Source organism: Lytechinus variegatus, chromosome 6 (assembly GCF_018143015.1).
Source record: "Lytechinus variegatus isolate NC3 chromosome 6, Lvar_3.0, whole genome shotgun sequence".
NCBI lineage: Eukaryota > Metazoa > Echinodermata > Echinoidea > Temnopleuroida > Toxopneustidae > Lytechinus > Lytechinus variegatus.
This window is the reverse complement of record NC_054745.1, coordinates 8,678,075-8,750,163: the sequence shown is the minus strand read 5'-3', so window position 1 is coordinate 8,750,163 and position 72,089 is coordinate 8,678,075. Positions and strand designations below refer to the sequence as shown.

Here is a 72,089-nt window from a genome sequence, read left to right as displayed (position 1 = left end):
ATTTATATGCAGTGTTTTTCTTTGATCATGTTGGATTATTATGGGGTATATTTTCGACAGTCGTGCAGCTGCAGCCTGCCTGCGCGCTAGGCCTGATCTGACTGAGTCTGAGGTTGAGAGAGGTAAAATAAAAAATAAAAAACGGTTCGGCGTCCCTGTTTTGAAAAAAAGAGAGATAAAATCGTGAAAAGGGAGACCACACGCGTGTGGCTGGATGGTAAAGACACACGCGTGTGGCTGTATACACTGCCGTGTGTCTTTACCATCCAGCCACACGCGTGTGGTCATGGTGGTTATATGGCAGAACACCTATCTGTGGATACCGCCACACGCCGCCAGTAATAACAGTAAAACGCGTATGTAGGTCTGACCGTCTATATCACGATCAAAATAACCTCATTTCTTCATTAAATTCTTACATTCTAAACCACTCTGATTTCTTTAAATCGTTTCAATTTCATTCTCACCGTCTTCTTTCCTTGCTTTTCTTGTCTTGTTACAAAAGGCCGCCTGTTAAATAGCAAATTTCCACACTTTTTCTACTTGTGTCGATTCTCTACTGACTCTAGGCTATGTGCGCGTACGTGCGTACGTACGAAACTCAGGATTCGTGCATGCACTACCAAGACGTACAACTAAGTTATGAATATTCATAATTCGTACCAAACGTAAACCCAAACTGTGTATGTCTACTACTGCGCTGCGCTAACGCTGTATGGGTCTGCCACCGCGAAGGAAGCCAGAATCGACACAAGTAGAAAAAGAGAATTTGCTGTTAAACAGACAACCGTTTGTAACAAGACAAGAAAAGCAAGGAGAGAAGACGGTGAGAATGAAATTGAAACGATCTAAGGATATCAAAGGGGTTTAGAATGTAAGAATTTAATGAAGAAATGAGGTTATTTTGATCGTGATATAGACGGTCAGACCTACATACGTGTTTTACTGTTATTACTGGCGGCGTGTGGCGGTATCCACAGATAGGTGTTCTGGATATAACCACACGCGTGTGGCTGGATGGTAAAGACACACGCGTGTGGCTGTATACACTGCCTTTTTTTTAATTTCTCCTCGACACCAACACTACAAGACGGCTCGCTATCGTGCAGCCACCATTAGGCCAGGGGTTAACATTATGACAATGCGAAATCCCCCAAAGGGGCTCATCGATATTTGTCTAAAATAAAAAGAACTGGACATGCTGGACCAAAATAAACATTTGTTTTTTCGCCCATGCCTTTCATACTGCGACGTCCGCCTGCTTTTCCCACTGAAGTTTAATTGGAAAGATTATGAAAGGAGTATAGTTTAATATAGCAAATGAGAGCATTGTCAATGTTAGTGATGCAAGTACTTTTCTTTCTTTTTTTCACAGCTCCCATTGCGTCGAGGGGGATGAAGAAGCCAAAAGCAGAGAAAGAGGTAAGTTTGTTAACATTTACACTTTTTAGACCTCAAAATAAGCCATGTCAGCCCTCCCTTTTCCTTTTTACATTCTTTGCTCAACTAGCACTATTTTGTCTATTTTATTGTCAGTATAAAACCTGTTCGTATGGTCATTTAAAGAATTGTTTTTTTTTAAATGCATAGTTCTCATTTTCACTTTTCAGTCCCTCTAAAGTACTTTGCTGTTTTTGTTGGTAATCAATTTGTCTAATTTAAGTAATTACATAGAAGGATTATTGCATACATATCTACCCTACAGTAAATTCTTACAATGTTAATTCTGTAATGAATGGCAATAACATTGAACATGTAGATTTATGATGCAGATCTCCTTAATCTCCTTCAGCAGGCCCGATGGTTAATATCTTAATATCATTGATGTACATTCTCATTCACTTTTCACAAGACTCTAGAATTACCTTCCAAGATATATGCGACTTTCTCCTTCTTTGGAAGTATTAAGAAACACCTCAAGACTCTGCTTTTTAATCAATAATATTTACATTTGTATGTATTACTTAGTTATAATAATTATTTATTCCATCATTGTGTAAAGCGCTGTGAAACGATGATATATTGTAAGAGTGCTATATGATTATCATTTGAATCTATACTCATATTCTATTAGGATTTGGTGGCCAAACAGCCTGTCCTGACTGATTTCAGTACGTTCTGTACGTGGGTTCTTGACTATGAAGCATCCCTACACAACGGAGACATACCCTATGTTCCTAAAACACCGGTAAGCATTATCCTGTTGTACAGTAGACTATTCTCAGCCAAATTTGGAAAGATTTGTACACTGTATGGTCTGAAGTAGATTAACTACAAATTTTTTAGAAGCACTTGCCCTGTCAGGCAGGTAAATTTTTAAATAGTTTGAATACTTTCCTGAAAAAATCCTTGATAAAAAGTTTTACTTCTTCAAAAGAAAATATTATGGTTTTAGAAAACATTGACTTTTTTCTCTCTTTTGACATGAACTGATGTACCTTGTTCTTGCATTTGTGTTTATATAAAGTGATTTTATCTTGCCCGCCATGACCAAATTTAGGGTCGGTATATCATATCGACCCTAATTTTGGTAATTCTACTGTGAGAATTTTGCTTGCATAATTTGGGCAAGTAGTTTTGGTCTTTACTTCAAAACCCTTGCCCGACTATAACTTTTACATGCCCTGGGCAATCTGGCAAGTGCTTATGTAGCATCCTGTTAACATGTCAGGTACTGGTAACTAAGTGGTTCCATCCATGACAATGCTCCGGCGACAATACCTCCCCTATTAATTCTACACCCTTATCAAATCACTAGAACTTAAACCCTGGATTACACCGTACCCTTCCCTACAAGTAAATCTCATGTACATAAAACCCTCTTACAGCCCCATCCATACAGGTACATCTTAGATGAAATAGCGCCTGGAGCAATTGTGGCAGGAGCCAAAGTTTTGTCACCTTTGATTTTGCCCATTATAGTTGAATCTATTGGGACTGCTTATTAAAGTCCACCTTACATTAGTTGTGAAATCCCAAGGTTGAAGAGATTTTTGCAGGTTAGCCATTTAAATCTGCTGATTTGAATGTATTAGTTGTGAAATCCCAAAGTCTAGGCCTTTTTCAGATGAAATAATGCAAACACATCTTAGTTTATTTTTTATTTTTATATTTTTTTGGCCAGAGTTGAAGAGATTTTTGCAGATTAGCCATTTGAATCTGCTATATTTAAATGTATTAAAACTTGGTTAAGGGATTGAATAATGGAAGGAAATATTTCATATTGATTGGCAAATTTTGATCATAAAGCACCTAAGAATCGGTGTCTGCCAAGGCTCAAGTTAACCCTTGTCACCAATGATGATGATAAATGATTGTAAAGTAAACAACAAAAAAATGTCTGAGGGCTTTATTTCTGTGAGAGTTGGAGTATGCTGAAGAGAAGTTTCAAGTGGCTATCTAGAGAATTGATTCATGGATAGATTTTCACTTTTGAAGGGTTTTATTTTTTCTCAACCATACAGTAATGAGTATTCTTTGAATGCCAAAGATATATATTTTAAACATTTTCTCCATTTATATAAAGTATGATTGAACTGTGCATATACATGTATATAGATCATGTTGAAATCTAAGTGCCATACAGCAAGTTCTTTGAAAACTGACACATCTATTTAATCCACTTCCCTCGAAATCATGAATATTCATTTTCAATAGGTCCTTATTTACATATGACTGGTCTTTTCAGTGCACTCACCTCCCTTATCATATTGACTTTGAGAGAAGATAGCAAAGAAGACTGGTAACTTGTCTCGATGTCTATTGTAATTCCATATGCTCATTAGGTATGATGGAGTTGTGTTTATGCACCACTCTGTTTACCAAGAGCTCTCCCACGCACTGGGTCATGCTTTCCATATTTGGGATTGGGGGCATGACATCACAGAAAAGATGGAACAGTTCATTTTCTTGATAGGGGTGTAAGATGAAATGATAGTAGGGGGTGAAATATTGATTATATATTGGTGCAGAGAAAACTATGCATGTTTTATTGGTAATCTTTATTGTTTGTATATTCATTTAAAAATACATGAATTAATTTGTTATTAATGTATTTATTAATTTATTTATTTATCTATTTATTTATTCATTTATTGTTTTTACTGAATTAATTATTTATTTATGTTTGTATTTATATTTATTCATTCATTTTGTTTATTATTTTCATTATTCATTGTAATGTTATATACTTATTTTAATACATATAATGAATTAATGTATATGAATAAATAGATTGATAAAAATGACCAAATCAATTTTAGAGAATGGTCCAATAAATGTATATTTTATATATAAATTTAATTAGAAATATTAATTTTTAGCAAGTGATGACAAATTGTCATCACATTGACAAAGCATCAGTTTAATCCAAATTAATGAGCTAAAAACATTTTTTCTTTTCAGGAACGTGTAAAGAAGAGAAGCATTAGTCCCTTAGACAGTGAGGGTAATAGCATAGGAAGTGGAGCAGATTCAGATATCAGCCCAAGAGAAAGATATTCCAAGAAAGGAAAAATGTCAAATATACGTAAGTTCATCACTTTTTAAAGGGAAGCTCCAGGCTGAACATGTTTATATCTTAATACATAGAGTAGAATTCGTTGAGCGAAATGCCGAAAATTTCATTAAAATTGGATAACAAATAATAAAGTTACTGAACTTTAAATTTTAGCAATATTTTGTGAAAACAGTCATTATGAATATTCATTAGGTGGGCTGATGTTGTCACATCTCCACTTGATCTTTTGTATTTTATATATGAAATTATGTATATGAAATTAGGTTTATTCAAGTTTTCTTCATACTTGTGTGAATAATATGGCTCCCTTGTAATTAAATAAGTTGCAGCAATAAATATCTACATTGTAATGCACTAAATCAGTTGTCAATCCAATTTTTTTAGTTCTTGGAGAGGAAATTTTGAATAAATTTAGTTTCATATAATAAAATACAAAAGAACAAGTGGAGATGTGACATCATCAGCCCACCTAATGAATATTCAAAGCAACTGTTTTCACAAAATATTGCTAAACTTTAAAATTCAATAACTTTGTTATTTGTTATCCGATTTTGATTAAATTTTTGGCATTTTGCACAGTAAATTCCACTCTATGTATTAAGCCATAAATACTTTCAGCCCGGACCATCCCTTTAATAGTTCTCTTACTCTTCCAGGATCCAGAGTAGGCATGAAATGTGAAAATACCTGTCCGTTTACACCAATGAAGAAAAACTGTGAACAGGGGCTATCCCGGGGGGGGGTCTCCACATGGACTGCTACCCACCCGTGTCCGACATCCTCAGAAATGCACCCTAAATGGCGTAACCCATGAGAAAAGCCACCCTAAGTGGCGTGAACAGGGAAATCCCCTAATTTGATACCTGTGGATAATGTGTGCTGCCTAGTATAGAGCCAGGTGTAAGAGACTAGCTACATGTAGGACTGTACGGGGGTAGCTCTCAAAAGTGCTGCTTTCCTTGCGCGCGCCGGCGTGTGCAAGGATTATTTTGTATCCTTTAAAATCGCTTTTCATGGTGTTTGTGGCTTAGGTCTGCTCCCGGGTCTCCTCAAATTTGCACCCCTAAATGTTGTAATTTTCCTAACCTAATTAGCAACCCTAAATGGCGTGAAGAGAGAAAGAAAAGGCTACCCTTATGGGCGATTTACTAGCGAATGGTGCCGAAATGCAGCCCTTTTGACTCCGTCTGAGTGCCTGAAACGGGACCCTTTTCGACACTTTTTCTGGAAGCGGGGGCGTAGCAGGGCATGTGGAGTGTGACCCACCCCTCCCCCGGGGGGGGGGCTATTTGCCTGGTTTATGATAGATTACTGCAATGATGACATCACATTTTTTTTCTTTTCAGCATTTTTGATACCATAGTTTGGTAGAGCATGATGAAAAAACCCACTACCAGAATTTGGTGGGACTCGGTCCACGGTGGCCCTAGATACGACCTCATGAATTCATACATAATCAGCCCCACTGAAGTCAATGTACACAGGTACATTAAATGTATTGACTTCAGTTGGGATGATTATGTATTCATGAGGTCGTATCCTAGGGCCCCATGGACCGATTCCCACCAAATTTGGGTGGGGGGGGGGGTCATCATGCTCTACCAAAATCATCAAACACAGATGACTTCACACTTTGGTATTCTATATCATTTTGTGTACAAGTAGTTGGTCCACTTCTCACATGGTCAAATCATATGACCTATGAAAAACAATAAGGTCTGCTACATCTGTGCATCTTGAAGCCTCTATTTGTTTGACAATCGTTTCTTGGATGTGAATTTCAGTTTTCTGGAGTTCTCTGATCTTACAAAACGTTTCCAAACGAGCAACAAAACGTATGCTTTGAAACATTGGTTGTGGGTTTGAATCCCAGCATAATCGAATCCCGGCATGAACCCCCCCCCCCCAAGAATTTGATCCACATTGTGATTCACTCAATCCAGGTGAGGTGAGCAGAAACCTGGTGGGTGTTTCATAAAGCTGTTTGATTAGGCTACGATTGACTTAACGCACGACTGGTAACCCTTTATTGTAGTACATGATATATCCCTATGTAGCTGATGTTGCACTTAGGAACATGTTCCAGTGGTCATGCGTAACTTTACAAACAGCTTTATGAAACGCCCATCAGGTGGGTGTTTCATAAAGCTGTTTGTAGGCTACGATTGACTTAACGCACGACTGGTAACCCTTTATTGTAGTACATGATATATCCCTATTGGCTATGTAGCTGATGTTGCACTTAGGAACATGTTCCAGTGGTCATGCGTAACTTTACAAACAGCTTTATGAAACGCCCATCAGGTGGATGTTTCATAAAGCTGTTTGATTAGGCTACGATTGACTAAACGCACGACTGGTAACCCTTTCTTGTAGTTCATGATATATCCCTATTGGCTATGTAGCTGATGTTGCACTTAGGAACATGTTCCAGTGGTCATGCGTAACTTTACAAACAGCTTTATGAAACGCCCATCAGGTGGGTGTTTCATAAAGCTGTTTGTAGGCTACGATTGACTAAACGCACGACTGGTAACCCTTTCTTGTAGTACATGATATATCCCTATTGGCTATGTAGCTGATGTTGCACTTAGGAACATGTTCCAGTGGTCATGCGTAACTTTACAAACAGCTTTATGAAACGCCCATCAGGTGGGTGTTTCATAAAGCTGTTCGTAAGATATGAATGACCTTACACAAGACTGGTAACACTTTCTCATGCCAAGTGATATCCCTATGTAATTGAGTTAGGACCTAAGATCATTCATGTTCCAGTCATGCGCAAAGTTGTGCGTAACTTTACGAACAGCTTTATGGAACACCCATCTGGAAGGAATTGAAACACTACAATAGTGCTGAGAGACTTCTGATGAAGAACATGTAAGTGACAAGTGCTGTGTTTTTAGCAAGTATAATTATTTGATTCTGTAAGATTGTATTGTGTATTTTGTTTTGTTCCAGGTGAGAAAGACGAAGACTGGAACCTTATCACCTGCTTCTGCAACAAACCCTTCGCCGGCCGTCCCATGATCGAATGCAGCGAGTGCATGACTTGGGTCCACCTGTCCTGTGCCAAGATCCGTAAAACGAACGTGCCAGACATCTTCATTTGCACTCAGTGTAGAGACACTCGAAGCAGTATCCGCAAGTCAAACAGGCAGCGGGAGCCGAAGAAACAGTTCTCAGAGCTATACGGTCCCGGGGAAAGTTAGCGGGGCGAAAGGTCTGATTTTTATCCTGAACATGGACAGGTTAAAACATTGTAAGATTTTGTTGAGACAGTGTATCTGTGAGGGGGACAAGAGGCCATTAATGGTTGGTCACAAAATGGTCTGCTTACGATCCCTCAGCATGGTTGTACGCAAGAGGATCTTCAACGGTATTATCTATCCAAGAAACAATTTTGCCAAGAGGTGGACATATGACCATTGACACTTGGCTGCAAGCCGTTATTCCGCAGAACAGCTGCTCTCCTTGTGGGATGAACGTTTAGGAACCTTCAACAGTTTGATCTTGTCAAGAAACAATGTTACCAAGAGGTGGACATAGGACCATTGATGTTCAGTTCCAGGTCGATATTCTGCAGAACAGCTGCTTTCCTTGTTGGATGAACATGTAGGAACTTTTGCGTCAATAATCTTACAAAAAACGGTGTTGCCAACTGGTGGAGAAATTACCATTGGTGCTTGGTAACAAAAAACGTTATTATGCAGAACAGCTGCTCTCCTTGTGGGATGAACGTTTAGGAACCTTCAACAGTTTCATCTCTCCAAGAAACACTTATTTTTCATAACAATATTGCGGAGAGGTGACCATTTATGTCCAGTCACAAACAGTATTCTACAGTACGGACCTTGTGGCTCTCGATGAGTGGGCGGGAATCTCCCAAAAGTTTCACCTGTTAATATGCTTTTCACACTACACATATTTCCCTGGGTTCAGCTTTATAGCCCACTGCGTTTTCACACTACGTTTCAGCGAAGTGGGCTAGCACAGTAAATAGTACAGTACTATGTATCTGGCCCTGCTAAAAAGCAGGGTTACATGTAGCTGGCTTATTGCGGTGCTGGCACCACAATTGCGGTGCTAAGAGTTGCAGTGTGAAAAGAAAACGGGCTAAGCATTAGCCAATCGCAGAAGCCGAAATTGCATGTTAATCACGCTCTGTGTGGCAAAATCATCATTCATGAGCTGTGCAAGATTCCGCGGTATTTTAGGAGTTCATATGGCCGGGGGGGGGGGGGATCTCGGCCGTGGACAACGCAATCGCGCCGAAAATTGGCACGCTAAACAAATAGTGTGGGGTTAAGCAAGACAGTGTGAAACCAAAAAATAGATAGTATGGGGTTAAAGACAATCCGGGGTCAAGGATAGTATGGGGTTAAGGAATCTCACGACTGCTGATGGTTTTCTTGCTCAACTCACTAGAAGTGTATCTCTGCCTGCCTAGGCTACCGAATACCCAGTACAACTCCCTCAGCTCCCCCAGGAGAATGACTCACTGGGCTGAACCTGATTCTCTCTGCCGAGGAAAAGCAGTGTGAAAAGCATATTACCAAACTTTTTTTCAAACAATGTTACCAAGAGGTGGAGAAATGGTCAAGTCGCTCAACAACGAGAGACATGCACAACATCCCACGAAAGAGGGTCAGAACGTCAGAAGTAACAATTTTCTTGTAATATCAAACGATAATGTTTTATGCGATAATTAATGCACTATACAAGAACAGTATCATCAGGTTAGATGTCATCATTATTAGAGTCAGATACTGATAGCAAACTGTTTTACCTCTCTATTCTCACATTCATTTAATTCATTTTTTTTCTTGCATTCTTGAGAGAGATACTTGTAGATAAATTTACTAAAAATACTTCACACAGTATATTTTTTTGCCCATTCTCTCCTTTATAGTACAAGCAGAGCTGCCAATTTGTATGGATTTTCAGTATTTAGTACTGAAAAAAAGAAGAATACTGATGGTTTCATGCAAAATACTGATTTCTGAATTTTCGGTTTGATGTTTGTCCGATTGTATTTCTTTGAAAATACTGATTTCCTCACCAAAATACTGATATTTCAGCTTTAAGAATACTGAAATGTTCTCGCTCAGGTTGGCAGCTCTGTACATGTAGAATGGAAGTCTTTCATGGTGCTTCTCTAGTGCTGTTAATGCTCAAACTTTTTGTTTTGTTTTGTATATTGTATAATGTTTTCAAATATCCCTGAAAGAAATAATTTGTATAAATCTTTTACTTCAACTTTTATAGAAATAATGAAAATTCATTGGACATTGTAATGATTGTATTGAAGTATTAAAAAAAAATGAGTGAAATGTTTATGGTGGGTTTTATTTTCAAGGAAGTACATGTACAGAACTTCTAAGTTGATAAATTGATTCAGAAAGTCAATTAACCATGCAATATTTCATTACATCATTTTGACAAAAAGGTGACAATTCATGAAGAATGTTTGTGATTTTCTCCCTATCGCTTCACAATCATGCCTAATACATTTAACTCACATTTTATCAGTAGAATTACATATATCTAGGTAGTCACTCTGACGATACGCAGTATTTATTAAAAGCAGAAGAAATAGAGAACAATATGGGTGAAGGTTTATGAAAATCCTACCAAAAATAATCATTTTTAAAGTTTTTTATTTTGTGACGTCACATCCAAGCAGTTCGTCCATATGGCCATTTTCTTAAAATAGGAGTAATTTTTTCTCTGCAGAGGATATACTGTATCATCAGATACAATGTCCCCTTCCAGAAGAAAAAAAAAAATTTTATCAAAAAAGGATTTTGGGGAACTTACATTGCATGATGAATGGTGGAGCTGGTCGCGTATGATATCGCAAATTAATATCTTTAATTATTCACAACTCTCTTCTTTTTTCTTGATTTTCATTGAATCACTTTGAATATTTTTTTTCTCTAAATTTGATGTTTTTATTAAAATCATTAAGGGAAAGCTTCCCTTTGTGAAGCTACACATGTAGAGTCCCCAGTTTTCAGTTTCCTGAAATTCAAATGTTCTATTGTTAAGAGGTCTGTGGTCCGTTCTCTAAAGGGTGGGGTTGAAACGCAAAATAATAAAGGAAAAACTAGTCCCAAATACGGAAAATCCATTGGTTGGAAGTCTTATTGCGTTTCACTTTTGGAGATGCGTTCCATCGCAGCACTTTCTGTAGTAGACCAAAAGCTTCGGTCTCTGTTATGTTGGTTGTTTTGCTGAACTACGTTGGCTCCACTCACCAAATACAGAGACCGAAGTTCTAGCGCGATCTGTACAGGGGACTCAATGGCCTATGTTTATGTACTTAAGCTCGGATAAAAAGGGGGAGTGAAGTTGCGCGACAACCGAAGTAAGTCACTGTTTTTCCCCATTTAAGTTTATTTTTTTCCCGTTTTAGTGCATTTCAGGCCAAAACAGAATGATAATCTCTATTTTGGTTTTCTTCAATATTTTAATGAAATGAAGACAAAAATCAACGTGCCCCATGGGGGGGGGGGATTTGCATTGTTCACCCCCTGTTGCACCCCCTAATGGTGGCTGCACGATGGCGAGCAGTAAGTGTACAAGGAGAAATTAAAAAAAATGTTGCAAAATTCCTTGAAATAGACAGAGCTCTGTCAGCTGTCTATTTCTGTAGCAGCCTTGAAATCTCTGCAGTTGAACAAATTGCTTCACAGCGTATCCACAGTTATGGAAAATCCTCATTGAGTCGGGGAATTCAGAAAATTTGTGAAAAGTCATGGAATTGCATTTACCTCTTGTCTTGTATGGCAACTCTCATACTCTGTGATTGGTGTTCATGATTTGCCCCAGTTTTGTGATGTTCCAAATTCTACATAACTCCCGGGATGTCCCGGAAGTCATGGAAAGCAGCAATTTAGTCATGAAAAAAAGATATTTGTGGGAACCCTGCCTTAGCATCCATTTGTCTTGTTCATATTTCTTTGAAGAGTTCAAACATTTATATGCCTCATTTGTTTCAGGGGAAGAGTATGGTTTTCTAATGCTTTGGTGCATCATTCTATGAATTGATGTTGCCTGTATTTAAGTTCAATTTCTGTTGTGCTATTAACATTGATAAATAAGCTTCAGCTGTGGACGCAGGATCTTCTGTTCCTCTATGTCCAGCTCCTGGTAATATACAGTGATGTCTGAAGAATTGGCACAGTCTTACGCCACCACAAATCAATCCTGTTCAATTTGTAAAACACCCGTAGACTCCAATACATGCTCAGGAAGATTGTTCCATAAGTTACAGATTCTCAGAGTATAAAACTCTTTTGTGTATTCGGATTAGTGGTAATCTTTGTGTAGATTTGTAATTTGTTATTTTAAAATCTTTTATCATGCTCAAGTTCAAAACGCAGAAGTTATGGGGTAGCGTTTTTGGCAGTTTTAAATTATCACAAAACTTTTATTTTAGTTTTGTAATGCGAGACTAAGCCATTCAGTAACGCACAATATCATGTAGTAGTACAGGGGAGCTTTTTACGAGTGGAAATCACATAAGCTATCAATATCCTTGCATCTGATTGGACCAGAACAAATTCGTCAGTGAAAAGTGTTATCTGTTTCATGAAAAACTCCCCAGTTGTATAAATTGTATAAGTCTATGGCCCGTATTCTGAGCTCGGGTTTAAATTAAATCCTGGTTTAAAATTGTGGTTTAAGTATGGATAGCCAATCGTTGCACAAATCTTTATTAGAACAATTTCAATTTATTAACTCATATGACACTCAAATCATTCATAACTGCTGGGAAGTCATTTGTAACTTACGAACAGCTTTATGAAATGGGGCCCAGGCCTTATTCTGTGTCTGATATTAATGGTTAAAGTGGAATTAGTTCGTTCAAAGAAATTGTCAAATAGCTTGAGTACATAGGCGCGGAAGCGGGGGGATGTGTCCCCCCTAAATTTCAGTAGGGGGGGGGACGATCCTCCCTAAATTTTTAGCTGATGGCCTTTTTCCTTTTTTTTTTTTGCTTGTCAATTTTTTTGCCTGTGTCCCCCCTCAATTTTTTTTGGCTTGTCAAAAAATTGTGGTGGTCCCCCCTAAAATTTTTGGCGTCCGCTGCCAATGCTTGAGTATCTTCATTTTCAAATGTATTTTTACTTCAAAATCCTTTTTTTCTTACAAAAGGATTAGTCAAGGTATTGGACAATTTCTTTATACTACTTTACCTTTAACTGTTCAAATGAAACATGGAATGAATGCTAGCAAATACTTAAAAGGCCACTTTCATTGAAACCGTTACGGTATATAACAATAACATGCATGTATATATGCAATCCACACAAATTTCAGATGATCTTCAACTTTTGCAAATGATGGTATTTTTAAATCATGATTGAGATTCCATCGAAAGAAACATTTTGTTAATTTTTCTGGGGGGGGGGGGCATTTTTTTGTTCAGATCAGTACCCCTTCTTAAAAAATTGTTCATTTTCAACCATGTATACATTTGATCTGAAGTCAATAATTCACTGCATGTACATGTGTTCTAAATCTTAAACATTTTCCTAATAACGGCATGTACTGTGAAAGGAGCATTTGAAATACATTTGTACAAATTTGTTTTTTAAATTGTATGTCATCATGTAAAATGGTATGTAAATTAAGATTTTGAATTTTAAATATTGTACAGAAATTATCTTATCTCAATATTATGGGGGTCTATTTCCAGTGGTCTTGGTATGGAACTGCCGTTTATATTTTGTTGCATTTTCATACTTAAATTACCATGAAAACTGTAAATACAAAAAAATACTTGTATATGACTCTTGTATAAAACAACAGAAGTGAATTTTCTCTTTAAAATGTATGTAGAATTTAATAAATTATATGAATTCAGTTTTTATTTTTGATGTGTTTCTTTCATACGATGTTTTGAAATCGTAGAATTAGGACTTCAGAAGACATAAAATTTTGAAACAATACTGGAGACACATGAAAGAGGGGGGAGGGGCACCCTTTAATTTTTCAAATTACAAAAAAAGAGAAGAAAAGGGAGAAAATAATGAGAAATGAATGATAGAATGAAATATACGAGAGGTCCTACTATTTAATTGAGAATAAAAAATGTCACCTGAGGTCATCTTGCTCCCCCCAACTGGCATACAGGGGGGGGAGGGGCTTGGACCCTAAAAAGAATCATGACCAAGAAAGGAAGAAGTGAAAAAGGAAAGGAAAATGATTATATCAACTTTATAACAAGATTTTTGTATTAAAAATGTCTTCTGTTTTTTGTTCACTCACTTGCAGCTTTGAGGAAATTTGTCTCATACACGCCCTTAAAATTTTGTTTCATTAGGCTACTACCCTCTCTATTAACAGGCATCTCTGCAATGGTATGTATAGGGTCCCTGCTCTTAAAAAAAATAACAAAGGTAAGATCAACGAGAGAGTGAAAATGCCAGGGGCGGATCTAGCTTTCGCCAATAGGGGGGGGGTCGAAAAATATTTTCATCAATATTTTTCTCGATTGGCCGCTATAATGTGATTTTTGATGGTTTTTCAGGGGGTAGTCCTAACAAATTGAAGACTGAAGTTTTAAGTATATATTAGTTTTTATGGTTATAAACAAGAATAAGTATTTCATGTGGTCTTTATATATCATGCCAGCGCGAAGCGCGAGCTAAAATTCTTTGATATTTTATGTTCGTAGAACTGAAGATTATGAGCATTTTTTTTACAATCATGAACATAGATAAATATCCAACTAAACGGTGCGAGCGCGAAGCGCAAGCCGAAATGCTATCATAGTAACGTGAAAAGGGACTCAATTAGAACTGTTTTTAGTGATCAATGAAGATGATACAAATATCACCAATTAAATAATGAGAGAGCGAAGGGCGCTAGCTCAAAATTTTTGATATTCGACCTGAAAACTTGACAGGCTAAGTGCGTTTTCATTCAAATAAAGAACAATTAAAGCTGTGTGTCTAAAACAATTAAATGCGAGCGCGAAGCACGGCTTAATTTTTTTATATACTGACATGATAAAGGAGCATTTGTCAATATTAGGAAAGAATTTCCAAAGAGGTTAGGTATCTCATAAGTCAAACAATGCGAGCTAAACATTTTAATATAACAATTTGTGTAAATCAAACAAAACAATGAAAGCTTGTTGTGCAATAAGATAAAATATTGTGCGCAAATAGATTTCAGAACTGGATATATTAAGTGTCATTTAATCTTCTTGAATGGGATTCCAATTCTTTCCCTCACCTTTTTCTTGTTTCCTTCCGGGGTCGGGCTGGCCGTTACGAGGCTGTAAATAACATATCATGGGTATGACACCTCTTTCTTACTTTTCTTTCTGTTTTTCGTAGTTTCTATCAAGTTAAAGTGCACATGCACTTTTTCTACAGGTTGTCAAAAAAAGGGGGGGGGGACCGGGGCCGTCTCGGCCCTCTCCTGGATCCGCGACTGAATGCCCTTTCCAAACTATTATGCAGATAGACCTTTCTCTTTTTTTCATTCAGAAAGGTCTCGGAAATGGTTTTCACTTAATGTTCGGATATTTATAGTCTTAAAAGTATCTTTCTTTTGCATGTTTTATTCTGTGGTTTAATGTGTCAAAATTTACTAAATTTTTTATCAACGCTGTAATGTAAATGTTATACAAAATACTCTTCTTTTTCCTATAAAGTTTATCAATATAAATATGGTGCTATGTACATGTATGTGCACCTGAATAGGATCAATTGAATTCACCCTAAAAAAATATTACAAAAAACTTTAAGTTCGAAGCTAATACAAATTACAATATATAAAGATATGTTTTTCAGAATCCGGGGCAAAAATATTTGTTGGAAAATAGGACTTAGAAAGAGCAGGCAGGGAGGGAGATTGAGGCTTACTAGTGCTGAAAAAATCTAAAAATCATGAATAAATTGAAACATTTAGTATGAATTTTTTATGGCATTTAACAAAACAAAATATAGTAACAAAATTTAAGCAAATAGATGCAACAAATTAAACAGAACACGGGGCCCGTATCAAAACTTATTTTTTTTTGGAAGAATTAAATCACAATGTCTGATTCCCATAGATATATTGTCATCTCGAAACCCGAGAGGATGAGTCACTGGTTAGAGGGTATACCCGGGGTATTATTTTTGCTTGACTTATTAAACCCGATTAAAAAAAACAACTTAAAGAAAAAAAAAACATCAAGCCGATCCACCTCCCTTAATAAAGTGACCTCACGTTTTCTCTCCTACATAGGATAATATTTGTCTGAACCCCCCCTTAAGTTATCTTGCTGTCCTTTACTCCCTTTCATTGGCGGCGGAAGCCAAAAATTTTAGGAGGGGACAACAAAATTTTTTTGACAAGCCAAAAAAAAAAGGTTCTCAACCCAAAAATTTTAGGGGGGACGTAGGAAAATAAATTGACAAGCAAAAAAAAAAAAAAAAAGTCATCAACAACAAATTTAGGGGGGGGGGGACCGTCCCCCCTCATCAAATTTAGGGGGGGACACGTCCCCCCCCCGCTTCCGCCGCCTATGCTCCCTTTTTCTCTTGTTGATGTACCGGAATCTACGGTAAGCTTTGAAAGTCATGGGATCTCGATCAATCTCGGCGCGCTGTCAATGAAAGTGCGTTGACCGTTCGTATTCTGCATCTGCGGGTACGTGAAGGAGAAGAATCGACTTATCTGTCGCCGTATTGTCTTGATTAAACACGGAATTGCTATCCTATCTGCAGTAACTGGTAACTATGACCAAACTCCCTTATTTGAATAGTATTATTTCGATCATCTAATGTGAATATTTATGTTGAATGAGTTTTAAAATCGTTTGAATATTTGTTAGTGTTTCATACAGGTCCCACGTATTTATTTCTATGTCATGCTGGTTGGAAAATTATAATTCAATTAATATTGAAAGGGTCAAGTTATCTAGACCCCCTGCACATTTATATTTCAACTTAGGATCAGATCTGAATTTCTCTCAATTTACACAAAGTTTCGGGTCGATATTCTTCCATATATTCTATACAAGAGCATGTTTGCCAAAAATCTCTTATTTATCATGTTTATTTTAACAGTAGAGGCGCACAGCCAAATATTGGAGACACTCCAATGAATAAGGGAGACAATCTCCCATATTGGAGACTTGCTTTGCAAAAGAACAAAAGAAACAACACCAACAAAAGTATGATTTTTTCCATCCAAACTTTTGTCCCACCGAGGTCAGAAGCCCATTTGTTTTGTGTGTGGATGACAACAAAAATCCTTATAAAAACAAAAGTAGACGGTGAATTTTTAAAGTAGACAGTGAAAAGGGGTAATATTTCATGAGGAATCTGTTTATCACATTTTTATTTACCGCCAAGGTAATCCTTTTTAAGCAAATGTAAAAAAAGAAAATTGGTCTCCAAAACTGGAGACTGTCTCTGAGATTGGATACCAAAATTCTTTATGAAAGTCTCTGATATTGGAGATTATCTCTCTTATGGGAGACAGTCTCCAATATTTTTTCTGCTATTTTTACAAGAAAGTTTTCTTCAGGGTGAACTTCCCCTTTAATAAATATTTGAACAAAATGATTTTCTTGCAAAAAGAAAGTAAACATGGTAATTAAGTGCCCAAATATCGGACACTTAACTGACATGTAAGTCTTATCTTAAGCATATTTGGACCAAAACAAATATACAATTATTAAATCAAATAAAAATCATGTGTATTTCCGTAGTTCAAATGTTGAATATTATTAATGTAAAAAAATAGAATAGAAGAAAATATGGTAAACGGAAATTATTTACTTACTAGTACTACCCACTCATTCTATGAACAAGGTTATGATATAACTACCAGGCAGAATTAAGCTTGTTTTTTTGCCAAATATTGGACTCAGTTTCCAAATATCGGGCACGTGAAGTTGTGCGCCACGATCAATTTCAGTGATTTAAATTGCCCTCTAAGCCCTCAAATAATTGCCTGGTTTGGTTGTTGAGAAAATAATGTACATCAGCTGCGCAAATGCCGATTTAAATTATTACAATCAATATTTTGATATTTACTTACCAAACGGCCCTCTTTCGGCTCTTATTGTTGGACGTCTTTGCTCTGCTGGGCGCCTTTTATATTTCAGAAAAATGAAAGATAAAATCCAACAGAAGTCAATTCATGATCCGTGAAATCAGATTCAAAGGGGGGGGGGGGTGGTGGATGAAACAATAGATTATCCCTCCCCACTGGAATATTACTATAGGTTCCCCGATTGGATTTATGCCAGTGATTATATTACTGTTGGCTGAATCGACCTGGTAGGTGTTAAATAAAGGAGTTTGTAAGATACGAGTGACTTTACGCACGACTGGTGATCCTTTCTTGTGCTAAGTGATATATCCCTGTGTAATTGATTTAGGACCTAAGGACATGTTATAGTCGTGTGTAAAGTCATGCATGATATAAATATACAATGACACTCGAGGATCTGGCTAAAACTATTCGCATCGAAGGAACATCACAGTACTATTCTCCCTCGGGCCATCGGCCCGAGGGAGAATAGTACTATCTGATGTTCCTGAGTGCGAATAGTTTTAGCCTGTTCCGAGAATGGGTCATTGTATACCCGGTATTTGTTTTTTCATCCCTTCCACTCATACCATTTTACAGCGAAACAATTTTTAATAATCCGATATAGAACAATCGCTGAGAAGTTGAGAAAATAATAAGTCTTGCCATATGGATCGTCTGTTCAGCGAGCGCACCTGGTTAGTGCAGCTCGTCGAAAGTTTACCGTGGCATGCAGTGGAGAGTACCGTTTGGCTGCGCAGGGCTCTGCTCACATCGCGCTGCACAGCTCGCGAATCGCGAGGTAAAAAAACGTATAGTTCACTTTTTCCCTAGGGAAAAAATGGACTATGCGTGACGTCAGCAAGGAAAATGAACTATTTCATGGCAAACGTTGTTCATAGTAAAACTATTCTTGTTCTTGTGTACACTCTCAATACAACTATCTTAAGTAAGGGATATGATATGAAACACCCACCTGGTGGGTGTTTCATAAAGCTGTTTGTATGAGTGACTTTACGAATGACTGGTGACCATTTCTTGAGGTAAATTATGCGCACCATATCGTCATTGCCTTGGATGTAGCAGGTAACAAAGGATCACCAGTAGTAAGTAAAGTTGTTCATAACTTAATGAATAGCTTTATGAAGCACCCATCCGATGGGTGTTTCATATACATGTAGCTGTTCGTAAGAACGACTGGAAAACCTTTCTTATGTGCTTAAAGGACAAGTCCACCCCAACAAAAAGTTGATTTGAATAAAAAGAGAAAAATCCAACAAGCAAAACACTGAAAAATTCATTAAAATCGGATGTAAAATAAGAAAGTTACAGTATGACATTTTAAAGTGATCGCTTAATTTCACAAAACAGTTTTATGCACATCCTGGCTGGTATGCAAATGAGGAGACTCTGACATCATCCACTCACTATTTCTTTTGTATTTTATTACATGAAATATAAATCTAATTTTCTCCTCATTGCCAATTGAAACAACGATTAATTCCTCCCTGAACATGTGGAATTAGCATTGTTTAATGCTATATGGTTCAGTCAAGTTGATCCTTATTGTCAAATCTATGAAAAAGGAAATATTGTATATTTCAAATAATAAAATGGAAAAGAATTAGTGAGTGATGGATATCATCAACTGACTTACCTAGTTGTTCATATCACTGTTTCGTGAAAAATAAGCGAAACTTTAAAATGTCATAACTTTCTTATTTTACATCCGATTTTGATGAAATTTTCAGCACTATGCTAATTTTATTTTTCTCTATTTATTCAAACCAACATTTTACTGGGGTGGACTTGACCTTTAATGATCATTAATGAACATTCAATGGTGAATATCATTTACCACAAGAAAGGATCACCAGTCGTACTTAACTTAACGAATAGCCTAATGAAACACCTGTCCGGTATGATGGCCAATTAGCTTTGCAGTTACACTTTCCAGTTGACCCCATGAGCTGCATTCCCTAGTGTTTCATGTACCAATAGGTCATTACATCACTTTTTCCTTCCAGATACAATCACAGATCTACATCAATTGGCAGAATTAAAGATCTACACTGATTGGCTGAATTAAAGATCTGCATCAATTGGCAGAATTAAAGATCTACACCGATTGGCTGAATTGAAGATCTACGCCAATTGGCAGAATTAAAGAACTACACTGATTGGCTGATCTGTGCCCAAGATGGAGGAACCATCTTCCATATCTGACACTGTAATCGAGCAAGGAGTTGTGGCAGACTCTCCTAAAGAGACCACGGCGACGTGCAGTTCAGACGAAACACCAAGCACGGACAATTCCATCGGAAACGATATAACTGTCATGGCTGATTCCTCACCGATTGAGAAGGTGGAGGATGTTCAGATGGTGGAACAGCAATCAGAAGAAGAGAAAGGGCCAGAGCAGGGGGAGGGTGTAAAATTGAAGGATCAGCCAATGGACATGAGTGAAGTACAGGTTGCAGGAGCAGGTGCAGCCTGCAGTGTGATGGACACTGAAACTGGGGAAGTGAGAGGAGCAGAGGGAGGCATTCCAGAAGCCAGGACAAGTGCTGCTGTAGCTGTAATGTGTAAGATGGTCTCATGTACATTCTCAGAGTGTCAAAGAATTACGTACAGAGTAGAGCGTAGCCTTGGTTTTTCACCTAGTCACAAATCAGTAATGCTTCAATGAAATGACTAATTCATAATTTTTTAAGAGGTGATATGATATACTCTAAAAATATAAGAAGAGGTTTGATAGTTCAAAATAAGAAATTTAACCATATGAGTACATACAGTATAAATGAAAGGAAGAATAAAAGGAAGAATGACACCACCCCAACTATTGATCAAATTCATATTCCTTGTGTGGAATTTATATACCAATTCCTCCCCCAAAGTGCCTGAAATGAAAGAAGTATAAAGCAAAATATTATTTGAACATACACAAGAGTATGTACATGTACTATTAACTATAATGGACTTTGGTCATTCTTACATTCATTCTCTATTTTGTTTTTCAAATGAAGCTGAGGCAGTTGCGTCAGGTTCCGCCACCGCCAGCCCTCGTTCCGCGGCACAACCGGTCCAAGCTTACCACGTCAAGTGGGTCTCGTGGCGCAACCAGAACACGCCGATCATCACGCAGAACGAGAACGGCCCCTGCCCCCTAATCGCGATCGTGAACGTCATGTTGCTGCGAGAAACCATTCAAATACCACAGATGGTGGAGATGGTGTCGGCCAGTCAGCTCTTTGAATATCTTGGAGACCATTTGCTTTCAAGAATGCCTAAGGTACCCTTTATAATAATTTAGTTGATGCTGCGTAAGTAGACCTTCCATGAGGATGAACATTATTTCACAACAGAACATTCAAATATGACTTAATCATATACATCTCCTCAGTTGAATTCTGTATATGGTTTTACAGATTTCCTTGGTCATGGGAAGAGTCACCTGTCTGCACAAGAATTTGTTAGATAAATTTTTGAGTGACAATTTTCAAAAAAGCTACATGTTGTTCTATGGACCTGACAATTCATGCTTCTGAGCACTTTACAGATCATCATTTATTATTTGGGGGTTGGATTTTCGCTTGCAATGTATGCATTTTGTCCGCTACCTGTGGGCAGTGTTCTAGCTAGAGCCTCATTTAGTGGTGGTCACAATTTCAAGGCAATACATATTGTTTTACGCCAAGCTAGTGACGTTAGCAAATCTTTGAAAATAAATCAATATTTATCAAATATCTAGGAATGTTTATTGTAAATTAGGCCAAAAAAAAAAAAATTAAAAAATTAAGTTAATGCAGCGCAATGCTTCTTTGCAAGGAGTTGTGTTTGAAACACTTCATTTGGAAATAGTGGTGGACAGAAATAGTGTTTTCATGATGAGTGGTGGTCAAAAATCTTCTGTGCTGGTTGGCCCGACCACTATAGCTATATCACTGCTTGTGAGTAACCGATCTCAAATTTATAAATCAGTCTTCTTCTATTTCTTTGATAGGATGCATCAGATGACATTCAGAAGAATTACGAGCAGAATATGCATGATGCCATGGAAATCATGTCACGTCTTCAGACAGGGCTAGATGTTAATGTTAAGTTCACAGGGTAAGTTCAACTTTATCCAAAGATAGGGTCAGGGGATGATGATGATGATGATGGTGATGGTGATGATGGTGATGATGATGATGATGATGATGGTGATGATGATGGTGATGATGATGATGATGGTGATGATGGTGATGATGATGATGATGGTGATGATAATGATGATGGTGATGATGGTGATGATGATGATGGTGATGATGGTGATGATGATGGTGATGATGGTGATGATGATGGTGATGATGGTGATGATGATGATGATGGTGATGATGGTGATGATGATGATGGTGATGATGGTGATGATGATGATGGCGATGATGGTGATGATGATGGTGATGATGATGGTGATGATGATGATGGTGATGATGGTGATGATGATGATGGTGATGATGGTGATGATGATGATCTTCATCACCATCGTCACCACTATCATCAGTATTATCAATTTTGTCATCATCATTATCATCATCATCATTATCATCATCATCTTCATCACCATCATCACCACCATCGTCATCATCACCTTTAAGTGCTTTGTTACATTATCAACATCTTCACAAAATGGGGAAAAAAATCTTTGTACCATTGCCTCATTGAATATGATGGATTTTTAAAAGAAATAAAAAAAAACTTTTGTGTATACATAGCTCTCTCTCTGTTCTCATCCCTCCTCGTGGTTTGGAGATTGTCAGGTCAAACCCGCATGTGAAGTATCATGAATACTGAATGTTAGTGAGTCTTCAGGCCAGGAGAGCACTGGAGCGGCTATTATGGATGTTTGTGATATATATCAAAGTCACTTTTAATAGCTTAGCATTGATATCCAGTGGGAGCTTTGAGTCATAGCATCTTATTTCCTCTTCGTTCGTATTTCTCACATCTTCCAGGGTGAAAGATTTTGAGTACACCCAGGAGTGTGTCGTCTTTGATCTACTAAATATCGCCCTCTACCATGGCTGGCTGTACGACCCCCAGAACCTCGAGGTCGTCTCCGCTGTGGGAACATGCAGCTATAACCAGCTGGTGGAGCGCATCATCGCTACCAAGTCATCAGCAAACGATGAAGACGTTAGAAAAGGTGAGCTCAAGCATCAAGAAGATTACCGTGTAGTAGTTACAGAAGTTATCTAGCATTTAAGTCAACATTAGTCCCCGAACTTCAGAGTTGGCAGATGAGATATGTACACTGATTGTGCAATCTTGGTTAAAAAGTAATCTGCAATAATTGATGTCAAGGAAATGCTAGTATATCTTGTCTGTTATTCTTCTTAAGATGTTGGCAGTATAAAGAAGAAGAATTACTCCTACAGATAAATTCATTTTTTAATCATTGCTTTTTGAAAACAAAATGACTGTTTTGCGTATTTACAGAGGAAGTATCCTAGCAATTTTGTCGGTATTGGGGGTGGCTGGTTTTTATGTCGGGGAGGGGGGGGGGGTAAATACTGACCATTTTCATCGGATAAGTGGTTGTGTCCACCCACCAACAAAATATATTTTTCTCTTTCTTATGTTTGATGCATAGGTCTTCTCGCAGAGCAGTTTCTTGCCAGCAACGCTTCTCAGCTCACATACCATGGGCTGTGTGAACTGAACTCTACCATAAAAGAAGAGGAGCTGTGCGTATTCTTCAGAAATAACCACTTCAGCACGCTCTATAAACACAATGCAAGTATCATAATGATAATAATTCACGTAGCACTTAATACTTTTGTAAGCGCTTTACATGTTGTTTCTATTTCCATGGTCGTTTGATCCATCACTGTTCCACAAACATAGTGCACCATCTCCACTCCCTGGGGATTGTCATCCTGGCCATGCAACCGTTTATCGGTGCACACATGCCAATCCAATCACATTGACTTTCACATCCTATTGGGTACACATTTAACATCTGGGTGGAGAGTGGCAAACTTGGATAAGTGCCTTGCCTGAGGACATTAGCGCCCTCGGCCCCTGGTCCCTAACAGGAGCAGGGGGGGCATGACGGCCCCCCCTCGATGCTTCACACAATATCTCTGGAATGCGTAAAGATAGCGCCGCAAAATTTTATGAATTTTTTCTTTAACCCTATCTAGGCCGGGGGGGGCCTCGGAGGCCCCCCCCTCAACAAATCGCGCAATATTTTCGCCGTGCGAAATTTTTTGACCGCGCCACTCGCTGACTTTTTACTTTCAAGTCTTGCGCAACTTTTGAGACCAACTTTGCGTCCTCCGGGTACGTGGTTCCGAAATTACGCAACATTATGTAAGTGCATGTCAGACCGAAAATTGCTCAAAAACGTGATTTCGTGTACAAAGTCAATGCAAATTGTGTTTTCAACCAAAATTCATAAATGTATGATTATTTTTAGTTTTGCTGCTCTAAATGTATTTATTTTATGCTTTTTATGATCACAGAAGAGTCCCCAACAAATTTCATTGAAAAAACAATGAAAAACAAAAGGTCAAAAAACAAAGAAATACATAAGAAATTGCAAAAAACAATAAAATACATAAGAAAATGATTTGATATCGCAATTTTTTTCATGTACACTTGCTAAGAACACCACAAAGAGTTTCTATACCAAAAATTAGTACATTTGGAGCTTTATTTAGGGAGTTAGAGGAAAAAGTATGATTTCGCATACTAATTACGCATAAATTAGCATAATCACTTAATAGCGACTCGCACGAAAAAAATTACTATACAATCTTGGAGATTATGTCCCAGGCAACCAGCATGCCAATTTTCGGCGCGATCGCGCGGTCGACGGCTGAGATCTTAGGGGGGGCCTGGGAGGCCCCCCCCCGGCCATATGAACTCCCAAAATACCCCGGCCTAGATAGGGTTAAGTCTCGTGCTACGTAAAGACCAAGTTCGCGACATAAGGGTATAGCATTGCGACGTCACATGACTTTTTACAAGGCAATGTCATGCTGAAAATTACGAATTTATAATTTGTATACAAAGTCTATGGGAGATAAAATTCATAAAAGGATGATTATTTTTCATTCTAATAGGTCTGCTTAATTGAATCCAGATTTAATTTGGTTGTTAAATGGTCTGTAATAATTTCCATTGAAAAAAAACAATAAAAAAAGACGAACAAACAAAGAAATACATAAGAAATTCTAAAATCAAAGAAATACATGAGGTAAAAATTGGCTTTTACAATTTTTCTGTATGAAAACCTTTAAATTAGATTACAATGATGAGATCTGCAGAAAAGAAGTGAAATTAGGTGTTAAATATGCAAATAATGTTTTTCAGGAATAATTTTGCATATTTTATTCATAATAAAAAATAATTATTTTCAGATTTTTAAAATACTATCTTGTAGTTTATGTGGTAAGGAATGTGCATGCCAAATTTTGGCGCGATCGCGCGAAAGGCGGCCAAGATCAGAAGGGGGCCATCATGCCCCCCGTCCTCAGTACATCTCAAATAGCCCAGTCCTTTCAGAGTTAAGCCTGTTCTGCAGTGATTAGTTAGCATTTTACAATTTAAAAGAAACTGAAAAAGATTTTTGTATGAAATAATGAAAAATTAAAAAAATGTAATGAAAAAAATGACTAATTTTTCAAAAACAGAACGTAGGTATGATGTGTTTTGTATTTCATAGCATTTTATGAAAGTAAAGACAACAATAAATTAACTTTTTGCAAGTTTATATACACACGATTTCCAGTTTGCGCAACTGATTTCTGATATCTAAAAAGGGATAAAACTCAATGACTTGTTGACAAATTTCAACTACAAATCATACATGTGTAAGGTGGCTCAGTGGTAGAGTGCCCGCCTAATGGACAGGAGGTCATGGATTCAATTCCTGGCTGAGTCATACTAGAGACTTAAAAATATGGGACCTTTGCTTTCCCTTTAGGTGCCCAGCATTTGGATCGGAGAAGGGAAAACTGGAAGAGCAATTTTCTAGTTGAATTGGCTACCTTGGTATTAAAATAAAACGTTCAAATTATTATTTTCATCATTATTTTTATTATGATTATTATTTTGCTCAGAATTTGTATATGAAAAGTCATAATTATTTGTGTTTTCTCTTCTTTTTTATAGAATGAACTGTATGTGTTAGTGACAGACCAGGGTTTCTTGACCGAAAGCAACGTCGTCTGGGAGACACTGTCTAACATAGAGGGCGACAGCTACTTTGTTGACGGCACGTTCCGACGGAGAGCGGTTACGTCTGGTCCCCTGAATCCACCCCCTCCTATGAGTACATCTCAACAAATAGACACAGAGTGAGTAATTGATGAAAACATTTTATTTACCTTATTCTTTGTTTTCTTTGCCCTAATCTTTTTCTCATTCTTTTCCTTCTTCTTGTTCTTCTTCTATTTCTCTTCCTCTTCTTCCCCTCGGCCAACATGTACTTCTTCTTTAGCTATCAGCTGTTTTATAGCAGAAAGGCCCTTCAACACATATTTTATCATGCCAAGCTTCTATCAAGAAGGGACAAGGCTCTATTTATGTCTCGCTTATATAGCAGAGCTAGACTATACATGTAGGTGCTGCTTTTCCGACGGCGATGTTGTCAACATGAAATGTTGACCAAGGTTAAGTTTTTGAAATGTCATCATAAATTAAAACTAGGCTCGGTAACACAAAGATTAGCGATCAATCGCTAAATGAACTGACCAATCAATATCAATGTTACACGCGCATTAGGCTTAAAATACTGACCAGGGACCAATCAGTGCGGTTCTTTCATATTTGCATTCATTGCTAAGCTTTTTGTTACGGAGCCCAGGTACATGAAACTTGGACACAAGGGTAATGGTGTATCACTGAACATCCTGCCTGTTTTTCGGGTCACATGACCAAAGTCAAAGGTGGTTCAGGGTCAACGAACTTTGGTTCGTGTTCGTGTCATGTTTGGGGTTATTGTAGAATTGCTATCATAACTGTAAGAAAAGTGGATTTAGTTTATGAAACTTGGACATAAGGGTAATGATGTATCGCTGAACATCCTGCCTCAGTTTCCGGTCACATGACCAATGTCAAAGGTCATTAGGGGTTAACAAACTTTGGTTATGTTGGGGGGTATTTGTTAAATTGCCATCATAATTTGAAAGTTTGTGGATCTAGTTCATAAAATGTGGACATAAGGGTAATCAAGTATCACTGATCATCAAATGTCATTTAGGGTCAGTGAACACAGTATTTCATTATCATATGAATGGTGTTTTTTGTGAAAAATTATTCAGTAGTCATTTTCAAAGTCGGCACTGCTGCTATATTGAATTGCGTAATACAGGCGAGTATGCCAGACGCGTTCCATGTGTTTTTACCTTAAAACAGGACTTCATTGTGATTATCTTCCAGCCCACAACTTCTGTACGTAAGGCAAGCATTTTACTGTGGTCAATGTGTATATTCGTATTCCTTTCCTCTTGTTTCATGCAGCCTACTTTTAGCATTGTCACTGCAAGACACCAATCCTCAAGGGGAGGGTGCATCAAACAATCAACAGCCCAAAACAGGGGAAACCCCTCCAGCAGATGTGAGGCTGCCAAAGGACATGTTAACAGAGTGAGTTTCACATCCTCCACTTTCCTGAAAATTGCCCAACTCTTTGTTCAGTTCAGTTCAATTTATTCATTTTCTCAGCATAAAAAAATGATATATATGCAATATGTACAGGAATGACAAATAATATCAGAGAAAATTGGAAACCACAGAAAAGTTTATAAAAACTTGTGAGTAGTAGTTCCCAGTACATTGTATGACATTAATATTTAATATTGAATTTAAAAAAAATGCACACACAGCATCAAGAAACACCAGCAAACACACAGGGAGGGTGGGGCGGTAAATGTATGAGATTTCAGCAAGGAGAAAGGAGACAAATTATTTTGCATATTCATTTATATACCTTCTTTTTAACTTATATTTAAATGACGTAATTGTTGTTGTGTACTTAATTCCATCTGGGAGATTGTTCCAAATGCGTGGGCCACAATGCCTTAATGAATTTAGGAGAATTTGTGTTTTAACCTTGGGATAATGAAAATTATTACTTGAGCGAGTTTTGTGACAATGAACGTATGAACTTTGTATGCTGAATTAATTATGGGGAATAACATTGAATATTTGTTTTCATGATAATTTCAAGGCAGTTTGAGGAATGCAGCGAAGAGGCTTTCTTATTTGTCTTCTCATACATGTAGCTTTGTAATGTTATTATGTAATGGTTCTTTGTTTGCTGTTTGAAATGTGAAATAATCAATAATGTGGCAGCTTCTCTAAAGAAAGGTTATGGGGAGAAAACTTATCACAATTTTTAAAATTTAAATTCTATGATTGCAGCATTCATTTTCAAACGGTTAATTCAGGGGTAACAGCTCTTTGGCTCCTTATATATGATCCAATATCTGGAGCATTGGATATTATAAGAAATATATTTAACAAAATGAATCATGTTTTGGATTAGAAACCCTAGCCTTATTTCCAAGTCTTGGCCATTTGGCATTTCTCTGACAAGTGCAGGCTCCCTTGTCTTTCGTGTCCCTCTGCAATTCTTTTTTTAGTCTTGCAAGTCGGGGGGGAGGTGGTGGCATGATGGCTCCTCTTATATCCTGGCTGCCGACAATGATAGAAAATGATGTATTCTATGCAGTCAGAGAGCTAGCATTTTTTTTTACCAGATTTATGCATGAAATTATATTTAAGCTGTAATGTAAAAATTAGGCTTGAACTTCCAGATTTTTTTTTCTGTTCTTTGTTGGATTCTTATCAAGTCTATAGACAAAAAAATCAGACAAAAACATATATTTTAATATTCTTTGCAGCAGCAGTAGTAAATTTAGTATTAGCAACAGCTTAAGTAGTTTTGGTATTATTATTGTTATCATGATTTTTATCATCATCTTCATTGTCATATTTATTCTCATCATCGTAGTTATAATTATTATTATCGTTATCATTATTATCATCATTATCATTATTATCATCATTATCATTATTATTATTATTATCATTATCATTATTGTTATCATTTTCATCATCATCATCATCATCATCATTATCATCATTATCATTATCATTATTATTATTATTATTTTTTATTTTTTTTTTTATAATGAGTATTGTTATCATCATTATTATGATTTGTTCTCTCCAGTTAGCAACGCAGCTGCTACTTGAGAAAGATTACATAATAGCCCGACATTTTTATCATTGTCATCATCATCATCATCGTTATTGTTATTATTATTGTTATCATTATTATCATCATTATTATCATCATTATCATTATTATTATTATTATCATTATCATTATTGTTATCATTTTCATCATCATCATCATCATCATCATTATCATTATTATTATTATTATTTTTTATTTTTTTTTATTATAATGAGTATTGTTATCATCATTATTATGATTTGTTCTCTCCAGTTAGCAACGCAGCTGCAATAGGAGGAAGATAACAGAATAGCCCAACATTTTTATCATTCTCATCATGATCATGATCATTATTATTGTTTGTTCTCTCCAGCCACCAATTAGCAATGCAGCTCCAACAGGAGAAAGATTACATAATAGCCCGACATTTTTATCATTGTCATCATGATCATGATCATGATCATCTTTATTATTATTTGTTCTCTCTTGCCACCAATTAGCAATGCAGCTCCAACAGGAGGAAGATTACAGAAAAACACATTATTTACATCATCATCATTATTATTATTATTATTATTTGTTCTCTCCAGCCACCAATTAGCAATGCAGCTCCAACAGGAGGAAGACTACAGAATAGCACAGCAGATCAGCCAAAATGAGCAGGAACAGCAACAACAAGGACAGCAGCAGCAACCTCGACGTAGCCCTTCAGGTCAGGTCGCTGCTAGGCCAGTAGGTCAAAGGTCAACAAGGTCTTCGCCGAGGCCGCAGGGCCAAGGTGCTCCTAATGGTGATGGCGATGGGTCAAGAAGGAAAGAGGTAAGCAAGTTTCAAATTTCATTATTTTTAGGGATAAATTCCCAATTCGTCTACTCACCACCTGGTCTACCTTCATTTAGTCTAATGCCATTCCGTCCATCAACATTTTGTCTAACAACCATTTGGTCCAATCATCACTTTGTCTAATAACCAGTTCGTCTATGACCATTTTATCTCATAACCAGTTGGTCTAATATCCATTTCCTTTTCATTCATTTTGCACAGTTAACACTTAGTCCAATTAGACAAAATGGTATATGGACTAAATGACCATTGAATCAACTTGTTATTAGATGGAATGGCATTAGACTAAATGAAAGACCATGTGGTGAGTGGACAAATGGTAGACCAAGTGATAGTAAACAAATTGGCAATTGGACGAATTGGTATTAGACGAATTGGAAATTAAACTTTTTAGGGTAAGGCCATGCTTTTATAAATGGGACCTGTCACCCTTACACCAACAATAGACTGTAAATAAACAATATAGTAGGTTATATGTAGTCTTTAAAAAGAGAAAAATAAACTTATCTGAAGGAATGATTCTTCTTCTGCGTACTGTCAAAATGTTAATTTGTAAAAGATAAATTTAAAAAAAATACAAGAGTTCTTTGAAGCCACATTTCCGGACGGCTTTTATTTATGTAGCATTTTTTTTTAGGTGGACTTGTCCTTTACTTTCTTAATTTTGATTCATTATTTTGGTTCTGTTTTTTTTTTCTGCCCATACAGGAGAAGAGTTGCAGCATTCTATGAGGATGCCCATCAAGTGACTAGAAACCATCCCACAACTGAATGAGTATAACTTAATGTTATAATATTTGCTATCCAACACGTGCTTATGGGGGTAGTGCCCTGTCCTAACACCGGCCTGTATTAAAAAGGTCATTTCCTTAGCATTGTATAGATAGCCAGATATGACTATTGCCAGAGCTACCAAGTCTCACGCATTATGCGTGAGATTCAAGCATTTTGGACTCTTGTTCATCCCCTCAAATCTCCGTCTCACGCAACTATCACAGCCTATCTCAATATACATTGTACACAATGTGTGTGATCTCACTCAGATTCACTAAAATCTCACGCATAGCTGGTCTGTTAACTTGGCATCTCTGTATTGCGTATTTCTTATGAAATACATGTACAATAATAGTTGCTATCCAATGTGTGCTAATGGAATACTGCCTTTTCCAAACAATGGCCTCTATTCAAACAGAAGTGAATACTGTGGTTTTGGGGTAGCCAAATATTACTGTGCGTATGTTGTTATCAAGTGCATGTACAATAATATTTGGTATCAAACATTTGCTAAATGGATATGTCCCTCCCCCCCCCCCCCCCCCCCCCCCCCCGATACCCCATAGTCACAAAGGCGATATACCTCTGCATTTTAAGGGTAGCCAGATATTGATATGTGTATGTTATGTTGAAATACATGTACAATATTTGCTATCCAACATGTGCTCATGGAATATTTCTGTACCCAAACACCGGCCTCTGTCGATGAAAGGGATCACCTTTGTAATTTATGGGTTGCCAGTTATTACTATATGTATGCTATTATCAAGTACATGTACAATAATATTTGCCATCCAACATGTGCTAATGGGATATTACCCTTTCCCCCAAATACCCCATAGTAATGAAGATAATTTGCCTATGTGCTGTATATGTGGCCAGTTATTTCTATGGGTATGTTTTTTTGAAATGCGTGTACAATAATAATTGCTATCCAACATTTGCTAAATAGATATATCCCTGCCCCAGCGATGGCCTGTACTATAAAATTTCAGTATTTAACTTTGTGAGCACTCAATTTAAAAAAATCTCAAAACAAGATGAAGCATGTGTACAAGTACATGTATTATAACTAAAAACCCTTGAAAACAACCATTATTGAGAATGAAAAGCTAACAAAACAAGGCAAATTAAACCCCGATTTTGTAATTAGGCGTCTTAAGGACGCTTAAATAGAACACACAAGTGTATGGGATGAAATTAAGACCCAGACACAGGTGACAAGTGTGACCTTCTAGGCTTTCTAGCTCAGATTTTTTTAAAAGTCAAATAAATGTTAGCCAATCACTTTAATACTAAGCTACTGTTTGGGTAACCAGATAGAATGGTTTGCTGAAAGGTGTTGTACCATTTTTCATGGGATTGTAAGTGTATATTATTGCCTTATGACTTCATGTGTTACAAGCCCCACCCCCCCCCCCTGAAAAAAAAACAATTTTGCTAGAGATGGTTCTCTGTAAATAGCCAAAATAGTAAGTTTGTCTTCAAAAAGTAAAAATAAGAAAATTACCTCGTCTGGGTCCCGTAACACAAAGGTTACCGATTAATCGTATGCTTGATTTTCAGGATTGATTGTACATAGTAGTCGATGCAATCAATTGTAGAAAAATGTTCTGCGATCATTGCTAAGCTTTATGTTACGGGCCCCTGAGAGAGTAAACAGGGCTCGACATAGTAGCCCGGTGGCCCGGGGCAACCCCAAAAGAGAGTCGGGCCACCAAAGTTCTGTAAAAGCCCGCACGTGGTTGCCCGGTTGGGTTACCAAAGTTTTGATCAATCATCGTGTTTTCTGTTGTTTCAGGGCAGCCACATTTGCTTTGAGGGCCACCAAGACAAGTTCAAGTTCAATTCTATTTTAGATCTATATATTTGTAACCACTCACGCCTATGTGTATACTTGAGCAGAGAATGAAATATAAAAAAAACCATACATTTCATCATCTTGATTCTCTTATTATAGCTGAAGGTGGAGGACGGTTTGAGTTTTAGATTTTAGCTCTCCTTGGAAGCGTTTTATCAGCGTTTTTGGTCTGACAACTTTCCTTTATAACGCTAGGCTGAGAGGCACTGCTATCATAGTACTTTCAGATAAAACGTCTGACAAGTCCTTTCATGAAACGCTCCCCCGATACATCATTGTAAAAAATGAGAGTTAGATTTTTCGTCTTTTAAAACACTTTCCATTTCCAAGTTGACTTTCCTGGGGACTGTTTCATGGAGGAAACGTTCAGTGATTTTGCACCAGCTGATGTAATCTTAGCCAATCAGGTGCAAGGATTTCAGTAGCTTATAACGGTTGCCAGTGAAAAAATCACTGAGTGTTTGTTTCATGGAAAGCTCCCGTGGGCTCTGTAACAAAAAGGTTTGTGATACATTGCATATATGAGAGAACCACACTGATTGGTCCCTGGTCAGTATTTTAAACCTAATGCGCATGTAACATTGATCTTGATTGGCCAGTCCATTTAGCGATTGATCGCTAATCTTTGTGTTACGGGGCCCTGATGTGATTTATTTATATTTTGTACATTACATGCAATGTAATTGCGATACCTGTACGGCGTAATCAATACGTGCATGTAAATTCTGTACAGGGACTTTCATATTTCTTGTTTTAACGATATACCGACATGTGCAATTCTTTCTATTATTATAATGTGAAATATACATTCTTATGTGTGTAGTACATGAGTAGGAAAATGTTTATGATTATCGTATAATTCAATGAACTTGTTATTGCCATGATTATATTGTATAAATATAAGTTAATATATCTAGAAATTACTTGTATTCTTATTGTGTCAATGATAAATCATTGACGCTTACTTTCGTAGTATGGACCATCTGGGCAATCTGAACACGGATGTGGAATTTGCTGTTTTCAATTCAGTTCAATTTCATTTCATTATCAGTGTGGAAGTTTGTTTTGCTCACATTGACATGTCATGAATTACTTATGTACCATGTAAGAACTGTATGCAGTCATACAGAATGACATAAGGCAGGTTTGCCACAGAATTTTGCCGCATTTGCACAGAATTTTGCCGCATTTGCGCCCCAGAATTACGAAGTTATCATACTACCGACAGGTCCAAGAATTTTATGCTTGAATCTGTGATGGGCTTTGCCGAGTTCTATGCCCCTTAGAGTCTAGAAGTAACTATCAACCATTAGACAGCTGAAGTCTTGTCGACTTAGAGGAGCTTTTTAAACATTAAAAAAATTCTGGTTTCTCCTACACAGATGACGATCCATCTTCTATTCTTCAATGTATTATTCCCCCCAAATGGTTTTAATGATTTTCAGAATCGTTAAAAAATTGCAAATTGCGCATATATGTAGATGCTTTCGATTACTCGATTCTGATTATTTCTAAAACATAAGTATAATCATATATTTCAGTGAAAATCGTATTAATGGTAAAAATCAAGTGTTATATCCTTATTTGTTTTGTTTTTTATATGGGAAAGAAATGAAAATTAGCAAGTGTCTGTTCTAGGAGCATTGCATTCGGCAGTTGAGCTACAAGCGTCAAAGAAGACTGTCTGCTTAACCTGGTGAAGACTGAATTTAGTAATTCCCATATACTTTGTACATGATTACCTGGTTCCAGTCGGTAGTGGGTTAATTGTCTGGTCCTCTGTTTCATCTTCTTCATCCATCAAATCTATGCTTTTGAAACATATGTATTTGATTCATTTTAATACAACCCACTTAAGGTTCATACTAAATATGAATGTGTTATAATATATGTTTGTGTAAAAAGATATATGTTTAGAGATCACAAATTCACCATTGCCAGATAACTTTGTATGTATGAGTTGTATTTTGTACATTTTCCTTTTCTACATGGCTTATTTTATTCTTATTTATAATTATTGTAGGTATGTATTCATCTTCACAAGGTCTCAATTAATAGGAAATAATGAGCTATAATAAGCACACAAAAAGTGTATATATTTGGATGGTTTGAAAAGTTTAAGATCAGCCACATTGTGTGAATAAAAAACATCAGGGGGCTATTTTATGATAAAAGTAAAATTTTACCATTAACAGAGGGACCTAGATGCCATACATTTGAATTCTAATGGCTGAAAATGCTAGTTTTGAATTCCAATGACTGATAGAACATACCTTCCAATGACCTGGGGGCTGTTTCATAAAGCTGTTCGTAAGTTAAGAACGTCTTTAAGAACGGCTGGTGAACCTTTCTTACTCGCTAAATAATGACAAACGAACATTAATGGTGAATATCATTTACCACAAGAAAGGATCACCAGCCGTTCTTAAAGTTGCTCTTAAAGGACAAGTCCACCCCAACAAAAACTTGATTTGAATAAAAAGAGAAAAATTCAACAAGCACAACAGTGAAAATTTCATCAAAATCGGATGTAAAATAAGAAAGTTATGGCATTTTAAAGTTTCGCTTATTTTCAACAAAATAGTTTCGCTTATTTTCAACAAAAATATGAAATATTTTGATTTTCTCGTCATTGTCATGTAAAATTAAGTTTTATTCCTCCCTAAACATGTGGAATTCCATTTTTTTAACATTTTGTGCTTCAGGCAAGGAGGTCCTAATTGTCAAATTCGTAAAAATTGAAATATTGTATAATTCAAACAATAAAATACAAAAGAAATAGTGAGTGAGTGACATCATCAACTCTCTCATTTGGATGTAACTGTCTCATTCGTATAACTATTTTGTTGAAAATAAGCAAAACTTTGAAATGTCATAACTTTCTTATTTTACAGATCCGATTTTGATGAAATTTTCAGCATTGTGCTTGTCTGATTTTTCTCTATTGATTCAAATCAACATTTTTTTCTGAGGTGGACTTGACCTTTAACTTACGAACAGCTTAATGAAACGCCCACCTGTACACTTTTATAAAGGCCTTGTCACCTCGTTCCGTGCAAGCCGTGTGGGTGACTACTTTCGCTTCTCGCAGATTGCCCGCATTGACAGTATCTTGCCCGCATCTTACACGCACGTTGCCCTCAGAAGCGCACGCAAGTCTGAGTTGCACACAGAAAAGTTTTGAACATGGCTTGAAACTTTGTGGGTGAGTTGCGGGCAATCATCCGCAAGGTTTTTACGGAACGATGCGATAGGGCTTTAATATTGGAACGTTAGGTGATACTTGAGTATGATTTACATGATTGCTGACCCCTTTATTTAAACGTTAGACTGGCCATTCTCAGGGTCCCACAGTCATGGAAAATCCTGTAAAAATTTGTTGTCATGTAAAGTCAGGGAATTCAAAAAATTTGTGAAAAGTCATGGAAAATTCATGGAATGGCATTTACTTCTTGGCTATGGCAGCTTTTTAGTTTGTCGTATCTCGCAACTCTTGTTCTCTGATCATACTCTGCTATCATGATTGGTGTTCATGACTTCCAGTTTTGTGACATCCCAAATTCTACATAACTCCCGGGAAGTCATGGAAAGCAGCAATTTAGTCATGGAAAAGTCATGGAATTCTGTTTTCAAAATTCTGTGGGAACCCTGTATTCTGTTTCTGGATGAGTATTTGACTCATCGATATTGATGTAAATTTTCTTCTGTTCGTTTTCTCTGTGCTGAGAATTTTGAGATACGTTTTGGTATTTCAAATACAGGTCAGAAGTGTAGTGAAATTAGAATTAATATATGCATATTACTATCATGATAAATGTGGTTGTTATATACAATAAAACAACAAAATCATTACAGTCAAACAAATGTGTTTATACTCTATTTTTTCTTTACCATTTTATTTGATATTGAATTTAGTGCTGTGAATGTGAGTGTTAATTTGTTTTATTTTCTTTTTATTTGTAATTTGTTCTTCCTCTGTTGTTTGCATATTATTATGTTTATTTGCTTTTTGACTCTGTCTTTATCTTGTCTGATTTACTCCCACATGCACGTAGTATTGAATTCAAATTAATTAGCATGGTGATGATGATATTAATAATAACAATAATGCATTAATATTCATAATTATGATAATAATAATTAAGTAATAATAATAGTAATGATAACAATCATAATAATGATAATGATATAATAATAATAATAATAGCAATAATGATACTACTACTACTACTTCTACTTCTACTTCTACTACTACTAAAAATAATGATAATACTAATAATAATGATAGCAATAATAATAACAGTAAATAATGATAATAATGATGTAATAATAATAATAGCAATAATGATACTACTACTACTACTAATAATAATAATAATGATAATACTAATAATACTAATAATAATGATAGCAATAATGAGAATGATGACAACTATGATAATAAGAATAGAAGTAATAATCATTATCATCATTGCTATTATTCTTATCATTAATATATTGTATTAGGCCTACTCCTGTTAATATTTATTTAATGATTATTGTTGTCACATTTTACCAATGTGCATAGGAGACTAGGATTTTAAATTAGAAATTAGGGGGTGAGGATTTAAAAAAAAGGGACAGAAAAAAGAGAGGATAAAATTAGAAGAGACATTATTTTATTTGGAAACAAGAAGGAAGAATTATAGATAGTAAAACGGGATGAATCTTTTCAAGGATATAAGAAAATGAGGCTGAATTAAATTGAATTGCTCCAGATCAATATGAGAGAGCTAGGGGCTTGCATGGTGGCCTGGGGAAAGGCCCGGCTGGGGGGCACTCGACCAAAAAAGTGGTGGGGGTGTGCCGCGGGCGAGACAAAAAACGGGGGCCTTGGAGCGGGCTTATTGTAAAAAGGAGGGTCCTCGGAACGACAAATGTTTGTGAAAACGGGGGTCCTTGGAACGGATCGCCAGCGTGTGAGTGCGTATGCATCCATATGGAACGGTGATGTATGCATGATGCAGCTAGCGCGGCCTCCGCCGGGGGAGCTCTGCGGCCGCTTTTCACCAAAATTGCGGCTCATTCAATGCGATCGGAGCGGCGTAACGAAAAATATGCGAAGCTTTGGAGCGGATTTCTCTCTTCTTTTTTCTCGATAAGAAGAAAATGCTATGCCTTGGAGCGGCTTTCTTTGTTCTTTTTCTCAACAAGCCAAAAATGCTATGCCTTGGAACGGAAATTTGAGTGTGAAAATGGGGGTCCCCTCCGCGGCACGCGCGTTTCCGTTTTACACCCTGGCGAAGGCATTTTCCGGAAAAGTAACCAAAAAGCGACTAGTGAAGAGTCTACACACGTCGCTGGTTGCATGCATCGTGCGACACAGGCGAGTCCACCACCGCATGCAATTTGCACAGTGACTGATCAGAGCACAGAGTTCCTCGGCACTTCATGTACAGAGAGAGCGGCAGTCAGGATCGAGTGAAATCCGAACATGCTTTTGCAGTCGCGTTGTTTATGATAGTTTTTTTTCTAAAAATAAATCATTAACTAAATGAATAGAATGACAGACAAAATCAAAATAAACAGATACTTATAATGGAAAGACAAATTGAAGTTTGATGGATTGATACACTTAGCTGCCGAAAGATAGATAAGACTGATTAATAGATAGAGACAAGATAGACAGATAGATAGATAGAAATAGAGAGAGAGAGAGACAGAGAGAGAGGTGGATAGATAGATAGAAAGAGAGAGAGCTAGGGAGAGATGGATGGATAGATAGATAAATAGAGAGAGGGGGAGAGACAGAGAGGTCGATATATAGAGGGAGAGGGGGAGAGAGAGAAAGAGAGAGAGAGAAGGATAGATAGATAGATAGAGAGAGAGGTTATAGATGGAAATATGGACGGACAAAGAGAAAAAAGACAGACAGATGCTACAGAAGGAGAGAGAGAATTTGAGAGACAGATATAGATAGAAAGATAAAGAATGAGAGAGACAGAAGATTAACAGATAGATAGATACATAGATAGATAGATATATAGATAGAGAGAAATAGGGAAAGACAGACAGATGGATAGATAGAGGATTTGAGAGATATATAGATGAGAGATAGATAAAGAGGGAGAGAGACAAAGAATATTAACAAATTAACAGATAGATACTCTAGTTAAAAAAATAGATAGATAAATAGATAGAGAAAGACAGACAGATGGATATATAGATAGATAGATAGATAGAGAGATAGATATTAAATATATATAGAATGAAAGAGACAGAGAAGATTATTAACAAATTAACAGATAGATAGATACTCTAGTTAAAAAAATAGATAAATAGATAGAGAGAAATAGAGAAAGACAGACAGATGGATGGATAGATAGAGAGAGATAGAGAATTTGAGATAGATAGATGTTAGATAAAGAATGAGAGAGACAGAGAAGATTATTAGATAGATAGATACTGCAGTTAAATAGATAGATAGAGATAGAATTTGAGAGATAGATACATAGACAGATAAAGAGAAAGACAGACATGGGCAAGGCAAATGATCAAGGCAAACATTCATATTGAACCTGGAAAGTATAAGCTCAGCTGCATTATTTGCAAGTATGTTCTGTGGATAACTTCGGTGCGGACTTTGGATCGCGCGCCCAGCTGATAATGTAAGCAAACGTAGACGTAGACTCTTCACTAGTCGCTTTTTGGCTACTTTTCCGGAAAATGCCTTCGCCAGGGTGTAAAACGGAAACGCGCCCGCGGCGCATACCCACTATGCATTATATACTGAGTGCCCCCCCGGGGGGGGGGAAGGAAAGGGAGCTTAAGTGAGTGAGGGAGCTAGGAGAATGAGAAGGTAATATAAAAGGAGAAGAAGACTTATAAGAAAAAGAAGAAAGAGAGGGAGGAGGAGAAAAGGGAGGAGGAAAAAGAAGAAAGGCTGAAGAAGAATTCAGAAGAATGTCACTGAGGAGAAGGAGGAATAAAATGATAGGCATGCATATATGTCATCATATAATAATAATACATGATATTTATATAGCGCACTTTCCATCAAAGCGCTCAAGGCGCTTCAGAGCAGAACAACAAAAACTGTTTACATATTTAGATATAATACATATTTTAAACATTTCATCATAATTTTATATGATGTATTATATTAAACGGTGAAAGAATGGAAAATAGTATAACATTCATATTGCTTTCAATGCGATAAAGGCCTAGATGTATTTGGAATGAAAAGAATGTCTCTACTTTCACACAACTGATGGCTAGAAATCCCATGTCAAGTTGAAAAAATATATAGGCCTATATAATTTTGTCGAGAAAATATAGGCCTACCGGTACTTTTTCTTTCATCCACGTACACGTACGCCGCGCCTATCAATTACTGTATATAGCGCGCGATGCATCATGGGACGAACGACTATAACAACCGTCCAAACAATATGGCGGCGCACTGTACATTTTAATAGCGCAGTCCAATATCCGACAGTGTTAAAGCAATTCAGCAATTTCGTGGTAACTAAATTAGTTTTACATTAAGTATCTTTGTTTAGTTGTGTGACTGTGTGAGTTCGTTTGTGGAGCTTGCCTTTATGCCTAACGTTATTTTTGTATTTAGTTAAGTTAATCATGTCTTTTGTCAGTTAAAAATAAAAAAGTTAGACGCTCGGAGGAGGCGGAGCAGCAAGACAGCAGTCTGAGACTGTCGTTTCTCGGGCGAGGCTCACCCAGGAGTCGGGTAACCCAGAGCGCTCCGGCCAGCCCTCCGCGTTCAGGCCAGCCCGGAGCTCGGGACTCGTCCATGCAATTAGTAGGCAGACACAGATACTCTCCAAAATCATGGGGTCGCCAATCATGCCAATATAATAATAGCACCCCAAATAAAAACTTAAAAGTGGAAAAAAGAAATTAATTATTTATGGATGGAAATGATGGACACTGATGATGAGTGATGACTGATGGATGAATCTTATTACACACAATTGACAGTGTCACAAATAATCCTGACAATCCTAGCTGAGCCTCAGGCTCACTCTCAGGATTATTTATTCTCCCTCAGTTTGAGGGCGAGGCTGACAGTTGTCAACATGTCACAAATGATTGGAGGCACAAAAAGACAAAGCATGTCATGTTTGTTGCGTTTGTTCTCGGTATCGATCGGTCATTTTGTTTTTAATTTTGAAAGAAGGAAAACAAACGAAACAGAACATTTCCTTTTCTTTGAGTCAGGTCCAGTTTGTGCCACTCATTCAATGAACAAGGTTATGATATAACTTTGTTCTCAGTTACATCTCCATGTGTGGCAAAAATAAGGGTGGCAATTTTGGCTTATTTTCTCTTTTTCTAGGGGACAAATGCTTGATTTTCTTACAGTGTACACTGTCAGTTTCATATGTACAGCTATTCATCGTATAACTTGGCTCATATGTAAATTTGATTCTTTTAATTATTTTTTCTTAATTAAAAATAGAGATTGAAAAATGAAAATTTTCTTGCCATATTACTTTCCACCAATAGAGGGCGTACACAAAAATATGCCCCAAAATAAAGTTTTTGAGCGCTCTGGTGAATACAAAAATTATTCCGAAGTTACTAATGAAAAATAAATTGCAACTGTATGGAAATTAGTAATTTTGGTCACAAAAGTGATATTTTAATGATTTTTTAAAGAGTGTGCTCAATACAGCATTGGTATACCATAGTCCTACCTGTAGATTCTCCACAGACAGGATGGTAGCAGTGAACAGGTGGTTTGTGCCTTGATATCAGATTCAGGATTCATTGTGACTGTTGCTGTGGCCTAAATTGGAAAAAACCTTGGCCATGCAGTCATTTTCAGATTGAACATAAAATTCATGCCCCATCATGTCTGCGTATGTACCGGCCCATTCACAGCTTCTTTTACAAACGATTTCAGGAAAATTTGAGAAATGGTTGCATTTCAGACTGCATGAAATGCCTGAAATTCAATATTTTTCTACCATTTTAAGACATATTTTTGTTAATGAGTAACATGAGACTCCAACAAGTTAGATCTAGGCTAGATCTGTCTGTCTAAATTTGCATGTGTAAAGTTTTGGGGCCGGTGGATTGTGCAGGGGCCGGTGGATCCAGGATTCTCCAAAGGGGGGGGGGGGCAAATTTTTTTCCCAGTCCATCAGGGAAAATCAGGGAATTTGATACAAAATACCTCAAAAGCTGAAAAATGCCTCAAATGAGGGAAAATCAGGTAATTTTGATTGGCCCAAAAGTCGAAAGGATGGTACATGTAGTCAGTTATGTTTTGTTGCATATCAAAACAACATCCATTGAATGACTAGTTATGGTGGAATTAGTTTTACAGTAATGATTACTGCTTTTATACTGAAAATACATGTAATTCACTGCAACAACATAGCACAAATGTGAAGCTGGGAATGGGTTTAAATATCAGGGAATTTTTAAACCATTAAACTTTTAAAGGGAAATATCAGGGAATTTTGTTTTCTTGAAAAGCAGGGAACCCTGATGGTAGATATCGGCACATACAATGCAATGATTTTTCAATCGACTTGTGTTTTATAACAACATTTAGAAAAAGAGATATAAATTTTATGTAAGCCTATGATTACATAAATGTTAACATCTCAAGTATTTGAGAGGCAGTTTATTCTAACAATTCATTTTTCATGTTTTTTTTTGTTTGTTTGTTATTCTAAACTAAAGGTACTGGATGGAAGACTAAGCCATGGAGACATCTAGGACGAAGCTGAGGAGGGAAGTGAGGGAAAGGAGACTTGCCTACTTTGAGAGGAGCTTGGCATCACATCAACCCGAACACCCGGAAGATGCCTTGTACCATGGATTTCATCAGTCCAAGAGTCCGTCAACGGATTCTTTGCAAGACAGAACTAAAATGGGGAGTGGAATTACCAGAAAAGGCAAAAGCGTACATCAACAGCAAGTTTCCCATGACAGGACAAGAGACGATAAGTCGCTGAGCATAAAGAGTAGCCGTCCATCATCTGCTAGATCTGGTAATCCTCGACATGGTCACCGATATCCTCAAGGCCCTTCTGGCGATGACTACATGAATGTGACACCTCTCAAAAGAAAGAAAAATAGGCCATCTAGTGCTATTCCCTCTGCCCGTGGTGATCATTACAGATTAGATATAGGAGATAGTAGCAGGCTAACTAAGAATAATCTGAGGCCTTCCAGTGCCAAGGCTGGAGCCAGACCCAAACAACCACAGAGAGCTCAGGATATTGAACAGACTGCGCAAAGACCATTGGCAGCAAGTGTGTACCCAAGTAGTAATGCTAACTCTAGGAGACGGTCGGAATTTGAGGACTTTAGAAAGAGAGCCAACGAAAGCTCACGTCATGCCGTGGAAGATACTTCAGAGGATAGGAGTATGGGCAGTGATAGGGAATTGCAAGATTTTTTCCGATTGCGTGAAAATCGCAAGCATTCTGTCAACGATATGTCCCCGTCATCTAGTGAAAGTAGGATGGATGCCCAAGGGACACAATCATTTAGTTTCTTCAGTAATCAAGGAAAACGCCATTTACATGTATCATCAGACGGTAGACCAGATGTTGAGGATGCATATGCGTCAAGGAGTAAAGCTAACCTGGAAGAGGGTATATCAAGGCGCATCCAGTCGCAATTGGGTTCACAGGTAGAAAGTGAAGCCCTCCAGGCATCCGAGTTTCACAGTGCCTACTCTGCAGAGAACATGCTCCAGTCATTGCTCAGTATCCGAAAGGTCAAGGCAAAGCTGCATGATGAACTCCTGTCGTCCTTCCTTGAAAATGAAGACTATGAATCAATACTTGCTTCTAAAAGGAAGAGTTCGCAACCAAGAGACAACCCTTTGAAGCAGAGACGACCAGACGTTAATGGGAATGAGGTGGATGCAGACATGGCTCGGCTGAAAGAAGGAGCATCCACCCAAGACAGAAAAGAGGACATGTTATCTCCTTTATAGTCGGCATCAGAGGAAGTTCTACACAGACCAACCGTACCAGAGACACAGGAGAGCGTCACTGAACAATCAATTCCAACCACAATGGATGAGAGGGTTGATGATGACGAATCTGCAGGAAGAAGCAAGGATGAAGGAGAAGAAAGCGGGGTAGAGATGGATGATCTGAGTTTTGATGTGGGGGCTTTGTGTAATGCTGCCAAACAAGGGGATGATATACTGAGGCAATACATCCGAGGTTTGACGGAGAAGGTCAAATCAAAGAAAGATAAGGAAACTAAGCCTACAGAATTTGTCCTTGAGGATCGGTCTTCCAGAAATTCTGGAAAGATCGACTCGCTGTTTGCGCCAAAGATGCCAGAAAGAAAATTTGAAGAGAAATCAATAATTGCTTCTGTGAGTAAAAAAGAAACTGTCTCTCCATTGAATCAGAGTTCCTTGTTATCACACAGTGTAAACGATGTTATAAAGAAGACGGAAACAGAACTCAGTGCCAAAGAATATGAGCTAGATTTACAGAATGATTCAGCAAATGCATCAGAAGAAAAGAAGTTTGTTCCCTATTTGGATACAACATTCTCCTCAATGGAACATGAACGTCAAGGGAATCAGTTTGATTCACTGCAATATCCTGTACCTGTTGAAACTAAAGTAGCAGCATCCAGCTCTGAAGTACTTCCTTCTGGTCGAGAAGATGGTTTGCACCAAGAAGAAAAGGAATCAGAATATGCTTGTGAACCATTTTCTGTAAGAGATGTCCTCCAGGAGGAGAATTCCAGTGTAGTCGGTAAGGTTAGAGAACCAGCAGTTACTGCTGATCTCCTAGAAAAGCTTGGATTGTTTGACTCCAAAAAATCCCCTCTAACAGATCCTATGAGAGGCTATAGTAAGGGATCCAGTGTTATTTTGAGCCATGATGCTGATTCTTCTACTGATGATGCCACTATTCAGGTGGCGAACAGAATACTCGATGATTCTGACCTGGGGCTTGAAACCTTTCGACCTGATAGTCGAGCCATTTCGCCTCTCAAGGAAGTGAGGGACTACAGCAAGGCTGGTGTCCTGACAACAAGTGACCTAGACTCCACAGATATGATTGAAGAGGTAATGGATTCAACAACAATTTCAAGGCAATCGAAAGCTGAAACTGAAGCACTAAGGAGAACCTATGATCTTTCTGAAGATGTTATTAAAAACAACCTGGCAGATCCCAATGTCAACACTCCATTCCATTCTCACATTCAACAATCCAAATTTGGTGTGTCCTTTGTCTTTGATCCTCAAGACACTGAAAGTGATGTTACTGGAACTAAAGCTAAAGCTGCAATAAATGCAATGTCCCAACCTAAACAAGGAAATGCAAAGCAAGGTGTTGCTTTTGAAGTGGACCTGACATCAGCCAGGAAACAACCTAAGCCGCCTCCATCGTCTAAGCCAAGCAACACAAGGCTAACAACACCAAATAGAGGCTCTCCAAAGCTTAGTCGGAACTCTCCACAGAGATCAAGACCCAGGAAGAGTCCTAGGACACCAGATGCTCACCGGGATGAAATCAGACAGTACCATGAAAAGGACAGGAGAATGAGAAAGCTTTCCTCACCAAGAGCTATAGTGTCCCCAGGGAGGAATCTAGCATCAGAGTCTTCCTCAACCAGTGAAAATCAGCCATCACTGAGACTGAGTTTATCATCTAGCATGCAAACGGATAGACCAGACACTGATGTACTTGCCCAGCTTGAAGACAGCCATGATAGTCTTCTAGACATTGAAGTCGGGGCCCCCTTTATGCATTCACCAAGGCATGAAGCACCCTTGGAAGACGAGAATGAAGTCCTCGACAGAATATCAAACTTCAACCCTCCCGCAGCATCAAATTTTGTGGTTCCTGAGAGCCAGGACACTGTTGGTGAGATGTTCGACCAAAACAGAGTGAGCTTCTCAGTCTCGAAAGATGATGTAGATTCTCACGGGCAGAGACAGGATTTCCAAAAGACGAGCAAACCGAGACCAAGCAGTGCCAACCCAAAAAGAACTGCCACCAAGAAAGGTATTGCCCGCCCCACCAGTGCCCATTCAAAGATGTATTCCTCCCCAGACAAGAGCTATGACAGGAAGTGGCCCCAATCAAGCATGGCATGGATGACCCAACATAAACTCACCTCTAGTCTCTTAGAAGGCGACCGCTCTACCAGTGACCTTTCAGCCTCTGGTTCAAAGGTCAAAGTAGGTCAGTTGAGGGTCAACAGAGAATTTGCAAGGAAGGGCAAGCCTCCAGTTGCAGGTCCGATGTCAAAGAGAGAAGGGGAGTTTGTCAGAGTACGGTGTTCTAAGCTATTTGGTAAGCAAATTGTTATGAATGTGCAATTATACCACGAATTACACATTTACATTTATGTAAGCAAACTACTATTTAAAAGCATGCCAACTCTAGAACAGTTAAGCAGGCCGGTTTTGTTCATTCATTGGTATAATCTCATTATTATCGCACAATTTGTTCAATTTACATTTGTCTTCCGTTTTGCTTTTATTATAAATGCTCTCCAGTATGAATCTGTTGTCCTACCTTGCAATAAGTCAGTGAGTGCAAGAGCACTCATATGATTCATGTTTTAAAATATAATTGCTTACATTTGATGAAGATTTGCATATTGCTATAGGTGTCAGCAATATTCAAAGTAAGAATTTGCTCTGCCTCAAGTAGCACCCACACCCAGGGAGTGGGTGCTACTGATTTTCTACATTCTTTCCCCAATACCTGTAGATGGCACTGTGTCCAGGGTGTTGGAAGGACGTGGATCTGTTGGTGTTCCCCCGTTGACTTTACAACTCATTCAAGATGTAAGTAGGCACTAACGGTTACATAGTGGAATCATGGAGCTAACAGAAGCTCTATGGTGGAATGTTTTGACTGTACAAATCATACTGATTTGTATGTTTCATGAACGGTTAACTGCCGATTCGTTCCAAGGGGAGGGGGGGCACTTCCATTGACGAGTGGATACCATGCGCGACCATGGGGTCTCAAAAAGCACCCCAAACACGTATTTTCCATATTCTAAAAATGCACCCCTAAACAAGTTTTGGCATGTGAAAACCTACCCTTAACAAGAATTGGAAACAAAACAACACTCTTGGCAAATATATCCTGAAACGAACCCCTGAATAAGTATAGGAATAACTTATTGTTACATCAGGGTCATCGGTTTTACCTTCACACATCATTTGGTTTAGTACGACCCCACCTTCCACACTCGCGCAAATCAGACTCTAAACATGTACGTAGTGTTGGGGCAAAAAGTACATCCTTTATAAAACATTGAATTTTGTTTTATCATCCCTGCAAATTTGACCCTAAACGTAGCTTTCTTAGTGAATTAGATACCCTTTTAAAAATATTTCTGTGTTTTTGACACCCTTATCACGTTATGTATGTAACATGCCCTTGAAAAAGACATCCTTTTTACATGTTTTTTTTGGTCGCGCATGGTATCCACTCGTCAATGTAAGTGGCCCCCCCGGGCAATTCGTCTATTGCCAACTCATCTACTCATTACATGGTCTATCTTCATTTAGCCTTATGCCATTCTGTACCAACATTTTGTCTATCAGCCATTTGGTCCTGTAACCATTTTATCCAATAATCACTTCTTCACCAGTTCGTCAATGACCATTTCGTCTCATTACCAGTTGGTCTAATACCCCTTTTTTCCCATCCATTTTGCCCAATTAGACCAAATGGTATGTGGACTAAATGGCAATTAGACCATGTGGACAGTGGACGAACTGATAGTAGTCGAGTTGGCATTCTTAGAGACTCATAATACCATATAAATAATCTCTATGCTTGTAGAAGAATTATTGTTTTCTATAGGGCTATTGTTTCTTAAAAAGGTTTTGAACACAGATTTGAATCTGTTGAAATCTTTTATTGATCTTATGTTATGAAGCAGATTGTTCCACAATTTTGATGCCATTTTCCCAGAAGCTCTATCATCAAAAAGGATTTTGTACACACTATGATGAACTTTGTGAGAATTTTCGGTAAAAACTTTAAAAAAAAAAGCCCAATTGCTTATGGTCATGTGTCCAAACACAAAATAGACGAAGTGTTTATAGATCAATTAGTAGTTTTACAGTTGAAACCATTTTCTCTTGTGGCCTCTATTTTGACCAAATGGCAGTGTACCTCTTTATCCTTTCAATCATTCTTAGAGTCCTAGAGGATCAGAGTCTCTGTCAATCTGGCAGCTCCTACCTGATGAGATCCTACTACATATCTTCTCTCACCTTCCACAACACATGCTGGTCCAGTGTGCACTGACCTGCCAACGCTTCCACAGGATTGCAATGGACGACTCGCTCTGTAAGTTTGCCCCAGCCATCCCCTTCCTATCTCTCCTCCTGCAAAGTAGTTTGAGGCTACTCTTGAGAATATTCGTAGATTTTCATAGAATCTGATGCTTGTGCCATTCCTCCTTAGTTGAGGGTGCTGTACATCAATTTGTATGGCAAGTTCCCCCAAGTCTGCGCAGTCCCCCATGTCGCTGCACATGCGTACTATCTGCGCGATTCTAGTAGAAGATACAAGACCACCACAGATTTTACATGCAATACCGGTACATAGAAAGATATTCATTAAAAAATTCGACTCAAATGGTAGAAAAATTATGAAATTTAGGCATTTCATGTGACGGCCTCAAAATGCAGCCTTTTTCATTAAAATCCCTGAATTGCATGCAAAGTGAATGGGTGTGCAGACATGGGGTACCATTTTTGGGTTCAATCTGAAAATGACTGCCCGATGTTTTTTCCAAGAAAATGATATATTTCTTTCAAATTTATGTGAGATATTTGGTTCACTTACTCCTATTAATATAAGGAAAATTAACAACTGAAAGATTTTGTGAAATAAAAAGAAACTCATGTTAAATCTTAACTCAAATCGCAAGGTGCGCAGATTTGGGGACCACCACCATACTGTGATTAGCTTGGTCTCTAGTAAAAATGTGATAAATCCAAAAATGATCATGACTATGCAAGAGCCCCTTATCAGTGTATTGGACCCAAATTACTCCAAATTAATCTAATAATGATATGAAATAGAGAACGAGGAAATGTACAGTACATGTACAGTACAAATCTTAGATCACTTCATAAGGATTTATATAACGTACCGATTGTTAAGACAAAGTTTTATGGTGAACGGGGGTTTGCGCATGCTGCACCGGAACTCTGGAATAGCATCCCACAAAATTTAAGGCAAGTTGACACAATTGGGCAATTTAAAACTGCATTGAAAACATATTTATTTAACTGAAAAGAATATTAACAAAGCATTATCAGCAGCTTACCCCTCATCTTTCTTTTTCTTCTAAAGCGTATTGAGACCTTTGTAAGGTGTAATGCGCTATACAAAAGCTGTTCTATTATTATTACTATTATTACATTTATGCTGATGTAAAGTGCTATATAAAAGTGGAATACGTGTAGATCTGCATATTTAGTTGAATTTTTGTGGACCTCGGATATCTGTTTCACTCCAGTTTAGAAGATAATATGTTTGCAATACTGTTTGGTGTTTCACAAAGATTCACACTTAAATTTCAGTTGAGTTGCACTATTGAGTGCAATTTACAAATTTCAGTTGTGTTCGGTAACTGTAATCACAGCATTGGTCAGATGGGACTCGCACTTCCATCAGATTGCACATTAAATTGGTTGTGCACGTTTTTGTTGTCACACTCGACTCTTTTTGAAAGTTTGTATGATCACACACGACTTCAAGCGTGAAGTTCGCGATTTTCATCGCAAATATTGCAAATATAGTTGTGCAAAGTGTGCAATTTCAGTCGTAAAGTTCACCATTTTCATTAGAAACTTTAAGAAAAACACGAACTTCACAACTAAAGTTGTGTGTTGCATGTATGTGAGTGATTGACAGTACTTCAGAGCCACCATCAAAAATACTGCTTCCACTTATGGAAGGGAAAAGTCTAAGGATAATTGTAATAATTAATATTATTTCCCGCCATACAAACCTCAGGGCGTTGTATTCGATTGGAGAGTAGAGATTTGACAGACTTCTATCTGACCCACATCGGAGAGAAACACCCCGTCAGTTTGACTCTTCATAAATGTCGTGGAAATCTGGTCACTGAGAATGGATTGCGCAACCTTTTCAGGTCATGTGCTGACTCCTTACAGGTATATTGAAGGCCAGTGGCGGACCGTGACCCGAAGGAGACAAAGCATTGGAGGGGCACAGCATTGTTCACAAACAGTGCCCCTCCAATGCTTTGTCTCCTCCGGGTCACGGTCTGTTGAAGGCGACACAATTGCTTTTGGCTTTATTTCGTTTAAGATACAGGTTTAGGATTTGGGTTGCAATAGGGTTTTCTCTTAGATTTAGGGATAGGTTTAGGATAGGGTATAGTGTAAAATGCAAAGTTGAAGTTGGTCATTCCATTACTGCGTGGAGTTTACAGAGGAGTAATTGTTGCCAGAGAAAAAGTCATGGAACCATATTTACAGCCTATTTTCTGTTTTGATAAAAAAGCGAACATTTTTCCATTTCATTGCTTGATTATGGTTTCCATGACATATTCTTTGGCGACAATTTTCTCAGTTCTAAATTCCACACGCTAATCGAATGTCCAACTTCAATCTGGGATTTAACACTGTACCCTTTTGCAAACCTAACCCTACATCTTAGACGAAATTAAGCATGGAGCAAATGTTGTGTCACCGATTATATTAATGTGTTTGCCCTATTTATGATGTGGAGGATAAAAAAGAAAATGTGTTTCAATTGGATTGATTTTGCAAATTGCATAGAAATATATTTTGATTGGGTGCCCTATCAATAATATCTGGGTAGTAGCAGCATCAGTAGTAGTTGTACTAGTGATTATGGGAATGATGATCTGGGTCCCGTAACACAAAGCTCAGCGATGAATAGCAATTATGAAAGAACACTTCTGATTGGTTCCTGGTCAGTATTTTGCGCCAGATGTGCGTGTAAACTTGATTATAGTTGGTGGTCATTTCATTTAGCGATTGATCGCTAGTCTGTGTTATGGAACCCTGTTCCATGACGTTTGCTCCTGCAACTTTTGCTCGTGCTGAAAATCCCCTTCTGAATGCGTAACATTTCCTTTGTCATAATTCAATAACTTAGATCAACAACATTGGGATACTGATGATATTGATGATAATAATGATGAGGATGATGACGATGATGATAATGAGGATGATGACAATGATGATAATGATGATGATGACGATGATGATGACGATTATGATGATGAGGATGATGATGATGGTGGTGATGATGAAGGTGATGAGGATCAGGATGATATACTCCTTTCAGCTGGATTTACTTGCAGTATCATTGCGATCATATCCCCTTGATATTTATTTCTAGGAGCTTAACGTGACAGGATGTTCCAAGGGTGAGCTTCAGGGAGATTCCATCCTTCTCCATGTATCTAGATGCTATAACCTGACATCCTTGGACACCAGCTGGTGCGCCGTCACCGACAATGGTCTCTCTGCGGTACTTGACGGTTGCCCCAGGTAAGCTCGTTCATAGGTCGTAGGGGTGCTTGTGTTTATTAGGTTATCACGTTATCTAGTTGTCATTGCAGTTACCCAGGAATGGTCGCCCAATCTTGTGCTAAATTGGATAGTTAAAATTTCCCCTGTCAGTTTGGACACTAGCTGGTAAGCTGTCACCGATCATGTTTCCTCTGCAGTACTTGATGGATTTTTTTAGTGCTCTCACAGAATTTTGTCTGCTGCATCATTCAAGTACTTACCTGGTTTATTGTTGATTGATTTTGTAATGTTAAAAAGCTTAGGATGTGCAATTTCAAGCTCAATAAAACATTACAAAAATTTGTGTTTAAAAATGGATCTCATCTGACACCCCAATTTCAAATTCCAAGCTACTTTCACTCGCCCCCCCCATCCCCGATATCAACAAGGAATGTTTATCCTTAAGTAAACAACCACGCACTCTCCCAGATAATCCACCTTCCCCCAAGGAGAAGTAATGCCTGGCAGAGAGAGAGAGAGAGAGAGAGAGCAAGAGAGAGAAGAGAGAGAGAGGGTGATTTTTTTAAACTTATTGTTATTTCGGCAATTGTGGGTCATTTTGCATCGTTCAAAATTTCATGTCGATCTTCATCTAAATTCCGAATCGTTTTTAGATATGCTAATGTCCTAAAACAAATAGAATACAAATTCATTCTTTCAAGATTAATGTCAGCCAGGAAGCTCTGAAGAGTTTGTTTATACTATTACGTAACAAGGACAGCTGCAATCCCACTCCATGCTGTTCATCAGCCTGTTGTGGCAGGCATCAGTGTTATCTGCTCTTATCAGCAGCAGCAGTCACCCCACCCCAGTTTAAACGCGAGAAATGCAACTTTCCCAAAAAACTGAAATTGGGGTGTCAATACCCCACTTGAGATCCCATTGACTAACACACAAGGCATTATCAGCAGTCAGATGAACCCCACCCCAGTTTAAACGAGAGCTCTCCCAAAATCTGAAATTGGGGTTTCAAATACCCCACCTGATCTCCCATTGACACAACACGCAAGGCAATGGAGTTCCTGTGTTATAAGCTGGTGGGGTATTTTTAAAACACAGGATTCGCGTAATGAAAGTTTAAGAATTCTTGGGCAACCAAGTTTCAGACGGTGTTCTGAAATCTGACTGGTCTAAATCGGATCACATGATATTCAGCGAATTGCACTATTGCATCCAAAATGCACTATCCTGCACTCTGACGTCATACCAAAAGTACTATCCTGCACTCTGATGTCACAGTGCAGGATAGTGCGAGGTCTGGAATTATCTAGAATTATCTAGAATTTAGATCAAATGTAGCATTCGGGGCAGCTCAGTCACATGGGGGAGGAGGGGGTTGTATAAACAAACAATATTTGCATTCTTGTGCAAAGAGGACCTAAATAATGAACTCTGTGCTCGACTCGACTGCGGACCTCGGTGCAGTATATCCATTGGCTCTTCTCGCACATCGTTCATTATTTGGCCCTGGATGCACGCGCTAACGTGCATTATTTGTATATTATTTCCCCCCCCCTGAAAGTTTACTGCCAGTAAAAACCCTATTGACATCATTTTTGTCTCTTGCTCATTTCCAGATTGGAGACTATCTGCTTGAATGGATGCCAGTCTGTCTCAGATCAGTGCCTTCGTCAAATTGTCAACAAATATGGAGCTAAGTAAGAAAACTTGCATGCCTTTGTTGGGTTTTATTCTATTTTTTTAACCAATCAGTATTCATAGTGGGTCAAAATAAATTTTCTAATTTTTCCAAGTGAACTATATCTTTTCTGTTCCGTCATGATCTTGCATCCAACAATAATTTTTCAGTCCAAAAGTTCAATATTCTTTTTCATATCCCTTTTTGTTCGAACATGACAATTTCATCTGGGTTACTGTCTCAATTTCACACTCTGTGGCTAATTAATAACCACTTTATTATCATTATTAGTAAATTTTGCATTACTTCTCGTTTTTTTTTTCTTTTCAGTTTGGAAGTTTTAGAGCTGTGTGACTAGTTCAATATCCCCCTCCAACCTCCAACAATGGTCCAAATGCTTTGTACCATTAAATTAATGATTTTCAAACAATATACATTTTCTTTGATCTTCTTAACTATCTACTCCGGGTTTATTTCCAATTCGTCCAATCGCCAACTTGTCTACTATCATTTGGTCTACCATCAGTTAGTCCACTCACCACATGGTCCACTTTGATTTAGTCTCATGCCATTTCGTCTAATAACCAGTTGGTCCAATAGCCAGTTAGTCCAGATACCATTTGGTCTAATTGAAGAAAGTGTTTGTTGTGCAAAATGAATGAAAAGAAAATGGGTATTAGACTAACTGGTGATTAGGTGAAGTGATGATTGGGCCACATGGTTAATGGACCAAATGGTTGTTAGACGAAATATTGATGGACGGAATGGCATTAGACTAAATGAAGGAAGCCCCCCCTGGCCTAGATAGGGTTAAATTGAAATGAATAGTTTGAGGTTTTAGAGCTATATCTGTGTCCACATCTCCCCTCAAACTTTATGCCATTTCAATAAACATTTGTTAAACAAATTTTATTTTTTGACCTTCTTGACAATTTCAACTTTGGTACTCTCCTTATTACGTACTCTGTGCCTTATAAGTAACCAAATAATTATTATTGGAAGTAGTAGTGGTAGTAGTATTATTAGAGAATTGTGCATGTTTTTTTTTCTTTTCAGTTTGGAGGTTTTAGAGTTATGTGGCTGTTTCAACCTTTCCCCTCAAACCCTGATGCTGCTTGCAGAGACCAGCAACAATCTCATAACACTCAACATTGCACAGTGTTATAAGGTATGGCCATCCACTCATGATTTATTTTAAGGCTTTCAATTCTGGGCCCTTACAAAGAGTTACGGTTGATCCAATCAATAGTATCTCTATGGAAATCCATCAGTGTCATAATATTTTCTACAAGAAATTTGCAAAATGTCCTTTGTAAACAAAGGAGAACACACCAAATTGTCAAGGAATCAATGAATTTATGGATATACTTTCATATCAAGAATTTTATTGGAATAAACATGCATTTTATATGATGACTTTGCTGGCTTTTCATAGTTGCGATTGATCGAATCAATCGCAACTCTTTGTAAGACAGGCCCCTGGTAGAAATTTAATTTTGTTAGGAAATGGTTGGAAGCAATCCTAAAGTGTTTATCACATGCGAGAATGCTTATTTAAGTCAAAAGTTTTAATTTAAATAATTCAGGCGGCTTGACATTTTATTCATTAAATTACCACATGCTCTTCTCTTTGTAGGAAACAACATATTCATAAGATCATTTTAAGACCTACCTTAGACTATTTTAAGAACAACATAAGATCATTTTACGAACTACATAAGACTATTTTGAGAACTACATGAGATAATTTTAAGAACTAGTACATACCTTTAAATCTTTCCAACTGCCAGATTACCGATGAATGTGTCGCTTCGGTCGCTCCCAAGTTCCGCACTCTACAACATTGGCAGCTTAAAGGATGCAAGGAACTGAGGGACTCCGCCGTCAAGAAGGTTGCCAGACATTGCAAACAATTGAGAACACTATCCATAGCTTCCTGCCCTCATGTTACAGACATAGCCTTGATTGAGATTGCTACTTACCTCAACAGTATAAGGTACAGATAGTAGTCTTTGAAAATGCTACGATGTCGGAATAATTTTCCCGGTATTGCATTGCAATTTGCTCCACATTTTTGAAATACTGCTATTCATAAATTCTTTTGTATAGCATATTTTTTACATATGACTGTGCATTAATAGTTGAGAGCTTTTCTCTTATGACCAAAAATGCTATTCAAATTCGTAAAGCAAAATTATTCTATGGGTGTTTTGATAATTATACCACTAATAATGAATTGGACTAGTACCGTGCCAAATCCACTCTGTATAAAGCTCAAGGCACTTTTTATGAAATGTTAGAGGAAATTATAAGAAAAATAGAACAGAAATGCTTTTAGTTTTTTTTTTAAAGCTTCATAAGTTAAACAGGTTTTAATGTCTTTAGGAAGGCTGTCCCATAACTCAGAGGACAAATGACCCCCCCCCCCCCAGGTTTGAGGAAACCTGGGGACCGTTTCATGAAAGTTGTCAGCACTGACAAGTTGTCTTTCTCTGACAGTTACCATAGTAACTAACAGAGGCCAGTGCCTTTCAGCCAATCAAAACCAAGGCTTTCACTCGAATCGTTAGCCAGTGCTGACAACTTTTATAAAAAACCCACCTGATGCTTAAGATTGCAATGAAACTTGGTTTGCACTTCGCAAATCACTTCTTTTCACAAAAAAATGCTTGTCTTCTAAATTCTATGAGTTCTGGTTTGTACTTGGAGTGCATTTCATGAAACAAATATTCAGTGGATTTCACTTTCAATACCATCCTGAGCCAATCACATACAAGGATTTCAGAAGCGTATAACAAATCGTTTGTGAAATTCTGTTTCAAATTTTGTTTCATGATTTGATTCCTAGAAATATATTATTTTGTTGGTGGGAGGGGGGGGGTCAAACAATCATTAAATAATTATTCCAACCATTTTTTAAAATCTAATACTCTTTGTATGATTCTTTATAAAAAAAAAACTTTGTTTCAAAATTAAGTTATGATTTTCTTTTTGTCAGATTTGTGGACAACATTATTACAACCACAAAAAAATTTAAAATGGATTGATTTTAGTGATGGCTAGAAATGATTTTCCTATTATTATTTTCTATTGCATCTGACAGGAGCCTAGATGTTTCTGGTTGTCGGAAGATAGGGAATGAGGGGATGCGTTGCTTAGCAACCTGCTGTCCATATTTGGAAAAGGTTGGACTGAGTTCTACATCAGCCACACACAAGAGGTAAAATGGTCAATGCTATCCGTTCCTCAGATAGGATGTTTAACCCTAAAAAGACTGGGGGGGGCTGATTCAGCCCCCCCCTCGACATTTTTCGCGATGAATCTGCCGCGCGGCGTTCATTTATCACATCGCTCGCTGACTTTTTAAGTCTCGCGCAACTTTTGAGACCACAAATGTGACTCCCGGGTACGCGGTTCCAAAATTACGCAACATTTCGTAAGTACATGCAGACCCAAAATTACTCAAAAACGTGAATTTGTGTACAAATCCAATGCAAATAGTGTTCTTAGCCAAAATTAATAAATGTATCATTATTTTTCCTTTTACTGCTTAAAATCAATTAATTTTATCTTGTTTATGGTCAAAATAAAGTCCCTGACAATTTCCATTGAAAAAACAATAAAAAACAAAAAGTCAAAAAACAAAGAAATACATAAGAAATTTAGAAAACAATAGAATACATTAGAAAATAAATGTGATTTAGAAATTTTTTAAAAATCAATTTGATCAAATGCCTATCTAGAGTATGTGAAACAAAAATTAGCATTTCAGGGGCATTATTTTATTAATTAGAGCAAACTTATGATTTTACGCATAAATTAGCATAATTAATGAGACATGAGATTTTTTGCAGAATTTGATGTTATAGTTTTGTAGATAATGCCATGGGTAACGCGTGTGCCAATTTTCGTCGCGATCGCGCGATCGACGGCCGAGATCATAAGGGGGGGCTGAATCAGCCCCCCCCCCCCCCAGTCTTCTTAGGCGTCGAAATAGCCCAGTCTATTTAGGGTTAATGTATGGCCTTCGTTGAGTAAATAGGGAAAAAATGTATTTTATCGGGGGGTGGGGGGGGGGAAGGGATTCCCAGTGTTCATGCCATTATTCCGATTTATTAGAAGATAAGATGAAATGTTTGTACCATTAAACAGTCATGTGCATGGTGTGAAAGAGATATATTTATTGATACATGTAATGTATGACATAAAAATTTATTTTATTAAACAAAGTATGTAGATGTTTGTTCTCCAGTATGGTATGAGCTGAAAATATCAGGATATAATCTTTGTCAGTTGTGTTCTATTGTCCGATTATGAATTGATATGGTAATTTTTTCTGAGGGCTATTTCTGAATGAAAATGAAAACATCACAGAGAGAAGGCACTAGACAAGCAAAGATTATAAAATTTGAATTTAACACTTAAATAAACATTAAAAAGCATTTACACTTTTTGCAAGACTGGAACGTTAGCATAATTCCAATTATTGACCCTTAGCTTAAGATGGGATTTAAGCATCTGAACAAATCCTTACTGAGCTGAATCTGGTTTTCTGTATATCAAAGTTCATTGTACATTTTCTTTTTCAGTGTGTCGTCTTTAGCCAGCTACGCAAGTCAAACCCTCACTGAACTCAAGCTGAATTGCTGTAGAGAGATCACTGAAGCTAGTATCATCAGGTTACTCAAGCATTGCAAGAAGTTAGTATTCAGATTCTTCTTTTAAGATATCAATTAGAAATGATATGTTACCTTTATTGTCAATCTTGCTATCATTCTCACATCTTCTCACTATCATTTTCTCCATTATCATTGCATTATAATTACCATCCCCTCTTTATCATCATCATCGTAATTATCACTTTGATCATTGTCATCGTCATCTTTGTAATTCCCCCCGCTGCCCTCATCATTGGAATCACCCTCATCATCTTAATCTTCACTGTCATTTTTATAATAGTTTTTTTCATTGTCACGATCATAATTCATTATAATAATTGTGCCTGTCGTTCATTGTTATCAAAAGCAATCAGTAGTGTTACATATCTTACTGTCATTATCATTGTTGTCACAACTGTCAGCATCATCATCATCCACATTCATCGTTATTACCATATTCATTATCATCATCGTCATTAGGCGGCTTGTCAAAGGTGTGCGTGCGTTTTTACCTTTATATTCTGCGGCGAACCCGCTCAGCGTGCCATTGTCCATTTTTCTTTCCTACGGGTCAGTGCTCTTGCCATTTAAGACGACAGCGTTCCCTTTTGCAGCGAAAACGGAAGCGTGCGCTTTGATCTTTTCTTTTGACACCCCCCGGTTGGCTTTCCGATAAGATGTTTCTGCATGAGCGCCCTCTATGTCCACGATATCGACGTCTTAGGCAAACTATTAAAACGAGCGATCTCTAGTCACTGATCTGGATATCGTTGTGTCCTAGCTTGTATCGGTGTGCGTAGTTCAGTGGGGTATACATTTTCAAAAGTTACGCTTTCACATTTTTTGATAATTTTTCGTTTCGGGTTTCAGTATATGACAAAATTCAATAAGATTTAGATTTCATTTCTTTAATAGAACAATTAAGCTTTAGCCCTTTAGCACGAGCATGTTGTTTTATTTTGAAGAACATACCGTTAAGAAATTGAATTTCTGAAAGTAAGTGTTCAGGCGAGGGTAAGATTTTTTTCATCACACTGAGCCCGCACAGTCAGCATTGTCGGGTGAAAAGGAAAGATATGGAATTGACCTTAACATCTTTGTAAACGAAATGCAAAACCCCACGCAAAAGATGCAATATAAATCATACCTGGGTCCCAAAATGATGGCGTTTAAAGCAATACACTGAAACGCTACTGTGAAAAAAAAACACTAAAAACATAAAATGCAAACGTTTTTTGGTGGAAAAAAGGCTGAAAACACAGGGCAGCGTTGAAATTCAAATTTGAGCTTAACATAGGTCTATGTTTAATTTAGCCCTCTTGTCAATTTGTTTTTGCTGTGAAATGTCCTTTTTTGAGGACTCTTTTTGGGCGATTTTGCCCCCCCCCCCCCTTGTGGAAAATCCTAGGTACGCCACTGCATTTGTTTAAACATTTGAATTCTAGAAACTTATATATTCACACATCATACAGATGCCGTGCAAAAAAAAATATAATATAATTTATTTGAACTTTAAAAAATAAATTGGATGCTCAAGCTGTCATATCGGTCATTGTAGCTTAAATGCACAATTCTTGAATTTCATTGCCCGAAATTCAGAACAAAAGGTACTTTCAAGAAAAAACATACACCAAGGGATCAGAAGGTTTTCAAGACTTGTACAGTCTTGCCATACATAGATGGCCTTTCACAACAACTTAAACGCCGATTAGAAGGTCACGGTATCCGAACGGTTTTCCGCTCGGACACCACCTTACGCAAACAGCTTGTACGCCCCAAAGACCCTATCCCTGATCACAGACGTGATGGCGTAGTATACAACATTCCTTGCCAGGGATGTGACGGGTCTTACATCGGAGAGACAGCCCGACCGATAATTGAACGCATTTCTGAACACAAGCGCGATGTTCGGTTACAGCGAACCGACACATCCGCGGTGGCAGAACATGCTTGGGAGAAGCAACACCACCCAGATTGGGAGGGTGTACATTGCATTGCCAAAGAAAGACATTGGTATACACGCAGGATTAAGGAGGCTATTAGTATACGTCTTTGTCCTAACAACTTCAACAGAGACAGCGGGATCGACATCCCCGATTTCTGGATGCGAACCATCCGACAGCACAATACCCCCTTACCTGGCAGTGCACGCCTACCCGATCGTTCCCGGCCCCGATCGAGGGACCGCTCAGCCAGTCAACCCCCGCCCACGGGAAACTAGCGAGCCCGCCAATTTTGGTCTCATTTGCATATTGCCGACCCACGGCGTATTTGCATATAATTTGCATAACTCCTGACCAATCACACAACGGATCAGTGCCCACCTATTGTTCTCGCGCTTGTGCGTACGGTCTTGGAGATAAGTATAAATACAGTACGATATCGGACAATCCTTGTCACTTGATAAAGAGTTGCAGCGGCACTCGAAAGCTCGTGAACTTGTAAGCTAGTGAACACTTTTTGCGAGAGTGATCACGAATTTCCTAGAAAGCCAGTGAACACTTTTTGCGAGAGTGATCACGAATTTCCTTGTTGACCATAGTAGATTGCGAGACAAATGAATACCCTCTAGCGATTATTTCAATCCGCAATAATGAACCTATTTAGTAAAAGGTACTTTCGTTACTTTTTAAAACCATTACAAACATCTTTACCTTCGAACGAAATCAAAAGCACTTAAAAATGAATATTGAAATTATCAAAGTTGAGGTAGTCTTGACCATGAATAGAGTTGAGTGTTTATAAAGGAATTATAGCGTCTTCTATTAATCACATTCTACACTTTAATGACCGATGAAAAATATCGCGTGAATGAAAATGCAAATTAACACATTTAAGTGACTCCGACATGATATTGGACAGGAAAAGCTATAAAATCTTTTTACCTGGGATCCGTCTTTATTCTCTTATATAAATTTCCCCTGTGATCTAGAGTGCTCTGTGACCTAGTGTTCTTGATTACCATCCTGGAGCCACATAACCGAAGGGGGGTCTGGGGCTGAGGCCTCAACAAGTACCATGATTTTATGCATGGTGACCCCACCCCTTCAAACCAGCCCGCTGGGGGGAGGGGACTTAGTTATTTCTTTCAATTTTCCTGTTCTACTTATAATATTCAATTTTGTCAACTTAATTCTGATGGTTCCTTTTTCATCCAACTTTATTTCTTCCTTTGAATTTTTCTAAAACTTTTCTATACCTATTCTTTTTTAACCTTCACGTTTGACTTGAACAATACGTGTATATTGCCGTTGGTTTCTTCTTCCTATCAAATATTTAAATTAATCTGCAATGTGTGTATGTCAAATTATTGCGAATTAGATTCCCAGTGTCTAAGGTAAACATAATTTACCGACGTAAAGTTAGTAATACGAAAGCCTCTTTGGCCTAGTTTCCCTTCCAACTTTGTACTTCACCTGTTAATCGTATAGCTGCATTCTGTATAGCTTGCATATTTAAATATGCACCAAAAAATAAATTAACGTACAGAAAATGGTAATACCTCGATCACATTTGATCTACGGCGGCCATACAGCGAGTCAAAAACAGCCGTTTTATCCATTTTATTAAAACCTATATTTAGCAGGTCCAAAAACTGTTAAAATGACTGTTTTCGACTCGCCTTAGAACAAATGTGACCGAGGTATTTAGCATACTAGATCAACAAGAATGGAGTGCATGCTGGTGCGGATCCTGCCGGAGTAACACAATACAATCAGCGCCGCATTTATTTTGAACAACAGTTGGGCTCTCAAAAGTATTGTGTTCTATTTTGTGACCTCTACTAAAAGAAGTCAGTGGGTCTATACGGGGGTCTATATTCTGCACATCAGAGGGTACAGTTATGTAGTGAATCCCGGGGGGATCATCCGGTCCGTGTGCCCCCCCCCCCCTTGAGAGCCTTTATCAAATTTGTTAATGTAAATATGCCATTTTTACACAAGTGTGCCCCCTTTATTTGAAACTCACAACATGTATTTTAATGAGAACATGTCGTTCATGCACAAATGAGGACCTTCACTTTAGCCTGGTAAACAGAGAGTTGGTAGGCAATAAATATAACTCAAATGTTCACATTAAGAGTAGACCTATAAAGAGGGATGTTACATGGTTAATCAAAAATGTGTTGATAAAATATCAGTCGAACGTTATGTTATAATCTGCTTCGCCAAATAGGTTTTATGTAATATTGCTCTTTATAAAGGCAAGCATTAAACTACATTAAATGTCGAAATGTTAAGAAATATAATGGAAACCATATCAAAATGCACATTACGAAAAGAAACAAAATCAAGGTTCTAGTATGGGGACAAAACGAGAACAAGAAAACTACCCATTTGATGCTCATTTTAATTCCCCGAAAGCCGGACGTTGAAAATGACATGGGCCAGCGCATTGCAAGCTGTATTTAACGGCTTACCCCATTGACAAGGTAGATTTAAATTACCCCATTCTTGATTGGGGAGATTAACGTATATTCTTGAACATAGAGGTGGTCTGACGGGTTGCGGATTTCAGTAGAAAGATGACCTCTTGATTGGTAGGGGTATGTCAAGGGGAGATTATCACTTTGTCAGCGCGGGTGACTGTCTTGATACTTTGATGTTCCCCGATGTGCCTTCTATTCGAAAACCGTGTTTGCAACTAATCCCAATTATGAGACTATTTGGAATCAAAATGAGAGCCTAACTGCACCCTTTTTATAGATTTCGTTCGAAAAATAAAATACTTACGTTTAAGGTAAAATTGGAATATGAGAAGGCGCTTCATAATATGTAAACCAAATAGTGTCACTTTTAAGCTTTATTCTTTTAAATCAAATGAAAAAATATATGTAAAATAATCTCACAAGCCTAATCTAAATAGTGCGAGCACGAAGCGCGCGCTAATTTGTAATTTTTTATTTCATGTATTTTGTCCTAAAATAGCATTCTGGCAATGCTTGTGATCCTAAACGAGATGAATGAATTTAGTACGCATTGATCGTTCTGATAAAAAAGAATCTGTTAACGGCTACTTTTAATTATCTGTAAATGAAAACGTTACATATTTCAACAATCAAATAATGCGAGCGCGAAGCGTGAGCTGAAAATATTTACTTTTCTACCTGAAGAATAGAAGTTCTAAGCAATCTTTGTAATCATGAAAAAGGTAAATACATAACTAAGCAAGCGAAGCGAGCGTGAGGAAAATTTGAGATTTGTAGAATTGTGAATTGTGAGTGGATATGGATCACAGTTAAAAGGGAACATATATGATTCATTATTATTACTTTGAGTTTTGACATAGGGCCGGGATATTCGAAGAACAATATTCCATCATGTGAAAATTATGACTGTCTTCCTATTTCTCTTCTTATCAAATCGCGAGATGAAACTTTTTGATATTCCATTCTGAAAAAGGGACAATTTATCAATAAATTAATTCATTAATCTAATAAGCCTAATCAGAGCGCGAAATCTGTCAATATTATATATTTAAAGCACTTTTGTAATTATGAATAAGATGCCTGAGTTGATATATTTTTAACAATCAATGTGCGCGCAAATCGCCAGCCGAAAATTGTTGATAAACTGTCATAAAATGGAGATTTTAATTAGTTTGTAATATAATTAATATTGAAATTTTCATAACTCACCAATCAATATGCGAGCGTGCAGCGCTAGCTAATATGTTTTACAATCTGACATGAATAGGGATATTCTGATAACTAAAATGGAATACAGGAAAATAATAGGTACCTGACAAATCAAATTTTGTGAGCGTGCAGCGGGAGCAGAAAATGTTGATATTCAGACAATAAAAAATATTTTTTTACAGAACACTTTTTAAAAATGAAAGTTCGATTTCCGAGTTGAAATATGTTATGTATATTGACTTCAAAATTTGATATTTTGTGTTTCATATTATGTGTAAATCACCTAAAAGGCAATGCGAGCGTGAAGCAGTAGCGAAAATTTTATATAATGACATGACATAATTTTTAATTGTTTTCCCCTCATCTTATTAATTCAATCGTTTTCCTCCTATGTTTTTTTCTCAACTCTTTTCCTCTTTTTGTCTTTCTTTCCCCGTTTTGTTTTTGCTCCGCAAATAGAGGGAGGAGGGAGGGGCGGGCCCCATGCCCCCCCCCCCTAGATCCAACTCTGGAACAATCTAACAGAAAGTATTAAACAAGCAGATTCAAGAGAGAAATTCAAGTCAATGTTAAAACTTTTTTTTTTTTTTTTTGGGGGGGGGGTTAAATAGCCTTTCCCTCCGCATGTGAAGCCCCCTATCGTTTACAGCCTACTGTGAATTGTGCAAATACTTTAAATTTTGGTGAAATTCATTCTCTCTTTCTATTTGTTCCGTAGCGTTTAGATACATATTTTGTGCTTCACTTGTAAGTGGTATACAAATAATGTAATACTATTAATGGCGTGCGTTTCCCGATCTCCTTATCGAAATCAATATTAATGAGAGAGCACAATATTGTTCTCGCTCTAATGGAGGGGGGGGGGGGGTCAGTGTTCTATCAAGCAAAAGACGTAGGCCTATATGTGCATAAGTTCATATCATTGTTGTAATGATAAAGAACCTGATGAATTCTGTTTTGGTATATCGACGTTATTATAAAGTTAATGACAAATGACAATCAATATGATTCAGGCGTACACCGCTTTAACTGATATAACATGCATCCAGAAATCGAAATATCTGATGAATTCAACACGTACGTAGCAGGAATGGCATGCAGTTCGGATGTTACAGCACTCTAAATTAGAATAATCTCGTATTACAAATGTCAATTTTGCTAAAATGCACACAAACTCATAACTTGATAGACTCTGGGGGATGATATCGTTGATATAAAAATCGCATCTACCTCGATATGCAATCATTTTTATACTGCATCGGACTTGACATCCCGCAAAATCCTCTATAATTAGATGACCATCCATTTTCTTTCTTTTTAACCTAAATATAATCTATGTCTTTCAGGATCATGATATGAAAACCCTTTTATAACAAACATGATAAATGAAAAACGCGTCTCAAGTTATACATGGTTCATTGCCGGAAATATGTCAATCATCTTCGTTTGTTAATGTTTAATCATCAACATTATCACTGATATTATTATTCGTATTATCATGTCCATTAATATCACTTCAAAGTTCTAATTACCACCATCATCATCACTGTTATCATCATCATTCATTCATTATCTATTTCCAATCGTTCTCCAGTATCAATTTTATAGTTTATATAATCCCAGGTGAGGTGAATGGGTACCCGGTAGGAAGAAATTCCTCGAATGCTCGAGCGCCCGATCAAGGTAGCCGTGCTAAAGCCGGGGTAATAATAGCAGGGCCCTCTGGGAGAACAGTTTTCGGAACTGAAGTGGCTACCCTGGGTAAATATGCCGCTATTATTATTATTATTATTATTAAAAAAATGAAAGATAATGGTAATGATTATGGTGATGTTGGTAATCATGAACATTAGATCCGTTTTTTGAGATAATTTATGCGATTTTACACGCTAATCGCTACTCGATGATGGTGAAAGAAATCTTTTAAATAGCACAACAGAAGTCGGGGCGGTAGTTACTGCATACACATACTTTAATACACTACATTATTACAAAAGATTCCCCATCGGGCGGGCCAACGGTCTTTTGAAGTAGGTTTATCTATTGAAATTACGACAATAATCACGGCAGCGGATATGGGGAATTCAAGACTGTGAGCTTCTAGCTCTCCCATTGTTTTCTGTGGCGAACCCGCTGAGCATGCTATTGTCAATGATTCTCTACTATACGGGTGACTGATCTTGCTTTTTCATGATCATAGGCCAGGGCAATGACTAAGAACAGTTCGATGAGTATAAATGCCAAGCAATCCTGAAAGGTCAATAATGTTCAATTCTCTATATGGAGAAGCTTATATCATGGCCCTATTTGCTTTTGCTTTTAGGCCAGTAAGTGTACTAACTAACATTAATAATAAATAGTCACATTCCATCTATTTTAGAGCAATGACCTAATGCTAATATCACTCTACATATCTCCCTGCAGCTTACGGCCCCATAATTTATCTTCACCCGTGAATTACCGAATTTTGAAGCTTAAATTATTGAACATAATGGCATCCTAGTATTGTAATGATGTAATCACTGCAAGTGCAATATAAATAAAAACATTAATTTAATTCTACTCACATTGATTTTACTTTAGAACAAACTCACCCCCCTCTTCTACTTCTTCTGTTTCTCCGTCGTTATTCTTCTTTTCCACCTTATCATTCTTCTTGTTCTCATCCTTCACTCCCTTCTTCATCTACTCTTCTTACTCCTCCTTTTTTTAATCTTTTTTTTCTTCTTCTTCATATCCTTTGTCGTCTTTCATTATTCTTTTTCTCCACCTCATCCTTTCCTGCTGCTTCTTTCTTTTCCTTCCTCCCTCTCTTCTTGTTGTTCTTCTGCCCACCTGCCCTTCTTATACGTCTCCTACTGCTTTTCCTTCGTCCTTCTTCTTTTTCTTCTTGCGTCTCCTTTTTTTTTCTCTATCTTCCTTCTCTCCGTATCCTTTCTCATCTCTCATTATTAATCTCATCCCTTTTTACTGCTCCTCCATTCTACATGTACGTCTGCTTCTCCTTGGTCATGTTGGTAATTCTTCTTCTCCTCCTCCCACCCCATCGATTTATGATGATAAAATTATAATGAAATAATACAAATGTTAACGAAGATAATACTTATAATAGAGAAATGAAGATGATTGTGATAGTAACAGCGGTGATGACGATATCGATAACTATGGGAGGATATAGACCATGTACAGCACAACGTATCAGGCGCAATTTCAAATATGATTACATGACGATTTCGATACGAAATATTCATCATAAATCTAGACCTAGTACATTAATATACACTTATCTTTGTAGAATAATGAAATCGCCGCTCAATATCGATAATTCTGATGATCACTAAAACAGAAAAGCATACGTGGGACAGTATATTATAACATTGCCTCGAAAAATACCTGACATTTGATGGAATTCTGTGCTTATATCGCTCATTTCTCAGCACTTTTACGACTTTCTTTCACAGGGCTATTTGGCAAATATTTTTCATTTATACAAACACTTCGTTGGTAAATTTCATTGGATTCTGATCGAACAAATTTTCAGATCGTTACCACAGTTGGTATTTATCTTCAATTCCGAACATTACGTTTAATACGTTAAACCAATTAAATGAAGTTATACTTTAGTCTGTTATATGTTGTTTTTATGTTGTACTCTCATACCCCGAGAGGGGATCGATAGGGTGAATAAAATGTAAATCTAAATCAGGGGCGGATCCAGCCTCCGCCAATAGGGGGGGGGGGTGATTTTTTTTCACCCATATTTTCCCCGATCGGCCGCCCAAGGTTGATATTTAATTATTTCTTTGAATTGGTTGTCCCAGTGGCGTAGTGATTATTAAAATTATTTAATAAGTCTTCGCATCATCTTATTCACTCGCCTTCCTCCTCTTATGTTTTCCTCTTCTTTTTTTCTCCTCTCTTTTTTCTTTCTTTCCCTTTTTTTTGCTCCGCCAATAGGGGGGGGGCCTTTGTAAATGTAAATCCAACCAAGAATCGGATCTATACAACATAATGTCTAAAGGTCAGGGGAGGATCCATGACAGGGGGAAAAAAGGTTCCGCTTTTCGGGGGGCACTCTTCTGTTTTGGCTGCATTTTGCATTACAAATTCTAATTGTGCCTCTCATAATGGAAGGGGGCAAGGGCGGCTCCCCCCCCCTAAATCCCCAGTGATAGAAGGGTACAGGAAGTTTGAGGATGCTGATTCATTCATGGCATACAATTTTCGAAATAGACGACCACAAATTTCGTAAATATCCAGTCCACGCGCATGCGTACTCTCATTCCGAAGACGCAAGTCATAAAATAATTTCACCCCCACCTGATCACGGTTTCTGCGAGGACACAACTCTGCTTTCTCATGAATATTGATTTCGATGCAGAGGCAGAAATCGGGAGAACCCCTCTCAAATTTCCGAGTTTTTTCCACTCTTTCAACTGTATTTCCTCCATTTTTTCACCCTTCCTCTTATTCCATCCCAATATTATTTTCTTATTTCTCTCTGTTTCCCCTCCCTTTTCTCTCCCTTTGACCTCTTAGTTTCTTTTTCCTCTTTTCACAATCCCTTTTGGTCCCGTTTCTTTAAAACATGGAGATAAAGAAAATTAAGAGACAATATGTTATCCTGGGGAAATGGTTGCCCGTCAAAAATATGAAAAAACTATTTAAAACAGTTTCTAATAAATCTTTTATCTTTCTATGCCTAATAGCGCTAAGCTGTTCCGGTCATATTTATTTTATCATTCTATTTCCTTCTCTTTTTTTTGGGGGGGGGGGGCGTTCTCGACACCTGTTTGAGATGCGAGTAATAATTAATATTCCAAATCGACGTGAATTCTACGAATGGCTTGGGCCTACGAAACGAAAATATGTGGAATCTTATTTTCCCACCTAAAACATGAATTGACTGTCTTCCAATTGCAAAAAAAGAGGTTTTCATGGTTATTGCAGCAAATTCGAAAGATCAGTAACGATTTTCGACACATGCGTGATTTTTTTTAAGCTACCGTGGCTTTATGAATGCACCCGATAGATGCGAACCACAGTTCAGAACAGTGACCCGAACTCTCGATCCGACAGTCAATATGAACATGATGAAGGCACACATTTGTTTTGGTCGTAGAGGGAGCTATTTAGAATAGATTCTTCGGCCTTTCGACAGAAATTAAGACTTGCAGGAAAGACGAACAAAAGAACGGTGGCATTAAAGGGTCTTTGATGGCGGCCGTTCCTTTGAAGACAAGGGAACGTTGGGCGGGAAAGCCGAAGCGAAAACCCGGATGCGGGAAGAACGATGAAGAACGGTGCATGGACTTTTGACAAGCTACCTTAATATCATCCTCATTCTCATCATTACTACATATATCGTTTCATAATCTTCTAATATCCCTTTGACATTGACTTTCATCATTACCGTCATCATAATCATCATTACAATCATATAACTTTCCTTTGACTCAATAGGAAAAAGAGTTCCTGAGATTGGTTGCTTGGCTTGTCGAAATTGTATGTATGTTTGAACGCCCATTAAGGGGAGACTAGCATTGTAACTACATATTTTAAGACTTTTCTCCTCTTTTATACTTTGTGCACACAGGCTGAAGACTCTTCATCTGTACGGCGTGAAAGGTCTTAGGAACCTTGGTATCTTGAAGGTACAGTATCCTTGCATAGAGTACCTGGAGAAAGTCCGTCCGCCTTAGTGGGCGCTGCAAGATAAATGTAATCTATTTCATCCCTCTTGTTCAAAATCAACTACATGTACTAGTATAACTCCAGCAAGCAACAGAAAATTGAGCCATGAGCCCTGGACTCCAACGTTAGCAATTACTCGCTGATATGAAAGAAAGATTATGATTGGTTCTTAGTCAGTCTACTGAGTAAAATATGCATACAAAGATGATCGTGATAGGCCATGTTGTTTAGCAATTAATCGCGATCCTTTGAATTATGGGGACCCAGGGGCCTGTTGCAGAAAGAGTTACAATCAGCCGCAACTCTAAAAATCACAACTTGATTTTCAACCAATCAACAGCCCGCATTTGGGACTTGAATTTGATTTTTCTCTTGCGTTTAAAGGCAACTGATCTACTATGTGAAGGAGAAATGTATCATCTGACTTGAAATTAAAATTGATCATGTGATTCCTTAGGGGGGCTTTGGAAGATAAATGCAATTTATTTTAAGTCTCTTGTAGTTCAAACTCAATTATATAACGAGCAAGCAATTGAAAATTGATTCCTGGTTTGCTACATGTACATCATCAAGAATAATACCATCGTTTCTCAAAATATTATTGGTCTGCCTTAGGAGGCATTACAAGATAAATGCAATCGATTTCAGGTCAAATGTAGGTTTAAAAAATCAGCTGTAAATTTAGCAAGCGATTATTGATGATGGAGAAAAGTATCATCTTACTTGAAATTAAGATTGATCACTTGACTGCCTTGAAGGGTATTTCAAGTCTTGTTATTGTTCAAAATCAATTATATATAAGTCTTGATTGTGTTGATTTTTTATCTTCTTATGCAATAGAAAGTCTAATTGGACTTGGAATTGAAATCAATGACGTGCAAAAGTGCCATTGATACTTGTAATGAACAAACCAAGGAAGTAGGTTTTCTTTTCATGCATTACGAAGTTTAAAGTGTTTATTCGATAGATCGAGCAGTGGCTGTGCTGTCGTGACAGTGATCATGTAGAATAAGTTAGATCATGATTGTTACATTCGTAACCTGTTTCATTATCGTGTTTTGCTTGCTTCATGCAGTTGTCTTAATTTTGATTGAAATAAAAATCATGAGGTAAAGAAGGATTTTTTGTGTTAGGTGAATAGAATATGGAATAGGTTTCATGCTGTGCCATTTCATCACATTTGTGATATGTATTCTGAAATGTATTTCTGTCTTTCACTTTAAGTATTCAATTAATCAAAGATATGTGACTTACGAAAAAAAACTTGATTCAGTCCAGGTGGCAACAGAACATTCAGGGTATAGAGTTTCATCAACATATCCCTCCAACAAGTAGTCAAGATCTGACAACTTTCCTTGATTTTGATTGGGAAGCAATATCACCATGGTAACTATCGGATAAAAGAAGACTCGTAGGATTTAACGTCCGACAAGTTTTTTCATAAAGTTGCATAAAAGTTACTATTATGAAAATCTTGCCATTCAATGCCAACTACCATGGTAATGCTCATCAACAGCCAATCAAAATCAGGGATTCCATGCAAGTTACCATAATTGGTTGGCAAAGTTAGCATAATTGGTTGGCAAAGTTAGCATAATTGGTTGGCAAAGTTAGCATAATTGGTTGGCAAAGATAGCAATTGGTTGGCAAAGTTAGCATAATTGGCTGGCAAAGTTAGCATAATTGGTTGGCAAAGTTAGCATAATTGGTTGGCAAAGATAGCAATTGGTTGGCAAAGTTAGCATAATTGGCTGGTAAAGTTAGCATAATTGGCTGGCAAAGTTAGCGTAATTGGTTGGCAAAGTTAGCAATTGGTTGGCAAAGTTAGCATAATTGGCTGGCAAAGTTAGCATAATTGGTTGGCAAAGTTAGCATAATTGGTTGGCAAAGTTAGCATAATTGGCTGGCAAAGTTAGCATAATTGGTTGGCAAAGTTAGCATAATTGGTTGGCAAAGTTAGCATAATTGGTTGGTAAAGTAAGCATAATTGGTTGGCAAAGTTAGCATAATTGGTTGGCAAAGTTAGCAATTGGTTGGCAAAGTTAGCATAATTGGTTAGCAAAGTTAGCATAATTGGTTGGCAAAGTTAGCATAATTGGTTGGCAAAGTTAGCATAATTGGCTGGCAAAGTTAGCATAATTGGCTGGCAAAGTTAGCATAATTGGTTAGCAAAGTTAGCATAATTGGTTGGCAAAGTTAGCATAATTGGTTGGCAAAGTTAGCATAATTGGCTGGCAAAGTTAGCATAATTGGTTGGCAAAGTTAGCATAATTGGTTGGCAAAGTTAGCATAATTGGTTGGCAAAGTTAGCATAATTGGCTGGCAAAGTTAGCATAATTGGTTGGCAAAGTTAGCAATTGGTTGGCAAAGTTAGCATAATTGGTTAGCAAAGTTAGCATAATTGGTTGGCAAAGTTAGCATAATTGGTTGGCAAAGTTAGCATAATTGGCTGGCAACGTTAGCATAATTGGTTAGCAAAGTTAGCATAATTGGTTGGCAAAGTTAGCATAATTGGTTGGCAAAGTTAGCATAATTGGCTGGCAAAGTTAGCATAATTGGTTGGCAAAGTTAGCATAATTGGTTGGCAAAGATAGCAATTGGTTGGCAAAGTTAGCATAATTGGCTGGCAAAGTTAGCATAATTGGTTGGCAAAGTTAGCAATTGGTTGGCAAAGTTAGCATAATTGGTTGGCAAAGATAGCAATTGGTTGGCAAAGTTAGCATAATTGGCTGGCAAAGTTAGCAATTGGTTGGCAAAGTTACCATAATTGGTTAGCAAAGTTACCATAATTGTAACTTGTGTTATGCAATGGGACCCAGGTCAAGGCATAGCTTATTAGGAGCAAACCATTGAATTTTTTTTGTTAGAATATGGTAGCCCTTTCCTCACTTTTTTGCAGGGGAAACTCCTAAACACCTTATCAATTTCTATACATATACTATGCACCAGTTCTGTTCATCAAGGTTTTGTAAAAATAGAAAGAAAGAAAGAACAGTTTCATGCCATGTGTGTCATGAAAGCTCCAACTGTACAAAACAAGTTTGTTTTCCTATGTGGCTATTGTACGTTTTGAGGTTGTCATATTTTTATTTTTTATGGGGTGTTGCTAGACACTTAAGATCAATTGCAAATCTATTTTTTGGTTCCAAAATCAATCGTATGTCTTGAAGTTTATTGCAAATTATTGATTGATTGCTAATCTCATTGGAACAAGAAGGTTAGTTTGATTTGCTACAGCTAACGTTGATCTATCAGTTGTAAAATAGAACAGAATATTTGCAATTTATCGCAAATATTTTCTTGCAACACCCCTTAGACTTTCAATATTGTGAATGATATGAATTCTATTTGACATTGTAATGAATTACTCGAATATTGTTTTAATGATTGTGGTGAAGGAAGGATGTATCACCATGTAAGTCTTTCAAAGTGTGTGATTTTTGTAGATGTGTGTGTTTCGCTTGTCTTCTGTGCAATTTTTCTGACTGTAATACAAACTATGAAGATTGATATGAATTTAATGCTGCCAATATTTTATGGATACTCCTTATCTTAAAGGGATAGTCCAGGCTGAGGATGATATAATTTGAACAGATAAAGACAATCATTCAAACAAAATACTGAAAA

At 37.5% G+C, this 72,089-nt stretch overlaps 2 protein-coding genes and 1 pseudogene across 3 annotated transcripts in view; all 3 read left to right on the top strand.

Moving 5' to 3' along the window:
* The window catches only part of LOC121416968 (PHD finger protein 13-like), a 10,132-nt gene extending 444 nt beyond the window's left edge, over positions 1–9,688 (top strand). For both annotated transcript variants that reach the window (XM_041610506.1, XM_041610507.1), the window contains exons 2-5: positions 1,376–1,422; positions 2,075–2,188; positions 4,405–4,528; positions 7,481–9,688. In XM_041610506.1, the coding sequence (XP_041466440.1) occupies positions 1,376–1,422; positions 2,075–2,188; positions 4,405–4,528; positions 7,481–7,731 (536 nt within the window). In that variant the 3' untranslated portion in view covers positions 7,732–9,688. The remainder of the gene's footprint in view (positions 1–1,375; positions 1,423–2,074; positions 2,189–4,404; positions 4,529–7,480) is intronic.
* Positions 9,689–16,149: 6,461 nt separating this feature from the next.
* On the top strand, positions 16,150–30,489 carry LOC121416967 (ubiquitin carboxyl-terminal hydrolase MINDY-1-like). Its single transcript, XM_041610505.1, has 10 exons — positions 16,150–16,260; positions 19,597–20,154; positions 20,596–20,861; positions 21,573–21,679; positions 22,564–22,754; positions 23,202–23,344; positions 25,730–25,914; positions 27,080–27,205; positions 29,393–29,621; positions 30,354–30,489. The coding sequence occupies exons 2-10, from the start codon at positions 19,770–19,772 to the stop codon at positions 30,375–30,377; spliced, it is 1,656 nt and encodes a 551-aa protein (XP_041466439.1). The 5' UTR covers positions 16,150–16,260; positions 19,597–19,769; the 3' UTR covers positions 30,378–30,489.
* An 8,979-nt stretch (positions 30,490–39,468) lies between these two features.
* Positions 39,469–68,770, top strand: LOC121416966 (annotated as a pseudogene).
* The last annotated feature ends 3,319 nt before the right edge of the window (positions 68,771–72,089 follow it).

What these genes read in the sequence shown, in the direction of transcription:
- LOC121416967 (XM_041610505.1), top strand. Translation starts at nt 19,770, where the DNA reads ATGGAGGAACCATCTTCCATATCTGACACTGTAATCGAGCAAGGAGTT. An exon ending in TGCTTTCAAGAATGCCTAAG is followed by an intron (nt 20,862 to 21,572) that starts GTACCCTTTATA and finishes TTTCTTTGATAG; the next exon opens with GATGCATCAGATGACATTCA. An exon ending in GCACGCTCTATAAACACAAT is followed by an intron (nt 23,345 to 25,729) that starts GCAAGTATCATA and finishes TCTTTTTTATAG; the next exon opens with AATGAACTGTATGTGTTAGT.